Source organism: Pagrus pagrus, assembly GCF_965226575.1.
Source record: "Pagrus pagrus genome assembly, chromosome: 12".
Lineage (NCBI taxonomy): Eukaryota > Metazoa > Chordata > Actinopteri > Spariformes > Sparidae > Pagrus > Pagrus pagrus.
Genome location: NC_140196.1, coordinates 29,704,307 through 29,776,395, shown reverse-complemented (window position 1 = coordinate 29,776,395; position 72,089 = coordinate 29,704,307). Strand labels below are relative to the sequence as shown.

The 72,089-nt window shown below is 41.7% G+C and overlaps 1 long non-coding RNA gene across 1 annotated transcript; it reads right to left on the bottom strand.

Moving 5' to 3' along the window:
- Window positions 1-34,450: 34,450 nt before the first annotated feature.
- LOC311266222 lies at window positions 34,451-54,182 on the bottom strand. The gene is made up of 5 exons (XR_014623684.1): window positions 53,896-54,182; window positions 44,203-44,289; window positions 42,989-43,381; window positions 42,233-42,788; window positions 34,451-36,719 (listed from the first exon to the last, which is right to left on the bottom strand). It is a non-coding gene; the product is annotated as an uncharacterized lncRNA (long non-coding RNA).
- Between the last annotated feature and the right edge of the window lie 17,907 nt (window positions 54,183-72,089).

Below are 72,089 nucleotides of genomic sequence, written 5' to 3'. Positions count from 1 at the left end.
AAAGTAACTAAGTTAGATTACAAGTTACTTTCGAGTCAACCGCGTTCAAGGGCAGCATTTCCTCTACAGCATACTGCCCAACCAACTTCTTCAACTCTCCCTCACTTACTTGTTTAGCACCGAAGTCCAGCTTTTGTTGTTTGGGAGGTGGGGGACCTCCTGCAGAAGTCGAGGCCGTGGCTTTGCTCACAGCTCTCTGCTTAACACCACCTGGTTGGACTTGCTCTGTAAACTTACAACTTACAAACTGTTACATGTCACGTTACAAGTAACGCGTTACCGGCATCACTGTCGGTGAGTCTAATTTATTTTTATTCTAAGTGGAATTGATAATGTAGCTTACATATTGTTTGAATTATAGTGGAATTTGTGTACTGCATAACTGGCGATACATGTGTGGGTGTATGTGGGGGACACAACCTCACGTGGGCTCCCCATGGGAGCTGTTCACCTGTCTGTGGTGCTGAAATGGCTGTTTGGCTGTGGTATATTGTGTGTGGTGGCTTTGTATATTGATTGCTGTGTATTGGGTGTGCGCTGTTCACGCCATGAGTCGTGCATTGTGTTTTAATTGTTGTCACGTTGTTGTTTCGATCTTGAGTATTTGATATTGTGAGATCTTGAACACTGCCATTTGGTGGTGCTAATGATATGATAATATATCTCGTCAGATTGGCATTGTTTGTGTGATGGCATTATTCAGCTGGAGTTTTGTCATCAAAAGTGCTGTGGTCCCCTCTCTCACATGCTACTGTCGTTTTTGTTGTGAGGGTATGCAAGTAATATGTGGTATTTCTGGATTGCATTATAAAATGTTTCTGCATGGCCCCACCAGAACTTCCAGACCAAAATCGCCACTGGATACTTCACCTACAGCTGACCAGTCACACCTGGAAGAAGAGGAGCAAGTGAGAGAGGAGTGTGATTCAGAGTCTGGAGCTCCACCTGCTCATCATGGTGTGTCAAGTTCTGTCCCTTCCAGATGTGTCTTCCATGAACAGTTCCCTGAAGTTATTGTGTTCTCTCATATTTGATTTAAAAAGAATAGTCTACTTCTGCACAAAGTGTAGGATATTCATTTGCAGAGCAACCATGTGTCCATGAGCAGTGTTGGGCAAGTTACTTTAGATTAGTAACTTAGTTACAGTTACTAGTTACTTCTTTCAAAAGTAACTCAGTTACTTTAAGTTACTCGTTACTTTCAAGGTAACTAGTTACTAGGGAAAGTATCTTTATTTTTTTTTAACTCTAAATTCTCTTATTAATGTGTTGCCCCCCTAACCCGCAGATTCCACCAGATACGTTATGGCTGCGTTACGGCTGCGTTACGGCTGCGTTACGGCTCTGCAATGGCAGCGGAGCTGATCGGTTTCACTCTAGTCTATGTGTCAACTTCCATCAGGTCTGCTGTGCTGCATGTCTGCTGCGTCCCAGCTGCGGTAGTCCGCAGCCCTGCGGAGCAGATACGCAGGACTTCTATTCTGGCGGATGCCGCAGCACAACGCAGCAATTCAGCTGAATTTAGCACAGAGCAGACAGGAAGTCAGACACGAAACAACAACAAGACATCCGGTTTATATTCAAAATAAAACACTTTGTGTTGATACAAGCACAAAAACCTCAAAAAAGAGACAAATACGAGCTCTTCTTCCAATTCCTTCGGTCGGGAACACTTTGTGTTGTGTTTATAACACACACATATAACTGCGGTTGTGCGTGATTATGTAATTATCGCGGGAATTCCTCGGTTTCGTAACTCCAGCTGTTCGGCGGAGCTGCGCCGTGGCGGACACAAACCGCAGCTGGTGGGGGTTGCCGGACGAGGACGATGGAGCAAAATCGTACCTGAGCCGTAACGCAGCGGCCACGTATCCAGTGGAATCTCGGAGTAACTGGATAGCTAGGGAGGCTGCCAGTCCTCTGGCTTGCTTACATGTAAGTCCTATCCTACCACAAGCGCAATGCGCCACCTAGTGACCTAAACGTGCCATAGCAGTGTAGTAGTGTGAGTGCAAATGAATTAAATATTACTATTGTTAGGGGTCTTTCTGCAAGTCTTTCTGCATGGTGCTGGCCCAGCACCGTCTCTCCCTTGCACAGGTATTTTGCTAACCAGTTCTCTGAAAGCAAGGGACTCAACCATTGAGATAGGTTGCATGTCTTTGACAACATACCTGGCAATCAATCTGTTTAGCTGTGTCTGGGTTATAGACTGTGCAACAGGCTTTGTAAAATCAAGCTTTCGTTGTTTGGCTGGAGTGGCTTCTCTTTTAGCGTCGGCGGAGCTAACGTTAGCAGCAGCATCACCTGTGTTACCTTCAGGGTCTTTGTCAACTAGCTTGGTAGATGCTTGTTGTTTCTGAAGATGTTTCATCAGATTAGAATTGCTAGTCTTTGATGTGGCTAGAGTTTTCGAACCTCCACATAGATGACAGGTCACCAAAATATTCCTCTTGTCTTTTACCATCAGAAAGGAAAAATAATGTGCATATTTCCACAAGAGAATTCCAACGCCTGGACTGTCGTCGACTGCCGCCATTGTTGTTTTCATTCATTTACTTGCACGTTGCTGTGTCACGTGACTCACATCCGCTTCATGTCCACGGAAACTGTAGTCCTGAGTTATGCACGTAAAGGAACGAGCCTGTTTAAATCGCAGTAATGATAAACGCGTTACTGATTTTGACAAAGTAATTAGTCACAGTGCTCACTACCGCAAAAGTGACGCAGTTACTGTAACGCGTTACTTAATAACGTGTTAGTCCCAACACTGTCCATGAGCAATCTATAAATGTGGTAGTTATTATTTTTTATTACTTTAGGTACTTCACTTAGTGAGCAAAGAGATTCAGAGGGCATGTCGATAGATGATGCTGCAGACACAGATGGAGAGACATTTTACCTTTATGTGACATTATACCTTTCAGACTACAGAGCATTATGAACGCGTTGTATGTAAAAAACATGGAACAAGTTGTTATGCTGTCTACTACTTAACTAACTAATCCTTTTGACAGAAACTTCAACATTACATTCTTGCTCATGTGACATGCCTTATAAGATGCTGCTACAATGCATCAATATATTGCAACAGTTAGCCTGATGCTGAATTATGGACTGATTTGATTATTATCATTTTCAGATGTTTCACACTCCAGAGAAGGTCCTACTCAGCCTCATCTGAAGGTTTTTCCCCGAACAATGCAAGGCAACAGGAATAGGTCCTTCAGCAGAGAGTGGTTCAAACAACTTTTGTATGTCGACATTTCTCACTACCACATACTCCATCATCTGCTTTCACGTTAGAGCTGGGGTTCTGTAACTGGATAGAGGCTATGTACAAAGATGGTGGGTTTAAAGTTCATGAAAAGTCAGAGGGTCATGTCAATGCCATGTTTGCATGGGGTGAACACAAGAAGGTGGTACTTACAAACACCTCTATGCATGATGCTATCAATGAAGCATATAAGAAAAAGGTCCCAAAGAATTGATGGTGCATTAAAACAGTGGCCAAAGAGGTCACTGTGAGACAGAAGAGGGAAATAACAGAGGAAACTTTTTTGAAATTTTGGAGTTGCCAAGCATGACCCAGTAATGCAGAAAAAAATGAAGGGAATGCAGAATGCCAAGTATACAAGTTCTGTAATACAGAATGAAATCTTGGAATGCTTGGCAGATATGGTCCGTGAGGACATAATTAAAGAAGTGAAGGAGAGTGAAGTTTTCTCTGTAATTGCAGATGAGACCAAAGACCTGAAAAAAAAGAACAACTCTCACTGGTACTTAGATACTATTACAATGGGGCAGTGCACGAAAGTTTCCTCGACTTTCAACAGGCAACAAGGTTGGATGCTGAAGGACTCAAAGACAAAATCATCCATTGATCAGAGAGATATGGACTTGAGTATAGATCTAATCTTGTTGGACAAGGTTACGATGGAGCAGCTGTAATGAGTGGGAAACATTCTGGAGTGGCAGCCAGAATAAAGACAGATGCAAAACATGCAGTTTATGTACATTGTTATGCGCATTGCCTTAACTTGGTACTTTTTGATACCGTGAAGGTAGTCCCAGAGGCTGATTTCTTTTTTTCGCTGCTTCAGAAACTTTATGTGTATATGTCTGAGTCCTATGTTCACCAGAAGTGGATGGATGTGCAAAAGGAAATGTACAGAGGTCAGCCAAGGGAGTTGCAGAAGTTCAGTGATACGAGATGGGCGTGAAGATTCTTGGCCTGCAGGAATCTAATGGACAGTTTACCCACTGTACTCCATGTTTTGCATGACATTGATAAAGAAAATAGTGGAGAAAGATTTGTAGATGCTCAAGGTTTACTGACTCAGTTAGACCTAAGCTTTGCCAGTCTTCTTGCAACTTTCCGAAGGCTGCTTGGGGATACAAAGCTGCTATCTGACACCCTCCAATCTCCTTCACTTGACCTAGCTATGTCAATTGATTGAGTGAATGCACTTAAAGACTCATTTCAAGAGTACAGAAGTGAATCATTTGTTGATGGTCTGTGGAAAGATATTGTAGGCATGGCTACAAAGTGCAGTATAGCTATTGAAAATGAAGAGAAAAAGAGGTCTCAAAAAGTCAGCTCCAGACTTAGTGGGTCAGTCATGACCTCTACAATAGGCCAGCGCGTATGTAACGATGTTGACAAGGATACCTTTAGGAAGACCATCTTCTACCCCATTGTGGACACCATACTTGGAGAGTTGGATTTTCTCCAAAGACAACTGTGACATAATGAGAGGAATACAAGCTATGGACCCAAAAAGCACAAGTTTCCTTCAAGGGGAAGCAGTCTTTCGCTTAGGAGAAATTTATGACAGTGATTCAGAAGATCTCAGTAATGAACTCCACCAGACAAAGAGGCTATTGCAAAGGAAACAGCAAAGTGGAATGCAGATGTTGTCAAGTATTGTTGAACTTGCAGTGTTCCTTGAGCCTCATAAAGATGTTTTTCATTAGATTTTTCGCCTGTGTAAAATAGCCATAGCCCTTCCAGTAAGAAGTGCAGCATGTGAGTGCAGCGTCTCAGCTCTCAAACTCATCAAGACCCATTTGTGCACAACTATGACAGACGACAGACTTAGCAACCTGGGTGTCCTTCGCATTGAGGCTAGAAGAGCCAAGTCACTTGACATGGACAAGTTTATCAGTAATTTTGCAAGCCATCACCAAAATAGAAGGATTAATCTGATTTAAGATGGATGAATGCAGAGCTTGTGTGAAAGCACTTTGTAGCAGAATTAAAGACGAAAGCAGGTTTTGGAATTCAGTTCATATGTGCATTAGTAGAAGCAAAGTGATACATAAAACATTTGCATTACACATTCTGATCTCCTGCCATTCATAAGGGTTTACTCTGCCATGGCCACCCGACACTAGCTCTGTGTCCCATCCGTGCCACCCCATTAAAAATCTCTTGGCTACGCCACTGCTACGCTGGTCATTCTAGACTTCTCCAGTCGTTCCCATGGTGGGCTCAGCATGGAGCCTGCCAAGCCTCAGCCCCAACTTCCCAGTGTAGCCCATGCCTTACCCTCAGGTTCCAAGCTATCGGCTCAAGCCTTAGCCCCAGGTTTCCTACTTTCAGTCCCTACTTCAACCTCCAGGCAAACCTATGAGCAACCAGCCTGCTCTCTACCCACAAGCAGATCTCCAGCTGCCCACCTCTGGGCTTAGTCGCCCTAGTCCTGCTGCCCAGTCACGGCCTGCAGTCCTGCTGCCCAAAAATGTATGTACAGATATTAGATTTAGTGTTATTTGTAGATACTAATGATTGATTGATGTACATCACATTTTTTTTCATTGCATGGTTGTGAAAAAATCTGAAGCCTGTGAGACCAACAGGCTGGACACACTGGATGCCTGTTCACTGCGTGGCGACTGTGTTGCTATAATAATAATAATAATATTAATAATAATAATAATAATAATACATTTATTTTGTATAGCGCTTTTCATGGTACACAAAGACACTTTACTGGTTAAAAAGCAGGTTTAAAAGGTTGCTGAGCTGCTGCTGCTAATTTGCGTGTTTGTGTTCTCACAATTTTCCTTTATCCCCTTTGAATGAGCGAGAAAGCTCAAGGGGCTAAGAGAGGGAGGGAGGGAGGGAGAGAAAGTGAAAGATCTCAGGCATCCAGTGTGACGGTCTAACCTGTTAACATGGACGCCGAAATGAAAAGCGAGAGGTAACGCCAAGCAGCAGCACTGCACATGCAACCATTCCCTCACTTGCGTCTTTTCCTTCTGTCTTAGTCCCTCCCACAGAGGATTGGTGGAGAGGCACGAGGAAACCATGTGAGGAGAAAGGAAACAAAGAAACACGTTTTAACAGAAATGAGACGTTGTTTGCTCTGACGCGTCATGTGAAGCGACATCAGTTTCTGATGGCGGCTGACAGCTGACCACAGCTGGGTTAGAGACTTTTGATGAATTTGCCCACGGCCAAAAATGCATGTAGGGATTTAAACATTGTCTATATATTTTTTATAACAACACAGAACTAATAATTGTTGAGAGATTTAAATAATCAAAAAACCTCATGCGTAATTGTGCACAACTCGCTTAATGGAGAGAATCATGTTGTTTCTGCCGCTAGTAGCGCAGGTAATGTAATGTTTTCTTCATTAATGGGATGTATTATGCCCATCTAATATTAATTTGAATGTTTGTTTTTATGACGTGGACCGTCCAATCCATGGATTTTTTGTGGTCGTCATGGATATGTTATCCGCGATTACTACTGTAGTAAAAGCAAACGTATGTCTTTAGCCCCATTCACACAGCCTTTTCAAGGCAGGAATATTGTGCCGTTATTCTGTCTCTGCGTCTGTATGAAAGCTACAGGGGTGGAATGGGGGGACAGTTTCGTTCTGCCTCTGATGGCAAAAAACTAGGGCCGGGACTTTAACGTGTTAATTAAGATGAATTAATTACACAAAAATTAACGTGTTAAAAAAATGTACGCATTTTAATCGCACTTATATTTGCACCGCGGAACGTTTCTCACTGGATGAGTTTCAGGCGTACGGATTATACTGGAGCACAATAATTTAATTTGGAGCTGGGCGCGGTGGACGTGCACGGTTCCCTACGTTGCTGTGTCAGGCAGGTGTTTCCCACGGAGCTCTGCCCCGTTTCAAAGGTGAAGGAAGCCCTAAGTGGAGAGACGTCGCCTCCGCGATGTAGAATGTGTTTTATAGAAGAGAAACACACATTTCAGGAGCTGACTTGTATCATCAAAACAGACACATGTAAACACAGAAAGCTGAAAATCACTGGACATGTCTGTTGGGATTATACAAATCAACAGTGTAAAGTAGAGCTGTCAAGATGTATGCAGTAGTTAATTATTGCATATCCTACTGTACCTATCACTCCTATTGTTTCTGATGTACAGGTGCATTAGAATGTCATGGGAGAGTTTATTAAGGCCTATGCAGACGCGCAGCTTGTGAACAGGCAAGGCAGGCAACTGCTTGGGGCCCCGAGTTGCCAGGGGGCCCCCGAGACTCAGGGCCCGAGGGCTGTTTTATGAATGTTTCAAATATATATATATATTCGACGCATGAGCCCCCACCGCCCCGCAAAAGACCACAATGGAAGAGAGAATGGAAAAGACGGCTTGCTCTCAACCGACCTCCCTTTAAAAATAAAGGTTAAATAAACAACAATGGGCGATTTGCATTGACATCTCGAAACCTCCCGCATGGGGCCCCATGTCAATCAACCCAACCTCACGTTCACCTATGTGATGCAGTGTTGCCAACTTTGCGACTTTGTCGCTATATTTAACGAGTTTTCAGACCCCTCTAGCGACTCTTTTTCATAAAAGCGACTAGCGACAAATCTAGCGACTTTTTCTGGTGTATGTGGAGACTTGTGGAGACTCTGACGTGAAAGCACGTATCGTTCAACGAGCAGCGGGTGCTGCCATGCTGCCGTGGGACCGTGCAAAAGCACCCACAGACGGCCCAGTCCTCAGAGGACACCCACAGACAGAGGACTGGGCCGTCTGTGGGTGCTTTGGCACGGTCAAGATTAGGAAGTGCAGCCGGGGGGGACTGTTGTGTGAGGAGTCCTCATACAACAGTCACTCCCGGCTGCAGTCAGAGCAGGAGAAGTTCACCCCTCGCGACCAGACTGCGAGTCACGCATGCGCGAAGCCGCCACTGGCTGATCCCTTTGAAATGTAGAAACGGTAACATTGTTATGTGAATTAATTCACATTCGGTTAGTTTGCAAGCTGAGCTGGACCCGCACTTCATTGGGTCCAGCTGGGTTCGAGTGCGGCTCTGCCTGGCCACTGCCATGGACATGGTTATGGTCAGCAACAAGTTACAAAAAAAAAAAAAAAAAAAAAGTGTCACCTAACGTTAGTTGCTGTCCTGTCCTCCTTGACAGGAAGAAGCAGCACTCTATTAAAATATTAGAGCTAGCAAATTAATAGTATTAATTAATACAAATTATTAATTTGCTAGCTATTAGGGTAGAAGAAAGTAAATAAGCAAACTTGTTATGTTATGGAAATTTTTGCTTGGGGCCCCAACAGACTCTAGAATCGCCTCTGGGCCTATGTCACTAATTCAATTCAAAAAGTGAAAATAATACATTATATATATGTCCATTACACACCGAATGAAACATCCCATGTCTTTATTTATTCAGTTTATTTTAATAGTAATAATTATGGCTAACATTCAATGAAGACCTAAAATTCAGTATCCCCAAAATTGTAAATATTACAAAGGAACTTTCTTTTTTTTTTATTCAGTCATTATTCAATGGTATACTAAAACCTATATGAAAAAAATTGCTTCTCACTGTTCAAATATCAAATGTGGTCAAATATTTATATGCGATTAAAAATGCGATTAATTTCGATTAATTAATTACAAAGCCTCTAATTAGTTAGATTAATTTTTTACAAAAAACAAATCTTTGTCACTTTCCAGGATGTTTGGTGGGTCAGGATCTCAATCACGACACATTATAACAGCATCCATATGATTATAAACAGTCGGCGGATACATGTTTAGATTTATAGTTGGAAAAACACAGATAATGACTACGTCACGCCTCTTTTGGCTCCGCAATGCCAGTATTCTGTAAGAAATGACACACTGGAGCAGCTTTATGCCAGCGTTGTATTTATATTGTGTGCTATGTCTGCTCAGAAGCACAGAATCACCCAGCAGAATATGTTTATTTTATTTGTTCATCATTTGCCTCTGTATTCATTCATATTCTGTGTGAAATCATCTTTCAATAACGAATTTTAGCTAAAATTCAGGAGCAGGACCACACCTCAATCACTACCCTTCCTGGGTTAGTGGTGTTGTCTGTGCTTCATAGCAGTCTCAAGCCATTTAAAAAAGTTGGACACACCCATGGGTCGCTCCAACATGGGCCTCCTGACCCTCAGCCCCTCCGACGAGGACCTCTTCAGCGCGGCTCCCGTCTCCTTTAATCTCATGGTCATGAATTCCTTTCCCATTCACTCCGATTACATCGCTGCTGTCGACATCATAAGTAAAGGTCGAAGCAACTCTCCTGCAGTCGCGCCTTCATGCGTTGCCTCACATGGCTACTTTCAGAACCTTGGCTCCTCATGCAGAGAGGCATCCTACCCCGGTACCTCCGATTTCTACCACGACAGTCACTGTGTGAACCCCACCATTGCCGAACTCATCAGCATCTCCTAGGAAGCCATCCTTAACAGCATCGCCCCCAGCACTCTTCTCTTACTGGACCACTTGGTGTTCCTTTCGCTTCTTCCATGAAAGGTTCAACCTCGATTTTCCATTATTCAAGCCACCCCCTCTAGTTGTATCTCCTCAGCCCATTTCTGTCTGGGCTTCAAATTACCCACCTTAAATTTTAATCCAATTCCTGTAATGTTCTTCAAACTAGACATGCACCAGAGCTCATACCAGCCGCTCACACATCATACAGATTTCAGAAAATGGAAAAGTGGCTACACGATCCTGGTTTCTTTCCCACTAGAGAGGTTCTGACCTTGTCTAGGCCTTGACCTTCCCCTCACCATGAGCCGTCAACATCGCACTCAATTGCCTCTTTCAACATCGTATTCATATTCCGCCTCAATAAATGATTGTGTACATGTCATTGATAGTATGATCCTTGCTCATGAAAGCTAAATGTTTAGGGGAAAATTGAAATGATGTAACATATCAAACCTGATGCTCAGGAATGATCAGCCTCGTGCGTAAAACAGAAAAATGTTAGTAATAAATGAAGAAAATTGTTTGTCAGGCTGACACATTTTAACTCTGGTGAATCAGAAAACAAACAAAATAGTATGAAACTCCAGTGATGTTGTAATGTATCAGATCAGGTGTCGGCTGGTAAAGAGACTTCAGTGAAGGCAACTCTTGTGTGTCCTCCCTCCTCAGAGATTGCTCCTCAGTTGTTGATTGTGTTCAAGTGCTTTGTTCCTTTGTCTAAGACCCTTCTGCCACACCAGTAAGTTTGTCAGAACTGATTCTGCCAATTTGTTTAAAATATCTTTTTGTTTATATATTTTAAGGTGCATTTAGTAAGATCTGGACATAATTTTAGTTTAAAACATTCAAAAAAGAACTAACCCTATCAACAGAGTGTGAAGAAGCAACAGTTCTGGTGTTATGTCCAAGATGTCTATGTTTTGCAATGCAGAGATATCCAATGCTAAGCAGCTTCTTGCAATAAGTCCTCCTGGCTTAGAGTCACTGTACATGTACAGAGGGCTTTACAAAAAACATTAAAAACACTAGTTCACATTGTATATCCTAGCCTGATCATATCACTGTTCTCACTGTATAATACACAGTGCTAACATGTTTTAATAAAAACAATTTGTCTGAACTAAACTAACTTTCCTGGCACATCTTTGACCAGAATTCATGTCCAGCCATCCCCAGTGATGAATTACCACCCTGCCCTTTATGCTCATCTGCAGTTGGTCTCATCAACAAGCCCCCCAGTGGACGTCTGTCTCTATACATTTTTATTTGTTTTGTTGAATTTTACAGGGACAGAGCACAATTATAAGTAGCTAGCAGCTATTTTGCATCTGTTGTCTCTGACATCAGCTGACATCTTTGACCTTTTATCGTAATTTTTGTGTTCTATATTTATGATTTTGACTGTTGCAGTAATTAGCCTTCATTTTGTATATACAAACAGCAAGGCAAAATCCTTCCTCTTAAAAAGGAGGTATTTTAGTGTTCACTATTGCACTTATTTTTGTAAATTTAGTTAACTTTGTAATAAATGTTAGAACATGAAAGGCTGTTTGTGTTGACAACAACTGAAATTAAACATTCCAACCTGCTGGAAAGGATTTTGTTTCAGCTTTACTCAAATGTAGGTTACAGTGTTTGTTTAGTATGCCTGCTTACACAGACCTGTGTTTGTTACACCAATAGAATGAGCTCTTCTCAGGGTTTAGTATTAATGTATACCTCCAAGTTTAAATTTGGCAATTACTGTGTAAGAAAAGAATGCAACAATGAAACTTAGGGAATGGTGAATATATGGGGAAAAAAATACATCCATTGTAGTAATTATTTTAGTCCTTACAATTTTAACGATTTGCAATACTGAATTTGCAAAGAAACAAATTAAATATTGAAAATAGATAAACAAAAAGGGTTTGAACTAAACATTGAGAAGTGGGGAAATACTGCCCTCTATTCGTTTGAAGTTGATGGCTGGAAATGATAAATAGGTCATTCAGGTTATGATTACATACTGAATACATCCTATTTCTAAAATGAGTATCTGCCTTCTTACCAGATTGTGATATAGTCTTTTGGAGCTTTTTGATACCTACCTCTACTTACCTTAAGTTTAAGCCTGTACCCGAGACATACTGTGTATATTTAGATTTAAAGTGTACTGTACTAAAATGTATTCTGTTACCCTGTATTTTACTTTATGTTTCTATGAACAGGATTGCAATGAAGGCTCTACAGAATCCTTGTTAACCTTAGTGGATGCATTAATAATGTATGCTAACTTTGACATGTATGTCTTTGTCTTATAGTAATGGCATTCATGGCAATATATTTGTTGATTGTACAGAAATCATCCATCCAACCATCCATTCCTCACTCAATAAATGGTTAAATGGCTCTTGGATCCTTGTGTTTGAATGTGTGCACAGTCAGAAGTTCTATAATCCAGTCATCCTCCTAATCAGAATTAAAGTTTTTGGAAGTATACAGTCTTTTACAATGGTCATTGTTTTTCCTCAGCTGACATTTTGTACATTGCAGTGCTGTTTCTGAGAAGCAGCAAATGGTAAACTTAAATTGACTGGTGATCACAGATAGAGAGAGTGGGAGAGGATGAGGGAAAACATGTTGACCAGTAGGCGGTATGAAAATACACACTTATCGCTACTTGATCCCTGGGCAATTAGTTAGCCATCTTATTGTGAGAGTGCTGTCATAACTGCTCTTGCCAATAAACAATAACAATCATGAGCCGAACTGTAAGTGGGGCGGGAAGGCCTTTTGTTTAGGACCAGTAAACAAAATGCTTCAGTTCATATGCTCCCAGCAATAGACACAGTTACTGGCATATGCAGTGGAGCTGATCAAACGTTGGGTGTAAAACTCACTTTGGTCTGGCCATAACTGAAATCAGGAAAACAGCTTTTCTTGTTGTTTATATCAGTATGTAGAGTGAGAGTCTCGATTGCTTAGATGTCCCTTGAAGAGTCATACTCATCTGTAACAACAAATGTGAAAGCATGTTTAGCTTGAGCTAGGTTTAGGTAGATTATAGGATGGACATTTTGTAAAACATTACCCTTCATATTCCGGTGGTGCTTCAGAGATTTCAACTGCATATATATATATATATATATATATATTTAGAGGCTTTGTGATTAATTAATCGAAATTAATTGCATTTTTAATCGCATATAAATATTTGACCTGAGAACAGTGAGAAGCACTTTTTTCATATGGGTTTTAGTATACCATTGAATAATGACTGAATAAATGAGCTTAAGCAACAAAACATTGTTTATTTTTTTTTCAAGGTGGTACTTAACCAAGACCAACAGACTAGGGATTCAGCAGTGACAAGGATTGCTCGGTAAAGTTTTAACTTTCACTTTCACTTTCAAGGTCGGCCTGAGAGAGGAGCTGGACAGCGTGCTGTGGTTGGTGTAACGCGCTGAAAGTCCAGCTGTCTTGCTTATGTTGCTATATGTTGCCAGGGCGGATCAGAGCGCCGTCCCTAGCTGCTCTCATGTGTCCAGTCACAGACATGATCTGACGACTTTCAAGGCCGGCCTGAGAGAGGAGCTGGACAGCGGTGCTGTCTTGCTTATGTTGCTATTGCCAGGGCGCCAGTGTCAGCGGCTTTTTAACTCGTTAAATAATTGTGCTCCAGTATAATCGGTACGCCTGAAACTCATCTAGTGAGAAACGTTCCACGGTGCAAAAATAAGTGCGATTAAAATGCGTTAATTTTTTTAACGCGTTAATTTTTGTGTAATTAATTAATCTTAATTAACGCGTTAAAGTCCCAGCCCTAATATATATATATTAGGGGTGTGCAGAGCAGCCAATATTTGTATCTGTATTTGTATTTGTTGAGGGGTGAAAAGTATTTGTATTTGTATTCGAGTAAAATTCAAAATAGACGTAAAAATATATATTTTTTTGAGTTACACTTCTAATTTTCGTTATAGTGTAAGTATTCTTTAATTAGCCATTATAATAATTATGGATATGCAATATTGGTTGATGTTTTTCCATAAATCCAGCAATGAACATGTAACAAGGAATGTCATTGAAAAGAAAATAACATAGCAGCCATTACCTCATCCATGGTTAAACCAACAACTAATAAAATATCATTGTGAACATTATGAACCCCACCACCACCCGTCCTTGTTGGAGGACGTTGAACAGACAGAATAAAAACAAATAATACTTAAAAGAACTGTTCTTTCTAATGCACAGAATTCCAAGAACTAAACTTGATCTGTAAATAATATGACATAGTAGCCTATAGCTAACGGTCATTATGCTTCTGGCCTCTACCTGGTCTTTTTACTAAACTTAACCAACTCCTTTCTTCATTGCCTAAAACCCAACCAAAGCACCGAGCAAAGATTTTTTTCTCTCCCCCGGTCTGCTGTCAGCAGGGTCCTCGCGCCCGTGAAGTGGCCTCAAGCCGCGTTCAGCCGCGCTCCAGCGGAGCGGGGGAGAGAAACAATGTGTATTTCTTTTACTCTGTGGAAGATCTCCCAACGGAGTGAGGGACAAAGCAAGTGGGACAGATCTGCCCAGTCCCTGAGCAGCGCGCGTTTCACAGACAAGCCACAACGCAGAGTGTCAACAACGTCACCTGGTTCAGCAGCACCATGGACAGCTGCGGGGGCGGGGGGGTCGGAACAGCGGTGTTTTGACGCCCCCGCCCCCCCCCCCCCCGACTCCACTCACCCGGGCATGTACTGCGGTCTCATGAGGAAACGTAGCTTTTTGATATGATGTTTTCTTGTTCCCGAATACAAATATTTTTTAAAGTATTTGTTTGAAATAAGTATTCGTAAAAAACACATTATTTGTGCCTTTCCGAATACCGTATTCGGGTTCGGCTCCACCCCTAATATATATATATACAATATATAGACAAATATAACATCTATAAACATATAAACGGTGGTGTGCCAGTGAGGTAGCACTGTCTGCAACCCATCGAAGTCCATCCCATGTTGTTCATGGTAACATGGTTTGTAAGGGACACACGTCACCCAGGTCCGGTGGATCAGGAGGCATGTGAGTACCTCCCAGAGCCCAATAGTGAGAAAGATGGTTCAAGGACAACTTTGTAAAGCACCTCCTTGCAGTCCATCTAGGCAGTGTAAACATCCAAAATCAAAGAATGAAACTGAAAAAGTATAATATAGGACCATTAAATCTAAACATTCAAACAATGTGTCCAGTTTGATTTCATTACATTCAAAAATGAAAGGAGATAAGGAGGCTCTGAGCACAGCGAGGGCAACACTGGCCCAGGCTATCAGGGATGCTAAACGAGCGCATGCCCAGAAAATCCACAGCAACTTCAGAGACAGCGGAGACACACGGCAGCTGTGGCAGGGCATCCAAGCCATCACAAACTACAGGACAACTACACTGGCCTGTGACAGTGATGCCTCCCTTCCCGATGCGCTGAACGTGTTCTACGCCCCGTTTGAAGCAGAAAACGATGTGGTGCCTAGGAAGGCCATTCGACTCCTCAACACTCAGGGACTGATCTGACTAGCTCTGTTACCCTGTTTTATGCTGTCCTGCGTCGCTATTTTGTATTAGTCTGATGCACTATTGCACCTCATGTAAATAATAATAATTATAATAATCATACAGTCACTTTACAAGTATTTTTGCACTACACTAGCAGTTACATGTAGCATATGGTAATGTTGTTGTTGTTATATGTTGTTGTTTGTTTGCACTGAAGCTTCTTGGGAAACACTATTTCATTGCACTGTGTACTGTGTATATGGCTGGAATAACGATAAACCCTCTTGAATCTTGAATCTTGAAAATGTAATTACAGTTCAAAAATATGCCCTCACTCTTTTCTATAGCAGACATAGCCCAATTATCAATCATGCTGGGTTTACTGTTTTCATGCAGAGCTAGTAATTCTAGATTAGAGTCTGCAGATTGAATTTGATCTCCTTTTTGTTTAGAGTCCCATATAACCTTTGCCCAAGTAATAGTCTGGAAAAATCTAAATTCCTGTTGTTTTGGTGCCTTTTTCAATGTACTTTAGAAATCCCTTTAGCTGCTCACTTCATCCGCTCTGATGACTTGAGTCACCTGTGAGTGTATGGTTGTTCAAACTCACCAGAGAGTTCATGTCCCTCCGGATGTAGAATCCGGAGTGTTTCTAATTGTCATGGAACACTCCTGATTTTTATGGCCCTCTCCTGGTTTCCTCCAGGAATCACAATTTTCTCCTGATTTGACAATTTTTCAACCATTTTGCCCTTTTAGTTTTCACAACCTGTTTCTGGCACTGTACAGTGTGTAGTCTGCTGTACTGTGCTTGTCCTTCTCACTGAGTGACAGAGAAATGGAGAGGATATTAGGGCCCAAGCACTGACAGTGCTTCTTCATCCTCCTCAACAATCGCATATTTGGCGGCCTGAACATACCCCAAAACTCACCAAACTTGGAACATACGTCACATGTGGTGAAAAATGTGATAATTCGACATGATTGGGGATGGGTGTGGCCAGGGGACTCCATAGCGCCACCCAACGTCGGGTCAGGCCGCGAAAAATCTTCTGGGATCGTCATGAAATTTACAGGACTCATAGGTCTCATTGATTTAGGAATTATTTTTGTTGGAATTTTTGCAGCAACAGGAAGTCGGCCATCTTGAATGGCGTGTGACTATTGTCATTTTTCCAACACTGTTTAGAGGACTTTCGCAGACTCACCAAATTTGGCAGGTAGCTTCTAACCCATGAGTACATTAATTCGATACCACAACTGTCCTCAGCTGCGGCACAACAGCTCAGTAGCACCCCATAATGGCTTTTCCCTATTTCGTACGTACAGACAAACACCTACACACGCCAAATATTGCACACACATCACAAGTCATGAACATTGATATCTCATATGGGTTTGGGCCTTTTACCTGAAAAGATGGCTCTATAGCGCCCCCTGGAATATTTCAAACTTGAAGCCCTGCCTCCTACGTGCACACACATTAACGAAATCGGGTACACAAATGTATCATGACCAGACGCACAAAAAACACTCTTGGACTCATACCCTCAGTCCAACAGGAAGTTGGCCATTTTGGTTCAAAGTTCAGATTTCACTGCCGTTTTCACACATTTCCTGCCTCGTACCTTAACCAACTCCTCCTACAGCTTTAACATCACATACTTCACATTCACTCAGTATCATCCTCAGACCTTGAAGATGAAAAGTTATCAAAAGCTTTGCCTCCGTTATACCTGGTGGGCGTGGCGGTGTGGTCAATTGCGATGCTTGGCTATTGTAAGAGGCATCTCCATATATGGTGTGTGTTGGACACAAATTGTCCACTAGGTGGCACTGTTGTGTTTTGGGTCACATGTATCCCATTTAGGTAGGAACATTTCGACAGGCAACGGGCAAACAGACATCTAGGCGCATGCCCTCCGATGGCGCCATGGCCTGACGTATGTGGGTCGAGGGCCCGTTCATCACTGCTTGTGGTCTTAATTATTAATATTTGAAGTTTTAAAGGAAAGGGTTACCAAATGACCTCTTTGTTTTAGGCATGTCATGATACAGGTGGGTCTTTGCTTAAATACATTGGCTAAAGCAGTAAGGAGCAGCACTACTAGTAGTAGTAGGGAGAGAAGCAGGAGAAAAGGATTAAAGGGAGCTTGTGTTTTCTCTGACTTTGTTACTTAGAGACTTGACTGTGCAGTGACATTGAGTCTTCCACAGTGGTGCAGCACACTTAGTGTGAGCAGATCACTCTGTGTAGTTTAATAGCTGGAGGCAGGGACAAGACAGAGGGCGTATGGCTGCCACCCTCTGACACACAGATGGCAAGACTAATTATTAGAGCACAAGCCTGCAGCACGCACGCACACACACACACACACAGAGTTTTTGTCTAGCAATTGCTTTTGCGTAAAAACTACGCACAGTATGAACACACTACACCCCCTCACAAACCATTTTACTGAACCATAGAAAGTTACATCAAAATTTTGATGACATCTAAAAAATTTCTGTAAATGCACAAAATAGAAGACAATATTTAGCTTGAATTAGAGCAGTCATAAAACCCACTGTCACACAGAAGAATGTGATGGTAGGCGGTCAAGTTATTGATTACTTGATTACTTGACACACACACACACACACACACACACACACACAGGGCTTAAGGTTTCTAATCTCTGTTAAAAGTTGCATGTGTGCAGTACTGATCTGGCAGCTGACACTGAGAATATTTGCTTTTTTAATATCTCTTACTTCAGTCTCTCTTTCAAACTCACAGACTGATCAATGTTAAAGGATAACTACTGTTTTTTACAACCTGGACCTTTTTTCTAGCAAAAGATATGGTCATTTACTCACCCAGATAACTTTGGTGTCATTTGGCGTCGTTCGGACGAAATTAGATCCAGTGTAGCGCCGATATATCCATATAATGCGAGTAACGGGTCATCGACACACAGCCTCTATATAACACATTATCTGCCACGAAACTAGTTCATTTCACCAATATTTTGTTACGATATGCTAGTGCTATTCCCCTCTGAGTCCGGGCTTGTCTGTTGTCAACATCCGGGGTCTGTAGGTTGAGCTACTACCTCTGACCTGGAAGATGTCGTCTCTGAGCTGCGCGCGCACCCGCGACAGCCGGCTTGTTTACCTGTAGCTGCTACTGCTAGTTTTGTTAGTCTTCTACTGCTAGTCTTCTGTCTTTGATTACATTGAAACTCAATATGCATTTTTCTCTCGCTCGTTGACCTCTCACCACACACACGCACACGCACACGCACACGAACACGAACACGCACACGCACACACACACGGCTTCATTCCATCTCCCTTCCTATATTAAGTTAACATGAAATAAACATGACGTAGTTTAAAAACTTTTACTTCTCTACAAATTTCAGTGGAGACATTTGATGGATTTACAGTGAAACACACACACACACACACACACACACACACACACACACACAGTAACCCTCGCCTCTGGTACGGAAAAGCTGCTAATATCTCTCTTTATGACATCAACAGAGGAACAAACATGTTCTCGGTGGGAAGTTAATTACTCATTACAGTCAGGGTCTAATAAAAAGATGGACCGATATGGTGTGACACCTGAAGCCATTATCCCCCACCCCTACACACCCACACACATCCCCACACACACTCACAGCTCCACGCACACACAAAATAAATGAACACACACACATGTGCTGTAAGAGCGGCTAAATGAAAACGCAGTGTGTTTAGTCACTGTCCAGGAGGTCTCTGTCACCTCTGCAATAACACCATCCTAGAGGTGTCAACTGACTTAATTAAAAAGTACACGCATACACACACATAAGCAAATATGTACACACATGCACACACACCTAAAGCTAGCACATTTAATTAGGTTCACCCACATCAACACAAATGTGGGGCAGGTGGATTTAATTTTCCTAACAGCATTTAGTTATCAACTCTTCAAAGCTGTATTACTGTAAAATGGATGGCAGATTAAGTGTGTGTGTGTGTGTGTGTTTGAAACCATCATTGTTCTCACTTTAATTCAGTTAAACTTAACAGCTTGTAGCGATTAATCAGGCACTTGTGCCTTGGCTCATAGCTCAGTTATGACCTGTCTTTCACGCTTAACGCACAAGTGCAAAATCTATCCTCACCATAAAAATGACAGCATTTGTAATTTGTTCAAAGTCCCAAAACAACCGAGGTTCATGATTTCTATGCATGGACTTGTAGTGTTCGGGTGAACAGTGACTCTTCTCTGTCAGAAACATCATATGTTGTCAGAACAATGCACAACTGCTTCGGGAGAAGCAGGTGACTTTGACAAAGGAGGATAGGGCTGAGCAATATGGATAAAATCCTTAATCACAGTATATGGGGATTTTGTATGACAATACTGGTACATATACATACATGATTAATCATTTTACAGGAACATTATTTGAGAAACTACTAATTGTTAGTAGTTATTGTTGCCAGGTTGGTATTTCTATTCTTGCCTAATTCAGCAAATTAAATAACTAAAGTTGAGTCACTGATGCAAAACAAAATAAGTACAACAACTCTAATATTGTCATAAAGTAGTTCTGCTGTGTGATTTGCAACACTGTCCACAGTGTTATTTTACGTTCAGAGATTTTAAGGAGGCAGAAACTGTTAAATAGCTGATGGCTGACAAACTTACTGGGCTCTATCTTACACCTGGCTGTCACTGCTAGTTTCTGTCTGAAACAGTTGCCATTTTCATGCCCAGTGCTCATGATGTGTACTGTACTTGCCTTTGTAGGCAAGGCTGCTTTCAGACAAGTACTCACTCACTTACTCACAAGCCCCCGGCTGAGCAGCGCTGTGTTGGAGTTCTCCCCGAGGGACGAGAGGGTCTCCTCCATGCGACTGCAGGTCGCTGGGGGGAAGGCTCTGACTGTTGTCTGTGCGTATGCACCGAACAGCAGCTCAGAATACCCAGCCTTCTTGGAGTCCTTGGCTGGTGTCCTGGAAGGGGCTCCACCTGGGGACTCCATAGTTCTTCTGGGGGACTTTAACGCTCACGTGGGTGATGATAGGGAAACTTGGAGGGAGGTGATTGGGAAGAACCGCCTGCCCGATCTAAATCCGAAGGGTGTTTTGTTATTGGACTTCTGTGCTAGTCATGGACTGGCCATAATGAACACCATGTTAGAGCATAGGATGGCTCATAAGTGTACCTGGTACCAGGCCACCTTAGGCCAAAGGTTGATGATAGACTTTGTGGTCGTGTCATCGGACCTGCGGCCGTATGTCTTGAACACTCGGGTGAAGAGAGGAGCGGAGCTGTCAACTGATCACCACCTGGTGGTGAGTTGGATCAGGTGGCGGGGGAGGCTGCCGGACAGACCTGGGAAATCCAAACGGGTAGTGAGGGTGAACTGGGAACGTCTGGCGGAGGCCTCGGTCCGTCAGGTCTTCAACTCCTACCTCCGGAAGAACTATTCGCTCATCCCGGGGGAGACTGGGGACATGGAATCCGAATGGACCATGTTCAGAGCCTCCATCGTAGAGGCGGCCTCTAAAAGCTGTGGTCAGACAGTCATCGGTGCCAGTCGGGGTGGCAACCCAAGGACCCGTTGGTGGAAGCCGTCAAGCTGAAGAACGAGGCCTTTCGGGCTTGGCTGGCCCAGGGGTCTCCTGAAACAGCAGACTGGTACTGGGAGGCCAGGAGGGCTGCAGCTTCGGCGGTCACTGAAGCAAAAACCCGGGTGTGGGAGGAGTTCGGTGAGGCTATAGAGAAGGACTTTCGGTCGGCCTCAAGGGAGTTCTGGCAAACCATCCGGCAGCTCAGAAAAGGGAAGCGGGCCTCAGCCCAGGCTGTTTTCAGTCCGGGAGGGGACCTGCTGAACCAGACTGCGGCTATCGTAGGGCGGTGGAAGGAACACTTAGAGGACTTCCTGAACCCAACTAACACGTCCTCTGTAACTGAGGCAGAGTCTGAAGACTCAGGGAAGACTCGTCCATATCCCTGGCAGAGGTCACTGAGGTAGTCAAGAAGCTCCGCAGTGGCAAGGCACCAGGGGTGGATGAGATCCGCCCCGAGAAGCTGAAGGCTCTGGACATTGTTGGGCTGTCATGGCTGACACGTCTTTGCAGTGTTGCGAGGAGGTCGGGGACGGTACCTCTGGAGTGGCAGACCGAGGTGGTGGTTCTCAGTTTTAAAAAGGGGGACCGGAGAGTGTGTGCCAATTATTGGGGTATCACACTGCTCAGCTTCCCTGGGAAAGTTTATTCCAGGGTGCTGGAAAGGAGGGTCTGTCCGATTGTCAAACCTCTGATTCAGGAGGAACAATGCGGATTCCGTCCTGGCTGTGGAACAGTGGATTAGCCCTTTACCCTTGCAGGCTTGCTGGGGGAGTCTTCATGTGTTTTGTAGACTTGGAGAAGGCCTTCGACCGGGTCCCCCGGGGAGTTCTGTGGGGGGTACTGAGGGAGTATAGGGTACCGGGGCCATTGGTACGAGCTATCTGGTCCTTGTACGACCAAAGTGAGAGTTGTGTCCGTATACTCGGCACAAAGTCGAATACGTTTCCAGTGGGTGTTGGACTCCGCAAAGGGCTGCCCCTTGTCTCCGATCATGTTTGTGATATTCATGGACAGGATCTCAAGGCGCAGCCATGGTGAGGAGAGTGTCAGGTATGGGAACCTCAGAATTGTGTCTTTGCTTTTTGCGGATGACGTGGTTCTGTTGGCTTCCTCGGCCCGTGACCTCCAGCAGGCACTGGGGCGGTTCGCAGCTGAGTGTGACGCGGTCAGGATGAGGGTCAGCACCTCTAAATCTGAGGCCATGGTTCTCTGCCGGAAAACGGAGGATTGCCCCCTCTGGTTGGGAAGTGAGCTCCTGACCCAAGCAAGGAGTTTAAGTATCTCGGGGTCTTGTTCACGAGTGATGGGAGAATGGAGCACGAGGTGGACAGATGGCTTGGTGCAGCATCTGCAGTATTGCGGGCGTTGTACCTGGCTGTCGTGGTGAAGAGGGAGCTGAGCCGCAAGGCGAAGCTCTCGATTTACCGGTCCATCTATATTCCAACCCTCACCTATGGTCAAGAGCTGTGGGTAGTGACCGAAAGAACAAGATCACGGATACAAGCAGCTGAAATGAGTTTCCTCCGTAGGGTGGCTGGGCTCAGCCTTAGGGATAAGGTATGGAGCTCAGACATCCGGAAGGAGCTTGGAATAGAGCCGCTACTCCTTCGCGTCTAGAGGACCCAGTTGAGGTGGTTCGGGCAGCTGATTAGGATGCCTCCTGGGCGCCTCCCCATGGAGGTTTTCCGGGCACGTCCAACTGGGAGGAGACCCTGGGGCAGACCCAGAACTCGCTGGAGAGACTACATATCTCATCTGGCCTGGGAACGCCTCGAGATCCTCCCGGAGGAGCTGGAGAGTGTTGCTGGGGAGAAGGAGGTCTGGAGCTCCCTACTGAGCCTGCTGGCCAATTACATATTTGTCACTTCAGTTTAGAGGACAATAATAGTACTACTATTTGTTCTCAATCTCTTTAAACAAGTTTTGGCCATTTCTGCCTAAAAACATTTTCCCAGGTTTTTCCTGGTCTAGAAATCATGCTCTCAGTCAGCTCCTTCTATGTGAGGAAATTAATAAGGTCCGCTCGCTCCTTCGTTCAGAGTTTGACAGGTTGTACGTGACCATAAGCGAGGTTATAGTGCAGGCCATAGAAGACTTTCAAACTCAGAGTTAGGGGAAGTTCTTTGGTTCCAGAAGGAAAAGGAACAGGAACTTTTCATGGTCCTTGAACCTGGTCCGAAGTTGAGTGAGAATGTTATCCAGAAACTCATTGTGCAGCTTTTGGCACACAGCAGACACATCTTCATGTCCCTGGTCTTGCACTGGTGAGGAGCCGCTATCTCACGCATTGGGTGTCCTCAACCAAACAAAACTGCATTTCAAACTCCTTATTCTCGAGATCCCAAAACCCAGAAAATGCAAAGACTGCATTGAATGTAGAGAGTAGAAAGTACAACGCAAAGCTGCTATGCAGTGTCATGTATCCATCTGCACTGTGAACTGTCTTCAGCAAAGTCGTCGTGGTGGTTCACAACAAATTCAAAGGGCTCCAGGAGTTCCTTTGCTCCACTTATACACAGTGCAAGCCAAACACGAAAGTTCCACCGTGTTGAAGCCACTCGGTAGTCTTGGTAAATGGTAAATGGACTTGGAGTAGGCAGGTTTTGTTGCCAAATCTAATGTCGAGTGACATGGGAGCATGATTACGTTCAAGATATTGTGGTATTATGTGGAGTAATCTCCTGTGGTAGGAATGAGTAGCCTCCAAATGTTGATTAAGTTTAGATTGTGCATAGCATTTTTTAACTTATTACTAGATCTACTGTTCACAATTGACCTTGATGATATCATCAAGTGTTTCATTAAGTGTCCATAATACAATTAAAGTCCCCTCACATTATAATGTTTGTGTCACCAACATCTGGAATCCCATCCAAAACTGTCTGAAAAAATGCCGGGTCATCAAAGTTCGGACCATAAACATTTATCAGTGTGACGGGAACACAGTTGAGTGCCCCTGATACAATTATAAATCTACCGTCTGGATCCCTGACTGTACACCAATGATCAAACAACATATTTTTCTTAATAATGATGGCTACCCCTCTGGCTCTGGTGCCGAAGCCATCTGTTGCCACTGCCCTCACATGGACCCTGTGTGCAGGGTCCACCTTAACAAGTTTTCTTCTCCTAGCAGTGTTCGTATAAATTTCACAACAAAGTCTGTAGCGTTGCCCTTTTCCATACCCTCTTTGACACCTATGATCAGAATGTTTTGTCATCTAGATCTAAAGACGACAGGTGGTCCACACGCTCGCTGAGCTGCCTGGCCTCCTCCGCCCATCTCAAACACTGATCCTCTGGATTTTTTATTGGAATCTTTTGCCCTCAGACCACCTTTGTTTGAGGTTACTCTTGGCTCTATGTTATCCCTTGACTGTTTCAGACCAGCGATGGATGCTGAACAACTCAAACTTAGAGTCAACATTTTGATTCAGCTGGTTGATAGCAGCCATAATGTCAGTCGCTGTTGGCACCTCATTAGGCATAGTAGCTTGATCATTGCTAGCAGCTAGCAGGTTGCTGTTAGCTTTCGTCAACCCACTTTAAACGTCTTCAACATTCGTTGAAGTTTGTTTTTCTGGTTTTTTTGGTTTTGTATTTGGTTTTACCATGGCAAACTGTCAAGCTTTGCAACGTTCTCACGAGAGAATATTCTGAAATTGTCCATTTTTGGAGAAGGAATCGGAGCCTCTCAGAATGCGACTATCCCATCTCACGCTAAAACTGAAGTCAGTTTCCACAGTTATTCCAGTTGTTCCACTGTTACCTGGGGATCACGACCTGGGAAAACAATGCCTCTTCCTGTTTTGGATACATAATTGCAGACTTGCTGTCTTTGTGACATAATTTGTTCATTATAGTGAAAACGAGACTTATAAGGAACGAGCTATACATGCATGGTTTAATTTTTCTACAGCCGTTACACTGTTGGTAATTACTTCAGAATGATAATGTTTTCGCAAATTCTGTCATGCAAGGAACATTACATATACCCCTTTCACACCGGCCAAAAACCCCACTTACAACTGCTAACATCTGACTTTTGTGAGCAATGGGAATGTAAATGATTAGCAATAACTGCCTATTTTTTATTTACCCTGCAGTAGTCACAGGCTCTACTTTATAACTGACAAAAGCTATATGCCGTGCGATACAGAGACATCATTGGTTCTTTAACACAACATTAACTGAACAATTTCATGTTCTTGATTAACTCTGATTCAGCCACTTAATGACCCAGAACTAATAACTACTCATTACTTCCTTATTAGGAACACATTAGTCACTCTTTGTGTCCACTCAAAGTGGTGAATCATCCAACTGACGAGGAATGTAACATGACTCTGTGATTTCCTCACCATCTCACTTACTTACCTATAAGTATCCTTACTTAGTGTCAGCTAGCTAATCATTCTTCTGCTCAGTAAAGTTAAAAACTCCACCACACATGACTACATAGTATGAGGGGCCATACAAGTCAATACATTGAGTCCCTGTTGAAACCCCTTTCACATATGATAAAATATATTTTCTCTCTAACATTAGCTCCAGCCGTAACTATATATATATCAGTCAAAACTGTAAGTTTTACATCTTTTTTCTGGAAAAAATACATTGCTCCACTGTTAAATACTCCTGCTCTGTGTTTATAACAGAAATATGCCGCAATTTACATCACACATTTCTATCTTCACATTTCATCAATCAACTCACAAGAGTGGGCGAATTCAAAGGTCTGAATCGAGGCAAGTACTCTACTTTTTTCTTATTTGCCTATATGCTGTTTTACTCTTGTTGTTTTGAGATTCCCTGACACTTCAAAGACCAACAGGTGCCTGTCTTGGTGGGAACCTGGGAAAATATGGAGGGAACACAGGCAGTTTGTGACAGTTTCGAGGTCTCCCTTGAACTCTGTCGCTTCTGTCCCATAAAAACAAAGACATGTACTGTACAGCTTCACAGGTTTATGATTCCTTGACCCACACTAGTGGGCTCAGGACAGTCATTATCTAATCATGGGACTCCCTCTCCATTGTCAAGATTGGACGGAGGCAAATCACGCTTCGGCATCACATTGGAGGAGGGCCAATCACGGCACTTCTTTCTGGTCACGTTGCTTTTGAATGACATTGACCCGCTAACGTGACGTTAATAACATCTCCGTTGCGAAGCAAGCGCAAACCTACTTCCAATTCACAGTAAGTACATTCAATGTTTTTATTTTCTGATTGAATGGTCATACATTTATATATTTCTTTTCATCACACCGGCTACTTTTATGATTTTGTTGGCGAGTCATGACATTTTTCAGCAACTTCAGTCATCGTAGCTAGCGGTCGCTAATGTTACTAATAACGTTACCGATATCACAATGAATCAAATCAAATCAAATCAAATTTTATTTGTATAGCCCAAATTCACAAATCACAGTTTGCCTCAGAGGGCTTTACAATTTGTACAGAGACGACACCCTCTGTCCTTCGACCCTCGATTCGAGTGAGGAAAAACTTGCCCCAAAAAAGGCCCTTTTAACAGGGAAAAAATGCGGAAGAAACCTCAGGGAGAGCCACAGAGGAGGGATCCCTCTCCCAGGACGGACAGACGTGCAATAGATGTCGCATGTACAGAGCAGATCAACGAGATCACAATGTATTCAATTATAAGCGATGGTTGACAGGAGTGAAAGTACACAAAGATGTATTACAGCAATAATGATGAAATGCACATGGAAATGTGATTACTAGTGATAACAGTAGTAATGATCAATGGCAAGGATGGTATGTAGCAATGCAGTACGATAATAGTAGTGGAACGTATGTAACAGAGATGTGACTAATATTAGCGACAGTAGTGGTGGGTGTCAGGCAGGGTCATGGCAGTAGGTGCATCCACGATCAGGCAGGGCCATAGCAGTAGGCGCATCCACGATCAGGCAGGGCCATAGCAGTGGGCGCATCCACGATCAGGCAGGGCCATAGCAGTGGGCGCATCCACGATCCACGACCCGGGCGCGGCCAGGATCCAAGGGAGCCTGTAGGACTAGAAAGCACAAGGACTCCGGGGAAGAAGCAAGTCAGTGACATGCAGAGATGGGGCATGTATACAGGCATAATGTATACAGATGGAGAGGAGAGGAGAGGGGAGGAGAGAGAAGCTCAGTGTGTCATTGTCCCCCGGACTAGGCCTATAGCAGCATAACTAAGAGCTGGTCCAGGACAGGCCTGGGCCTGTCCTGGACCAGCCCTAACTATAAGCTCTATCGAAGAGGAAGGTCTTAAGTCTACTCTTAAAGGTAGAGAGGGTGTCCGCCTCCCGGACCAAAACAGGAAGATGGTTCCACAGAAGAGGAGCTTGATAACTGAAGGCTCTGGCTCCCATTCTACTTTTGGAGACTTTAGGAACTACAAGTAATCCTGCGTTCTGGGAGCGTAATGCTCTAGTTGGGTGATAGGGTAATATGAGCTCCTGGAGATATGATGGTGCCTGACCATTAACAGCTTTGTAAGTGAGGAGAAGGATTTTAAACTCTATTCTTGATTTTACAGGGAGCCAGTGCAGAGAGGCCAGTACAGGAGTAATATGATCTCTTTTCTTAGTTCCTGTCAGTACACGTGCTGCAGCATTCTGGACCAGCTGGAAACTCTTTAGAGACTTGTTAGGGCAGCCTGATAATAGAGAATTACAATAGTCCAGTCTGGAAGTAACAAATGCATGGACTAGCTTTTCTGCGTCTTTTTGAGACAGGATGGGCCTGATTTTTGCAATGTTACGTAGATGAAAAAATGCAGACCTTGAAATTTGTTTTATGTGGGAGTTGAAGGACATATCTTGATCAAAGATAACTCCCAGATTCCTGACGGTGGTGCTGGAGGCCAAGTTAGTGCCATCCAAACTCGCTATATCATTAGATAATGCATCTCTAAGGTGTTTAGGACCAAGTACTATAACTTCGGTTTTATCTGAGTTTAACAGCAGAAAATTGCAGGTCATCCAGGTCTTGATGTCCTTGAGACATGCATGGAGTTTAGTAAGCTGATTAGTTTCATTTGGCTTTATTGATAGGTATAACTGTGTATCATCTGCATAACAATGAAAGTTTATGGAGTGTTTCCGAATTATATTTCCTAGAGGGAGCATATAGAAGGTGAATAGTATGGGTCCAAGCACGGAGCCTTGAGGAACACCATGACTAACCTTGGTATACAGGGATGACTCATCATTAACATGTACAAACTGAAATCGATCCGATAAATAGGACTTAAACCAGTTTAATGCGGGTCCTTTAATGCCAATTAAGTGTTCCAGTCTCTGTAGTAGAATGTGATGATCAATGGTATCAAATGCAGCACTAAGATCTAGTAATGGAGACACTCATGTATAACTATATATTTATATAGTTATTGTTGTGATAGACTACTCACGATGTGTTAATAATCTACCTTGTGCGCGAACCGGATACCTTCACTGCAACTCTGTAGCTGTCTGTAGCTCCGCTACTTTTTATTTCCATTCCTTAGGCAACAGTAACCATAGATATATATTTGTTACATTCTACTCCGGTACTGGATTTTCAGAATAAAAGCATACATGGAACACCATGGAATATTACAGTTATAATATTCAGAATATTCTGATTCAAGTAAAGTATCATTTAGCTAAACATTTAAATTCGCCGATGACCTGTTTCACGTCTTTCTAGCGGTGGCTAAAGTTTAGATAACCAAAGTTAACGTTAGTTAACGTCGGTCTTACAGCGACGTGGCTAAGTTTAGATAACCAACTTTAACGTTAGCCACCGTCGGTCTTACAGCTACGTGGCTAAGTTTAGATAACTTTAACGTTAGCCACCGTCGGTCTTACAGCTACGTGGCTAAGTTTAGATAACCAACGTTAATGTTAGCTAACATTGGTCTTACAGCTACGTGGCTAAGTTTAGATAACCAATGTTAATGTTAGCTAACGTTGGTCTTACAGCTACTGTAACTGTAAGTTCACCTATTATTACTGCTCTTGGTAGCGGCAGTGTTACACCTGTGTGTATGTGCTCCAGTAGCACAGTGTATTATTATTACATGATCCCATTCTGTGTTGTTCACGGGCCTGTACCTGTTCACGTTCGGTGTTCATTTGTTTTGCTTAGTACACTTGTACAGTCTACTGATTTAGCCTACTCTACATGTTAACCGGTCGTCTAGCTGCTTAGTCAATGACTTTATTTTAAACTACTTCCAAGAAATAACGGACCTTATCAACCAACCTGAAGCTTACGTGTGAAAGCTGTTCATGTCTGCAGATACATCTGATGCAAAACCAACAAGATTACGTGGCCTCTATTGATCCTACACCAGTAACTTGTAATAGCGGCTCAAGAGTCAAAAATAGATGAAAAGATTGATTGATTGGTTGATTGATTGATAAATAAAATCAAAATAAAGAAATGTATACATGATATACACCTCTCACTGATAGACATGACCATGGTTGGATAATTGCACAGGACAAGTGAGCACATTTTTGTAATATAAAGATAAGATGCTGTGTAGCATTAATAAAAAAAATATAGCCTGTAAATGTGGAAATTGCACAGAGATTGGAATTTCACAGGACTTGCGCACTTGTTCAGCACACTATGTTTATGCTGTGATTCATAGTTGTAACTACTGTTATTGGGAGAGAGGGGGTGGATGGTGAGACTGAGGACATTCGCCAGCTCTGGGGTTTGGCCTGCTGGAGGAGGCAACAGACCAGCCCCAAGGCAGTGCAAATTGCATGATCTCTACCAGAAAGTAAAGTACAGCCAAATATCCACCCATTACTCATGACCATGCATATCACTCGGTGGGAAATAGTCATTCTGATGGTGCAGATAGTATTAATCTGACCACGGACTGTAGTGTCTCACTCCAGGCTGAATACAATTCTGATTGTTTCAGATTGAGTAATGCCCCATGTCTGTTTACATTGCTGTATTTGTATTTGTATTTGTCCAACATCCTTGCACACAATCCCCAGTTTTGGTAAGGTGTATACATTTCACCAGTCACACCATGTTCAAACACTTGAATGTAATTAAAAAAACCTTACACAGTAAAATCTCCTTACCAATTTTAAATGCATTTTTACTGTACATAGACAAAATACTCTCAAACACACACAGCATGTGAGAAAATCCAGCTTTTTAATAATTTTTTAAAACCTTGTGTCTTGGGGAAAACCTTAAGGACAGGTTGCACAGGACCCCTGCTCTTGACTGGGAAATGTCTGGTGAGAAGCAAATTCAATAAAAGTTGGAGTCAATTGTTTATATCCCACGCCCACCACCTCACCACTGTGAATCACAACGATAGGAGGCTACTTTCCCCCTCCTCAGTTCCTGCCCACCATCCCCCTTTACAGCATCGGCAGCAGAACTATGCAGCAGCACCTGACCCTCCCCACCCACAGCAGCGGAGCTATGCAGCAGCACCTGCCCCTGGTCCCCCTCCCCATTCACTACAGTTGAGCTATGCAACAGCACCTGCCCCTGGTACGCCTTCCCCACCCACAGCAGCAGAACTATGCAACAGCACCTGCCCCTGGTCCGCCTCCCCACCCACAGCAGTGGAGCTATGCTGCAGCTGTAGCCTAGTCGACTGCCACAGTCCCTCCCCCTGCTACCTCTGAGCTGGGATACATCAGGGATCTTGGTGTGGTATAAAGGAGATCTTCAGATCTCACCAGTAAAACAGGGTAAATCACACATTTGGTTGAGATTAGATCAAACCCTAGGCATAACTGATAGGGATCTATATCTCTGTGCAATTTATATACCCCCAGTAGATTGTCCTTATTTTGAAGAAGACATTTTTGACACTCAGAAATTGCCTACTTCCAGGCCCAGGGAAACGTGCTTCTAACTGGAGATCCTGAATGGACGAACAGGAATTGAACCTGATGTCATGGACCCTGTGGGTCCATGACAACCAGTAGGCGATTTGAGGAGGGATGAGGGGGGATGCCATCCCCCTTGTTAGCATAATTACCAAAAAGCATCCCCCTTGTTAACCTGCCATCACTCTCCACCCCCTAGTAGCAGATAGTGTGTTACAAATCACAAGCGGCCGCGATTAGCTCCGGCACACAGTGGAGTCCAGCCGTGCACGGCCGCTTTGTGTTTCGACTGCCTGGTCGATTTTTGACGGAAGCCGCAACAAGCTGCACAGAGCAGATCGCGCCGGCAGGAAGTCAGAGACACAGGAACCATAGAGCATCCGGTCAATTTTCAAAATAAAACACCCTGTGCAGACTCCTGATTGTATAAAAACGAAAAGTCAACAAAATCGGCTCTGGCTCTTTATACATTCATGGTATGATGCTGTGAACAGTTTCTTCCCCTTTGCAGTTGGGATCCTTAACAATGGGTATGCACCTCATTCACCTAGACAAATTCCTTGTTGGTGTAAAATCCTTCTTGGCAATAAATCTGTTTCTGATTCTGATCCAAGGAATCTAGATGGTAAAAAATTCCAAGGGGTCATGTAACTTAAAATGACCCTGCTTGTAGTGTATAGTGAGAAACATGAGAAAACCCTGCCTGAATAAACTCAGTCCGCTGCATACAATTCAAAGGAGTATTTACTCATTACTTTAATACAGTTATAAAAAGACAGTTGTAGTAGGGAGAGAAGGAAGATAACTGGATAAAATGGAGTTGTAGAATTAGAAATGTCATGTTATGGTTAAGGCGTCCTGCAACAATGTCCTTTGGGAGGTGTACATAGGTGGGTCGGGGCAGGGTGGTGCTCCCATTGGGCCATCCCCCCTGTTAAAAATTAACAAATCACCTACTGGCAACAACCATGTATTTGGTCAGGCCCCCCTGTTTACCACACCAACCATGACCCGTCGGAACAACCTTGACTCTGAAATAAAGGCAGGGAGATGCATCTCTGTCGAGCCTTAGGTCTGTACATAGTTAATTGTAGGTTCAGAGGGGACTCTTTAGGGAGATTCACATACTCCTCAGCTCTTGGGTCTAGTGTAGTAGACTATGCAATCACTGACATGGACCCCTCCACTATATCAAGAATGCAAGACCATCAGAAAAGACCTGAGAAAAATTGCAAATGAAAAACATCGCCAACCAAACAACCCAGCCCTAAATGTACAATTAGGAGCAAAAAACAAAATTATACCCACATGAAACTTGAAGATATTGAGAATGCCATTAATCAAAATCAATTCTGGGACATGTGGAACAAGTTCAACACAAAGCAACAGACATTACCCATCCAAAATGGTGACTGGAGAGCACATTTTGAAAATCTGTACAAAGACATACCAATAAATCAAATCAATTCAGATCAATGTATTATACAAGAAAAACTCCAAACATTAGAAGAAACAATTAAAAACAACCAAAACCCCCTTGACTTCCCAATTACTTGGGAAGAATTGACCACACAGAAGGGAAAGCTTGTGGTCCATACAGCATTAAAAAACAACATGCTCAAATGCAGCACCCCAGAGATGCAGGGTGCAGTGTTAAAGTTGTTCATTATTGTATTACAGTCAGGATGTTTTCCTGACATCTGGTGCAAAGGGCTCATTTCCCCCATTCATAAGAGTGGGGACAAATCAGACCTTAATAACTACCGTGGCATCTGTGTCAGCAGCTGTCTAGGTAAATTATTCTGTAGTATTCTGAATAAAAGAATACTAGATTTCCTTGAGGAACACTCCATCTTGAGTAAAAGTCAAATTGGCTTCCTCCCAAAACACCGCACTAACGACCATGTATATACCCTTCAGACTTTAATTAACAAACATGTACACCAAACAAAAAAATCGTAAGATATTCACTTGTTTCATTGATTTCAAGAAAGCTTTCGACTCTATTTGGCATGAAGGGCTCTATAACAGGCTTCTACACTGTGGTATAGGGGGCAACATGTACGATCTGGTTAAATCAATGTATTTGAAAAAATATGGGTGCTGTTAAAATTGGAGACAAACAAACAGAATTCTTCACCCAGAGAAGAGGTGTACGCCAGGGCTGCAATTTAAGTCCGACTTTATTTAACATGTATATAAATGAACATGCTGCTCCTGGCCTCTCCCTCCTAGATAGAGAGGTGAAGTCTCTGTTTTATGCTGTAGTCCTTGTTCTACTGTCTCCTACTGAACAAGGACTGCAGCAACAGCTGGACATAGCAGAAAAGTACTGTCAGAACTGGGCCCTGGCAGTAAATATAAAGAAAACTAATGTCATGATATTTAAAAAACGCCCCAGATGTCAGGAGAACAAACACCAATTTACCATAAATAATCATATCATTGAACATAGCATGAGTCATACCTACCTTGGTATAACCATCACAGCATCAGGGAGTTTCAACATGGCAGTGAATGCACTAAAAGAAAAAGGTCGAAGAGCCCTACATGCAATTAAGAGAACATTTTATAATTTCCAAATTCCAGTCAAAATCTGGTTTAAAATATTTGATAGTGTCATCCAGCCCATTGCGCTGTACGGTAGTGAAGTCTGGGGTCCACTCAGTCATCAGAGCTATACCCGTTGGGACAAACATCCAACAGAATCTTTACATGCAGAATTCTGCAAATACATTTTACACGGACACAGAAACACACCAACAGATGCATGTAGAGCAGAGTTAGGCAGATACCCACCGATAATTAACATTCAAAAGAGAACGCTCAACTTTTTTAACCACCTGAAATCCAGCCCCCGAGACACCCTCCACTCCAAAGCCCTCCAAACTCAAGAGCTGAGCCCAGAAAAGAGTCCCCTATGTCAGTTGGTACTGAGGCTTACTGCCCCCTCTCAGACACAGTCTGACCTGCCTCACAACAACACTGCTCTCCAAACACCAATCAGAGTAAAGCAAATTATAACACAATGTAAAGAAACCTATCTGGAACATTGAAAAAAAAGAAACTAAAAGCCAAAGTAGATCAGAATGTTATCTAGCCCTAAAAAGAGATGATGAATGAGCAGAATATCTCTCTACTGTCAGAGATAGAAAGCAGAGACAGATCCTCACCAAGTACAGGCTCAGTGACCACAAACTGACAATTCAAACAGGAAGTCACAAAAAATCATGGCAACCAAAACAAAACAGAACATGTGGTCACTGCTCGACAGGTGAGGTTGAGACAGAGATGCACTTTCTCCTACAATGTTAAACATTAAATGAAACGAGGAACATTTATTTTAACAAGTTCAACTCTGTAATCTCAGATTTCAAAGAGCTGAATGACCTCTCAAAATTAAACATATGCCTGGGAGAAGGAGACAGGGCATATCTTGCTGCCCAATATGTGTCAACATGCCACAACCTGAGGGACAGTGAGTGACCGACACACACACACACACACACACACACACACACACTGTATATATAATTAATGTAAATCAATCTTGGTGTTGTGTTTGTGTTGTGGTGTATTTGTTGTGTTATGTCAGTGTGTTTGGACAGATGCTTTGGCAACATTGTTGTTAAAACTTTCATGCCAATAAAGCCCCTCTGAATTTGAATTTGATCTCACAGGAGGATGAAAGGCTGTAAGGAGGAGGAGGGGGTGGAGAAGGTGGTAGTTGGTAGACAGCAGTAGGATTAATGGTGGTGTTATCAGGGGGTGCAGGGTAAATCCGAAGGGTAAATCTGTTAAAAAACAGATTTGTGACTGCCAGTCCGTGATCTCAAAACATCCCTGAAGTGTCTCATAAGCTTCCTCCGACCATCTCCTCACTGTCCTTGTGGTCACAGGCTGGCTCGTCACCAAAGGCACATAACAGGGGTTGAGGTGCACGTTGTGGTCTGATCTACCCTATCTATCTTCTGAGCTACTATTGGTCAGCGTGACTGTCCCCCCACTGACCAGGTCATCAAAACTCCAGCTCCGTCCTTTGTTCTCTCCTCGGACCTCTTCTTCCACTGATCCCAACGGATGACAACGTTTTGGACCTGAAACATGCATATCATTTATGAGTAAGATGATCATTTTTTAAAGGCCCACTGTAGCTTCCCAACCTGTGGATTTATTCAGTCTAATGCACGCACACTGCAGGCCATAATGATTTTTACAGATATTCAATATCCAATTTGAAATATGACACCAGCAAAATAACTATTTATGTGCTCAGTTCAGTTCCAAAAAGCTCACGAGATGTACCCCCACTGGTCTCTTTCTGTGCTTCTGTGCATGTTAAATGACAAGAATTTCAGAATAATGACAACTGTACAAGCGTATAAACTGAATGATAGCTGCTTTTCTGCTTAATACCACAGCAAACTAAATGTCTGTCAGTTGGTTTGATAAAAAAAAGTCATTTCAAAAACATGAGCTTGGGCTGTGGGAACTTGTGATGGCAAATGTTCACTGTTTTTGAACATTTAACCAAACAATACATTTGGAGAAAAACCTTTAAGTTGTCAAACAGACAGGTTTAGTTTAATCATTCTGATGAAAGATCTGTTATAAGTGTAAAAATCGTCTTTTTTTAGGCATGTATAGTGGTCACGTTTATGTTTGATGCAGTTCTTACTCTGAGAGAAAGTCATATCACTGTTTGATAAAGTAATGTTTGATGAAAATGCTGTTTTGAATGGCTAACCATGGTTATTTTGTTCAACCTCATATGGGAAACACATTTTGCTTAAGACCACTTCAATCATTCTGATGATTAAGAACGACCTGATCCAAGTGTAAACACCCAGAATATTGTTCAGTAAAAATGGTGAGTTCCTCATTCATATCCTTCATTGTTTTTTCCTTAGTTATGGTTGTGTTCATTTGTTACCTCCACATTAATGAAGTAAAGGCAAAGTTAAACATCTATGACAACACTCTTATATGTATTTCCCACAAATTCAAGTGACTAGTTCCAGTATAAGGTGCTGAAAAGAGTTAAAACTGTCACTGTTCAAATGCAGATACAAATACAGATCTTGATAAGCAACCACTAGAAGATGCAGTTGGGACTGCCTCTTGAGTCATGTTGCAAAATGTTCTTAATATCTATCACACAGTACTGTTGTTGTGCAGTCTTTGTGAGCACAGTGACAGATCAATCCTTTTTCCTTGGCAGTTCCGAATGTAATTTCTAGCCTTCATCATAGTGGTGTCATTATAGTTCACCCCTCATTTGACTTACAGATAACCATAAATATTATGTTTTTGAAAAAATGAACATCTTTGCTGAAATTATTCCTACAAAATAATAAAACACTTAACCTTAAGTAAATACTTGAAAGTATATGTTGTATTTTGTGAAACCTTTTCTAAAAAGTAATGGCAATATATACTACACAACACTGACTGATTAACTGCATATCAAGAAACCTAAAATAACCTGACATGTCCTGATGAAGGAATGTGTAATGAACAGAATTAAAAAAAATAAAAAGCCTAGTTGACTTGAGAAGAATCTTGTGATTTGTTTAGATGGATACATGTACTATTTTTCTATCTCAAATTACAGAGGATCCAATTGTATTCCTCAAATACAGATACAAATCTACTGCTTGATAAGCATCAGCTGGGAGGTGTGACTGTGCCTCCACCATCAGACTGTTGCAGATGTTGTAGATGTCTGTGTCACATGGCACTGTTGGTCCAAATGTGCAGTCACTCTGACACAGCTGTACATTGGCTCTTTCCACAGGTGAAATACAGTCGTCAGTTCTGTAGAGTTCTGGGAACATGTACACGACTCTGGGTCGACCACTGGGTACTCTTTCATTCTTCGATGGTCTGATGACGTGAATCCCACACGGAGGTTGTCCTGTCCAACTCGTCCTGGTCAAACAGAACAAAACAGACATTTTTAGAAGGATTTGGTATCCTCATGTGCGACATAGTTAAGTTAGAAGAGGGCTTGTATAAATTATGTTAAAATTTGATAGGCAGAAGGGCCGGCGAAGTTAACGGATGATTTGAACAAAACACAGTCTCACTGTATGATAAAACAATGAGCTGGACTGTGATGGCAAAATGCAAATGGTGGAATGTAACTGAGTATATTTACTCAAGTAGTGTACTTAAGTAAAAAGTCAAGGCTGTTGTACTTTTAAAAAAAATATATTTTTATTGATTTTCAACATCATGATAAAACAAGGCAAGAAGAGTGACAAGTCTGCTGCATAGCGCTACAATGTACATATCCAAGCATACCTCTCACCAATGCACACACACACTTCACAGCACACTCAGGTGCACACACGCATACACACGCCCAGAGACCACTCCCACTCAACATACATACAGGTACACTCACAGTTATAAAACAAAACAAAAAAAAACCAAAAAAAACAAGGCTGTTGTACTTAAGCATTTCCATTTTATGTTACCAACTTGACTCCACTACATCTCAGAGAGAAGTACTTTTTACTCCAAATATATTTGTCTGACAGCTTTAGTTACAAGTTACTTCTCAGTGTCCAGTGAAAACCATGTACTTATGATGCTTACGTTGAATGTTCATGATAAACTGAAGGACGTGTTACTTTAGGTGTTTAGAAAAATCTCCTCCTTCTGAATTTAAATAAACAGTTTAAAACCCCTCCTGAACAAGCTAGAAAATGCACTATCACAAAGCTAAAGACGGGCTGTTTTTCTGACAACATGGAATTTTTTTTTGTAGAGATACCTGTTTCTCAAAGGACTTTACTACAACCAATATGATGATCTCATAGAATCTGATGCTTTGCTGTAGATTAAACTAGCCAACAGTATATAAAGTAGTTAAAATGAGCTCAACCTTAAACACCTACAGCAGTAAATTGACCCATTAATGCAGCAGTAATATTAATCCAGAAACATTTGATAAATTAGTAAAATACTGACAAGAAACGTTTTTACTGCACTAAGAGTACTTTTACTTTAAGTAGTTCAAATTAGGCTATCTTTGATAATACTTAAATACTTGTACCGTAGAAAGGTTTTAATGCAGGACTTTTACTTGTAGTGGAGTATTAGTACTTTTACTGAATTGAACGATTTATGATTACTGCTTCCAGCACTGCCAAATGCGAATACCAGTGCCATGTGAAGTGCAATCTTTCTCACACACTTATCTAATGCATTCAAACTGACACTTCAGATGTTTTTCTGGCTCTTGTAGCACCACTGACAGCGTCATGGATTTACACAGCGGCAGCCTGAGGACTTTGCTGAAAACAATAGCTACATACAAATGAATTGGATACTTTTTATGGTATTTGAAATACAGCCCCGTGGTGTCTCATTTTGACACTGCCCACCAAGTGATTTGTGGCAAAACAGGTTTAACTATAAAAACACTACAATATGGCAGAAGCTTACCTGGTTGATAGGCATGAAACAGAACTGAACTAGGCTTCTGTCCAGACACGTACCGTTGAAAAAAACCACAGTCCTTCAGATCAACAAAGAGGGAGATGATTTTCAGTGAAAATCTGTAAATGCAGCCATTGATAGAGATGCCAAAGGGCTTCAATTTGTCATAGGAATCCATGTGCCAGATATAATTGGGCCCTTTAGCAAATTAGCTTCAGCAATGGAGACGTCTGGTTCCTCTGAGTTCGACACCCCTTGGGGTCTAGTTCTTTTAGAATTAAACAAATGTCTTCTTACCTCACATGTAAACCATTCTCCTTATATTTTGTGTACTTCCACCTACAGTATATCCGTGGAGGTGACTGGGTGTTTGTAACTGTTCAAAAATGAAAGCAATTACCTGTTAAAAACTGGTGTAGCCCTTGTGACAAAACAGACCACAAGACTTCCGAATTCGTTTTAAATGTCATTCGGTGACGATGATATTCAAGTGCTTAAAATATAGCTTGAAGCCTTTAAGTGGATGTTTATAGGTATGTCCCTCTTATCTAGTAAAACTAACTCAAAGACAAAGTTGCTTATCAAGAGCAGGCAAGGGAAATTTACTTGAATTAAGTCAACTGATTGGGCAATACTGTTGCATACTGTACAGCTACATGTTATTAATAATTATTAATACATTTTATAATTACTTTATATGTTATAGTCATACAGTTTGCTCTCATATTCATATAGTTTAACACACACTTGCATATATTTGCTCCCCTGAACATGCAGTCAGTGTGCATACATAAATATTGAGTAAGAAGAAAATGAGTGACTTATGTCTGAAGAATGAATGTAAGAGTGTATGAGAAGGTCGAGCAGGGTCATGTGACCACAGCTAGGGTTACTTGAACCTGACACGGTGTGAGTCGTTTTTGCTCTGGTTTCTGGGTTGAACAACGTGTTTCCTTGAAAAGGAGATACCATGAGAACTTGTTAACCTTCAGGGCTTTCTTCTCAGCTTTCTGCCAGAAACTTCTGTTGGGCCAGTCGCATAAAAATAGACTGGGAGTCCCCCACCCACACCACCTGGTGCTGGTGCTGATAGCAGCCCACTGAGTCAAGGAGGAGAGACAAAGGCCATTGATAGCCAGAAGGAGCACACAGCTCACATTAGACCAATACAATCTCCAATGATTGTTTTGGTTACATCAGCAAAAAGAAAAAAAAGTCTAGCCTTGTCACAGTGGTATGCTAATATTGAGGCTAGCAAAGTAATGATTTCACATTAAAGCCTATGAAGAAGGCACCGGCAAGTTACATGTCAAAAAATTCTATGAAGTGGGCTCAGAATAAAGAAGTGCTGTCAGGGAATATCTTTCTTAGCCAACAATCTGAATAATACAGCAGAAGAACAGATGCTGAAAGCAGGAGACAGGGAGTCAAGGGATCAGAGAGGGGAGAGTCTGAGTTGTTTTGAGACTTGGGACAAATGATCTAATTTCAAGCTTTAGTCTTTCATTTAAAAAGTTGGTTTATTTTGTGACTTGGGACAACAATGATGCATGGGATGGTTAACATTGCATTCAGTTTTAAAATGAGCAAACAATAATCTTAAAATAATTAATAGACCTAACGCCCTTCATTGATTATGACAATAACATCAGTTATAGAATGAATTGTCATGAAGTCTTGCACAGACACTAATGGCCCTCATCGGAGGTGGCTCAATGACTTCAATGATCCCCTGACTTTTTCTCAATTTACTTCAAACCTTTGAAGATATATCAGAGCCTACTTCTTTCTGGACTGTAACAAACTTTTTATAAAATTTCTTGTCAGTAAAATTATCTTGCATTTTGTCTAGCACCACCAGCAGCTAAAGTTCTCTTGATTTGGTTCAGATATTCATGGTCTGCAGAGGATGAATCTAAATGAGTTTTAACACCCTGAATGACTTTTCATCATTCAGCAGGTCAAAAACTCAGTTTGTCCAATACTTTGTTTTGTGATTAAATATACATAGAAAGCTAATGACATTCCCATCAGTGTTCATTGTACTGCGTGTTTAGTACTATAAGCAAATGTTGAAATGCTTGAAAATCAGCTCTGTCACAGTGAGCATGTAAGCCTCAAAGATCCACTAGCTTAACTTTACAACGGACATTGACAGAATATAACTTGACCAATAATAAAAACTGAGTGACTAAAAAAGTTATTCCTTTTTGTGTCTTTGTCACATGTGATGGGCAAAAGAAAGGTAGATGTCTGATGGCTGATATCATTGTCATAATCAGTGAAGTGTTAGGTCAGGTTAGTATTATTTTGAGACATTTGTTTTGTTCATTTTATAACAATGCAATGCTAACCTTCTGATGCACCATTATCACTATCACTATCACTATCACTTATCACTAGAATGTAACAAATAAATTAATTTTCAACAAGATATGTTCAGACATGGTGAACACACACCTTCTAGCTCCAGTGTTGGGGGTTCTGGTCAGGCCAGATCCTGGTTTTATGTCACATGTAAGATGTTTGTTCAGAGATTGTAAACTTGTAAAGAATGCAAACTTGTTTGCTAATATGACATGTATTTAATATATAGCCAATTTTATATCAAGTAATTTGATCTAAAAAACAGCACTCTCTACTTAGTATTTCAAACCTTTGAAAACAGAGCCTATTTTTGGACCGGAAACAGGTTATTTTAAGATTTCTAATCAAATAAAATGATCTTGCTGCGTGGACATAAATTGACTCGTATTATGTCATTTCCGCTGTAATTCAGTGTTTATTTCTTGTATTTGTAAATTTTTTTGCAGTGTGCATGGGAGAGACAACAAGGGTGGTCCAATGGAAAAACTAAGGACACTTGATGGAAGATGACACTGTTGTGTAAGTCAGTCAACCAGAGAGGAGAGGAGTTTGAGTAAAGAGAAATAGCAGCAGCACACACTGCATGCATCCAGAAAGTGGCAAAGAGAGACAACTAGAACTAGCTGAGGAGGATCATACAGACAATGACCGAGGTCTCCTGTACCAATCAAGTGCCCTGAAAAAACAAACTGCAAAAAACAGTTTGCCGTTTGTTGCCTAGCAACCTGAATCCATTACTTGTTTGTGTGTGTGGGTGTGCGTGTGAGGGATGAGTATGCTTATTCTACCTCGTTTTAGCTGCCAGCTGTGATCTTTTTCCCCTTTTATGCTGGCCACACACTAGAGGATAATTGAACAGATTTTGGGCCTGATTGTCCTCCTGACAATTGCAGAGTTGCTCCAGATAAAGGGCTGGTCGAAACAGATTATCTGCCCCAATGAACGTGTGATGTGAGGGGTTTACAGATACAATGTTAATGTTAATGACTGGATCGGAGTCTCCCAAATTTTAAATCCTAAACACATGGTCTCAAGCATGTTTGATATCTATGCAACACCAGTGCTTAATTTGTAAATCTCCTTGAGTGTCCCTTCTGCCAACTCGTCTCCCCTCTTTTTGTGGATGGTAACAACTGGGGGAAATGGAAGGGTTGAAAGGATCTATAAACAGCTACAAAAAGCAGCAGGCTAAGAAATCAAACTAGGTGACTTGTTCTGTCTGTCTATCTGTCCATCTGATCGATCACCTCTGATCCATTTCAGTACTGTCGACATACACACACACATCTTAAATTAACCATAATCATTTCATCACTTCATAGCACACAAAATATTTAGGCACTTAAACGCATGAACCACATGCCAGCTTAGCTTGTGGTTCATGCACACTCACAGCCTTAATTACGCTTCAGGCGATCTCTTTTTAAAATCCGATTTAAAATACTTTGAAAATAGGCAAAAATAAGCGAGTAGGTGAATAAAAGCCTGGGTAGATGGAACTGCCACCTCGCCCTCTAACTTGGGAAACAGAGGTGGTTTGTGTCCGCAGGTGCACTGAAAGGGGGTGAGACCAGAGGCAAAGCAAGGCAATGTGTTATGGGCATATTCTATCCAAATTTAGTTCTTACTCCAGGAAGATGGGCAGGAGGAGACGAGACAGCGTAGGCCCTTTCCCAACTCCTGGTAAGTTGCTTCGTCTATCCATTTGACTGGAGGTGGTAACTAGAGGTGAGACTGAAGGTGGCTCCAATGAGAGAGTCCAGAACTTGGAGATGAACTGCGGGCCCCAGTCAGACACTACATCACTGGAGAAACCATGAATACAAAAAAACATGTTGCAACATGCGTTTCTGGAAGGTAACTTGGCCTGAGGAGTCCTCACAAACTTAGACACAGGACAAGTTAAGGCATGGAGGGGGGCAGCATTGGTACTGAAACTTCTGATAAAAATTTGGAAACCCAGTGAAACGTTATAGCTCTTTCCTGGAGGTAGGAGTGGGCCAACCTGCAACCACACAAGCCTTGGAGGGATCCATTTGGATGTGGTCTTGAGTGCTGACAAAGCCCAAGAAGGAGAGTGTGAAACTCACACTTTTAGTAATATTTGCAGCACCTGGCGGACATGTTAGATGTGGGTAGTCGGGTCAGGGTTAACATGTCTCTGAGTACATCATTCACCAGAGCCTGGAAGACAGCAGGAGTGTTGGTGAGACCAGCGCATCGCTAAATATACATAATGGCCACTAGGGGTGTTAAAGGCAGTCTTATATCCATACCCCTCCCTTATCCTTACTAGGTGGTAAGCATTTCTGAGGTTGAGCTTGATGAAAATCTTAGCACCTTGTAGTAGTTTAAAAGCGGATGAAATGAGAGGGAGGGGGTACCTGTTCTTGATAGTTATGTCATTGAGGCCTCGGTAGTCGCAGAGATGTAGAGACTTCTTATCCACGAAGAAGAAGCCTGCGCCAGCTGGAGAGGAGGAGGGTTGAATGATCCCAGCCTGGAGTGAAGAAGAAATGTGCTGATCCGTGCTCTCCCGCTCTGGCAGGGGTAGGGAAGTAGAGCTGGCCCTTAGGCGGGAAGGTGACACAGTCGTAGTCTCTGTGTGGAGGAAGCGAGGTGGCTCTGGCCTTGTTGAATACCTCTTTCAGATAGTAATATGGTGGGACCTTAGAGAGGTCCGGGTAACCTGACTCAGAGACAGGAATTGCAGGTGAATGACTCTCAGTGTTGACAGGAAGCCCAGAGCCGGCAGAGCTGACTTGTACAGCGGCGATCTGGGTGGACAGGCGGTAAAACAATCCTTTATGCATCCCTCTCCCCACTCCCACTCCCCACAAGGACTGGATAGACAACATTAAATATTACACAAAATGTATTTCATAGTGATAAAGAAGGTGCTGGATCATATCAAATAGGTGCCCGTCCCAATCTGGGAGAGCCTGTTCTGGCAAGATCCAGCACAAATTAACTGCTCATACCTAAATAACTAATGAGGCACATTTCCAGTGACTCACAAAACAACGTAAATTACCATTCCCTGAACAACATGACCGTTGCACTGCAGCAACAGGCATACAGGACCTTTGTTGTACCATCACAACTTGGTTAGGTTTAGGCATTAGACTAACTTGGTTAGGTTTAGGAAAAGATCGCTGTTTGGGTTAAAGTAACTATGTTACTTGTGTAACTTCAGTTATGAATATACGCATGCTACGTTTGTAACGTTAAAGTAAAATTATGTAGGTAACAACTTAATAACGGAAGTAATTAAAGTTAAGTCACAAAAGCGAAACTTTTGTTTTCACAACAATTTCAATACTCAGTATCGATACACCTGGACTAGCTGCACGTTCTCGCTCTCTCTTCTCTCTGACAATGAGTTGACATACCGTTGCAGTGCCCAGATAGACTAGCCTCCACCACTCTTCAATGATTAGAACTTTATGCTCTATATGTTATGTGATTTTTTCTTTGTGGTATTATATTGAGTATCAATATTTTTCAAAATATTGCATTGCAGTTAGAAATTCCAGCATCATGACAACACTAGTGCTTGTTTTGTCTGAAGTAATTTCAGTGTGTGTGTGTCAGTCACCTGACTCAGGAGGTAGCACAGTCGTCCTCTAATCAGAAGGTCGTTGGTTCGATTCAGTTACCCAAGCTCAACACTCTGATAGAAATCCTGTGAGAATGAGGAGCCATTGAACTAAGCATCAGCTGGAAAGACAAACCCGGAGGGCTGTTTGCTTGTTGATTTGCAAGACTTTTACTAGCACCACAGGGCTGATCTTGGAGGAATAAGAGAGAGGCCAAAAGGAAGCAGGCAACATTAAGATTAAAAGGCAGAGAGCAGATGTTACAAAGTAAAGAGAAAGAGAAGGAGTTGTACTATTAACAGTTTTTGTTGAAAAGGAACTCCTTTTCATCATTTCACTATCTTTTCACTTCATTCATGCGTCACACTTATTAGTGAAAAAAAACAAGTGTGGGGAAACAAGATGGGAGTTCCATACTAATGCAGCAGAAGACTTAAATGAGGAGTAGGTCTACATACACAGTCCAATATAATTAAATATGATCTGATGATCTATTGATACAAACAAAGAGAATGTTTGTGCTGTTCCTAGTATCAAGGTTCAAGGTGATTTGTCCTTCTACAACACAGGGCTGCATTACAAAATGAAAGTTTGTAAACTTCTTCATGCTACACAAATAACATTTACAGTATATACAATTATTTACATGTATATACATGTATGTATATATATATTTTTTTTATTAGTTGGGGTGTATATAAAACGCAGCAACAAGATGGTGATGATAATAGGGCTGGGCGGTATATCGGTATTACGAGTTATACCGATATATTTTAGAAAGAGATATGTAGTTGAGAAAATACTGCCATACCGATATTTAATGTTTTGATGTTGGCTTACGACTGCTATTTTGTAATGCCGTTTGCTCCTCTCTGTGCCAGCACAAAACTCTGCTGCTCAACTCCGCCCCTTGCATGTGTACGTACGTACAATGACGCGTCACAACAAGCTTGTAAAAGATGACATGGAGGACACGGTGCCGGTGGATAGTGAGCAGGTAGTGGCTAAGAAAAAAAATAATGGCTCTGTCATTTGGAGGTATTTCGGCTTTCGGATAGCAGATGTCGAGCAACTTGACGTGTTTTGCAAAACATGCCGAAAACAGATTGCGTCAAAAGGTGGAAGTACCTCCAATCTCTTCCACCATCTACAGCAGAACCACCAACTGCTGTATGAAGAGAGTATTAAACTACGTGGTGCTGCTGTGGCCTCCAAGGTCTCGCAGCCTGTGTCTATTTCAAAACAAAGCTCGTTGCAAGCATCATTTAGTAGTGTTGTGCCTTACGACCGAAAGAGTAAGAAGTGGCGCGACATAACTAAGGTGGTGGCAAACCACATCGCCAAAGATATGGTCCCTATATCGGTGGTCGAACAAAAGGGATTCATAAATATGCTTAAAGCAATCGACCCGCGGTACCAATTGCCCAGCCGTCATCACTTTTCCAGGGAAATTCTGCCTGAAATGTACACGACGGTCAGACAGAGTTTAGCAGAAAGGCTTGCTAACGTGACGCATTTCGGGCTAACAACCGACATGTGGACAAGCTGCACATGCGAGCCGTACATGTGCTTAACCGTGCACTTTACTGAAGATTGGGAGATGAAAACAGCATGCCTCCAAACGAGCTATTTTCCTGACAACCACACTGGTGAACACATTGCAGAAGCTCTACAAAATGCCCTTGTTAGCTGGGGGCTTGACGAAAAGGGACTCGTAGCTGTAACTACAGGCAACGGGAGTAACATCATCATAGCGGTGGAGCTAAGAAAGTGGCTCAGGATGCAGTGCTGTGGTCACCGACTTCATTTGGCTATTGGTAAGTGACTACACTGTTAAAGAAATAATTTACAAACCATTGTTTGCAAGTTACACTCACAGAAATACCTATGGCTGCAGATGTTTCGTTGTGCCCCCAAGAATCACAGCTGGAATTGAGTTTGTGCTCTTGATGGCTGCTTTCACAGAATCTGTTATATGGGCCCTCATGCTGTCCAAAACGAGCAATGCTTTTTTTTGGCGAAAGAATCCTCCAGGTCGCATCCCGTAGCACTCATTCAGCCACTCCTTCATTACGCTTTCCATCATCCACCCTTTCTTGTTGACTTTAACGGAGATGCCGTTCGGGATCTTTTCTTTTGGCATAGACATCCGCTTAAAAATCACCATTGGCGGAAGCTTTAATCCGGATGCTGTGCAGCCCAGAACACAAGTGAAATTCGTTCTCTCATGGCCACTGGTTCTCAATGTCATGGATGATTCACCTTTCTTGTTAAGAAAGGTTAGAGGCAGGTCAAACGTCAAAGGCACTTCATCCATATTTATGATCTCGTCCGGTCCAATGGAATATTCGTCTATCTTTCTTTGTGTGAATTCGCGGAAGTTTGTTATTTTTTCCTCGTAGTTGGGGGGGAGTTGCTGACACACAGTCGTCCGCGCCCTGATGGACAGTCCTTTTCTTTTCATAAATCTGAAACCCCAGGATGGTCCACCTGTAAAATTTTCAATCTCCATTTCGGTGCCGACTGTTTTGGCTTTCAGTCGGATCTGCACGGTGGAAACACCTTGGCCGTGTGCTCTCTGTGTGTTCAGCCAATCTTCAAGTAAGTCTTCAAGTTCGGGCCATCTGCTTTTATTATCTCTGAAAGCTTTTTTTTGTCTTTTTGCATTGAGCCAGTTCTTCACGCTGGCGTCTCCAACGTCTCACCATTGATTCATTGACGCCAAGGGTACCTGCAGCAGCTCTATTTCCTTCTTTGACAGCCAGATCGACTGCCTTTAACATAAAAGCTGCATCATATGCAGTTCTTCGTTTGTTTTCCATAATGAGGGTTTGTGCATGAAAACTTCCTTTGCATTAACTGTCTCGCTCTTGTAATGTCTGTCTTGCTCTCTTTCTGTCTCTCGTACTGCATTTGGCGCGCAAACTGCCTGTCTCATTCTTTTCCGGCCTCCAGCATTTCCCCCTAGTGGCCGTTAGCTGTAAAAATCCATAGATTAGCCGCACCGTTGTATAGGCCGCAGGGTTCAAAGCATGGGAAAAAAGTAGCGGCTTATAGTCCGGAAATTACGGTATATAGAAGGAACAAACAAAAAAAATACTTTAAAGGCCCTGGCCTTCTTGCATGTGGGGAGGTATGGGCTGTCTTGTGTGAAAGATTATCTTTGGGTCTCTCGACTTTTTGATATGCTGGATGGAGACTTGGTTCTAGTGTTTGGATTAGATTGCTGAGAACAAGCCATACATGTCTCTATTTGTGACCTTGTTTTCTTGGGACTGTTGTAAAGCTAACTCTAAGCCACTTCTGTTGTGTGTGGTGTCTGTGACAGTGTACCGGTACTTTTAATGAATGACATTCAAAAATTAGACAAGAAGGCTTGTCCAGAAGGTGATTCATTATTGTAGTTCTTCTTTGCAAGCCTCTAGGAACAGTGCTGCGCTTGGAAGCCAAGTTAACATGGTCAGGGTTTCCCCCAGTGTATTATAAGCCTGGCGGGCCGCCAGGTCTTACTTGCCCCCCCGCCAGGCTAAGCATCGTTTATTTATTTTTTTTAAATCAGTTTTTGCGCTCCATCAACACGTGATCAGGTGTCTTTTCATCACCTGACAACGTCACAACTTCGTCGCGCATAACGGGACATGTCACGGACATCATGCTCATCGGACCGCTGCTTCACCAGCTGACCGAGAGGAACGCACCAAGTCGACGTCGACCTCGTAGCCGTTACCATGAGCCGAGCCGCGGCTCTAGAGGCTCAGCCAGCTGCTGCAGCGGCTAGTAGCTGTTAGCTGTTAGCACGTCGTCCCCTGCAGCGTCAGAGCTCCGGACTTATGTGAGCCGAGGTGCTTTCACCAGATGTGAAAATGACCCAGCGTTTCATTTTTCAGCTCGTACAGTTCGCGTTTACACACGTTTGTTTTCTCTGGTCCAAACAGTAGATTACAGAGTATCTTTGGTAGATCCGTGATTGTCACGTTTCCATGACGACTGACCGGAAAAAGACGCGTGGTCATGTTTACGTGACTCCAGATTGTAAAAATCTCTGAGGAAAAAAATCAAAATCTCTGGAGACACCAGGCAGTTGTTTTTTAGTTTTTAGTGCAGACAGTTGATATTATTTATCTAAATAGTATTTTTATTATTTATTTATTTTTGTGGTTGGTTGAACAGCATTTCAAGAGTGCAATCTGTAAGACCTGGTGTTACATAAATGTCTTATAATAACACATGATAATGATAATATTTTTAAATTTCCAGTCAACTTTTAACATTGATCTTAAGCCTTATGGAATCACTCCTTCTAAGTTCTACTACTCCATTAATGAATCTGTTACCTATAGGGCCCTGCCATCAGTCAATGGTCAGGGTCAGGCCCCTGACACAAAAGAACACGCTTGGGCACCGGTGGGGCGCTGGTGGGCCACCCTACCACCGGGCTTAACAAGTTTTCTGGGGGAAACCCTGATGGTAATCAGCAGAGGTGTCAAATGTATTCACATTCATTACTCAGGTAGAAGTATAGATACTAGGGTATAAAAATACTTCTGTAGAAGTTGAAGTATCAACTCAAGCTTTTTACTCAAGTAAAAGTGTAAAAGTACTGGTTTCAAAACTACTTAAAGTATAAAAGTAAAAGTAATGTAAGGGGAAAAAATGCCATTAAGGACAAAAGCTTAGGCCGCGCCACAGGGGCCTATAGTGCACTACCCCACCTCCCAAAAAAACATTTTTCTAAAGGCCATAATGACTTTAATGTTATATTTAAATGTTAATGTTGAAAAATTTGGGATGCACTAGGCTACCTGTTTCAGCCTCATATATGCCCATTGAAAATGAATGCATGAACACATTAAAGAACCATATATGTGTACTACTGAGCATTAACATGTGTGACATTTTGCTCAAGTTCTCTCGAGTCTCTGCCACGGACATCTTTGCACTAGACTACATACATAAAGTCTGCTATGTCCCTGCTGGAGTGTGATGTGATTTGTGTCATGTGCAGGGGCGATGGATTGCGTACAAACCAATAGGGTGTTGGACAGGGTTGGAATTTCATCATTTTAGGGGCAAGGCCATTTGCCCTTCACTTTTTCTTTTTTTTAGGTGCACCAAGGCCACATGACAGGGCACAAAAGTCATTGAGTAAAATTCGATGGTTTTACTTTTCAGATTGATACCATAACATCCTAATTTATAATAAGACATGGATTATGTATTAAAACATTTTTTAATACCAATATCAAGTTAATGTTACTTTAGAAAACAGTTTTACATCCAAAAAAGAGTGTAAAAGAGTGTAATTCACACAGAAAGCCGGCGCCGCGGCTCCAAAAGAGGCATGACGGTACATGTCATGATGATGACGTGTGTCTTTTTCAAAGTGTTTCCCCCAGTGTCCTCCTGTTAATCTAAACATGTACCTGCTGACTGTTTATGATCATATGATGCTGTTATAATGTGTTGTGATTGGGATCCTGACGCACCAAACATCCTGGAAAATGACAAAGTTACATTTTCCTCTTAATTACATAATCACCATCAGTAAACGGGACGCTGTCTGACTCTTTCACTCGCGGGGAGGGAGGCTGTTTACGGGGGAAAGTTCACTGAAGTCTTGGTTGGGGGGGGCTGACCATCACAGTGATTTTTTTCACCGCGACAAACAGATGGTGAGTTTTTTGCCGGGGACAGGCGCTGTTTTTCAGGCAGAAATGTGACGAAGAGTCGGTAGGACCGACAGGCTGACAGACACTTCTCCACGAATAACTGCGGTATTTTTTTCCTCATATAAGTTGCCAAAGACACGACCAGTTACTACGTTACTGTTGTATGGTCATGTAATGTTGCTTTGTGGGCAGGCCGGTTCTAGGCATGGGCACGGGGGGGCAATGCCCCCCCAAATGCTTCGACTGCCCCACCACCAAAACGATCCTGCTTCATTCCGAAATCCAAAAAAAAAAAGTATATTCAAATATATTATATTGTAGTTTATTCCCATGAATGCTGCTCAGAGTAATCACAGTCCAAGGCTCTCCTGCCAACAGGAGAGAGGTCTCTCTCTCTCTCTCTTGCGCCGTGCATACAGTCAGTAGCAGCTTCTCTCGGTTAGCATCACATTAGATACCACGGGCACTCCAGATAGTTTTAGCCACAGGCTTGTTAGTTGTTAGCATGCCTGCTAGCAACTGCTGGTAGTAGCATAGTCCCATCAGCAGTTGCTGCAGAGTTTGTCTCTGTCCCGCTCCGCTGCATGGGAAGCCTCACAAGGGCAGGCTATGTACCGGTTGTGAAGCGGATTTCAACTTTCAACCCTTGCTGGCCCGCTGTTAGTCCTGTTGGCGCGCGAGCCTCCCCCACCCCGCCGACAGGATTAAACAACGCACGTTAGTGATTTAAAATTTTAAATTTACAATGCCAATAACATTGTAGCTTCACATTTAAATAGAAAATATTGTAGTGACTGGAGGAGTACCAGTTACGGACAGTGAGGGCTAGGTGGCGCAATGACTCATGGGACACTCATGAGGCTGTTATTGTTCAGATATGTGTCGTTTTATTACTTTCTGTACATGTTCTGAGTGTTGTGGTTGTGTCCTGTTATGTTCTAAGGATGTGTGTGTTAAATCAACATAAATATAAGTTTTACATTGTCCCACCATGGCCGAATATGATATAGCGGGTAATGAGGTTCATCAAATGTTTGTGTCTAAGGGGTGTGTCTAATGTTTATAAATCTGCATTGAGCCGAAGGGCCTGTCTAGTGGCCTGGCCACAGACCTTGTTTTATTCATCAATCTAAAGAAAAAAATTTCAATAGAGCTTTATCGATGAAATCATGGCTAACCGGCGATGCTTACGTTTGGGTTGGTATCACAGGCTGGTAGGCATACTAAAAAACGTCATCCCTATGGCATTCAACACAGTAGCATTTGGTGCTCATCAACATTTCTTACTGCCCCCCCCAATCAAGGCAGTCTAGAACTGGGCCTGTTTTTGGGATATTTATCTATATTTTGTTGAGTGAAGGATCTGTACAGTTTATCAAACAGTGAACACCAGACCGACACACTCTCGCTCCGTGCCGCCGACTTATCCGTTCACACTGGTTCGGTTCACCAATACTGTGCCTCTCCAGAGGTGCATCAGAGGCGCAGCGAAATTTCACAAGTAACGAGGCTATTTTTAAAATGTAAGGAGTAGAAAGTACAGATAATTGTGTGAAAATGTAAGGAGTAGAAGTAAAAAGTCGGCTGAAAAATAATTACTCCAGCAAAGTATAGATACCCAAAATTTCTACTTAAGTAAGGTAACGAAGTATTTGTACTTCGTTACTTGACACCTCTGGTACTCAGACATTGTATTTACAACTTCCCAGTGCCACAGAAGCCCAAAAACATTTAGCACATAATAATGAAAGAAGGAACAGCTGTAAAACAGTCAGTGGATTAATATTTTTGAGAGTCGCAACTCCTGACAAAAGATCCAAAAGGGCTCTATACTAACTTTCTATTCACCACTGTCCCAAAACCATCCTGAAAAACCATTTTAACTATGATTTGAAATGGATTTCATCTATAGTTGTTATTTAAAATTCATTAGCATTCAAAGTACTTGTACCTCCAATCTGTACATCTTTGGAGTTCTTCAGTTCGTGGTGATTTCTCTTGACTGTGACCCGTAACAAGCATAAGAAGTTATAGTGAATTAAACGTGTTTGTAACTGAATTAGTGGAGCCACTTTGTTAGAAGTGATTCTTAGATAGTAATGTGGGGATCTGGATAAGTGGTCCAGTAGGCAAAGGTAGAGCTGGTCGGAAAAACAGCATTAGTCTGTCCATTTGTCACGACCACCTCCACTCGCCAACATGTAAAGGGAAGTATTTAGTATGGTTTTTCCATTTCAAGCACTCTGCTAAGGAAAGACATCATGGAAAGTACATGATCTTCTAATTGAATATTGATTATCGATTAATTGAGTATTAGGACTAAAAAAGAGAAATTAGTTTGTTTTTTTCCGGCAATCTATTGCTACACTTAAGTCTTGTGGGTGCAGTAATGCACCTAGACAGATGAATGACATGGTGAAGGAAAATATAGGAGATCCAAATTGGAATTATAAATAAATAAAGAGGGAGCCAGAGCATGGGGAGAATGTAAGCCATTGTGAAACAGGGGTCATCCACCAGCTGCTTCTTTGCCGTGATGTTCACTGAATCTGGGTCGAGGCCTGTAGATAAGCAGAATGATTGTGCTGCTGCTCACAAACTGTACACATTCAGGGACAGACACCCAACCTGTTACAAGAGCATCCACACACACACACACACACACATACACACACACACACACACACACACACACTATACGAGACAAAATAAGAAAAGAAAGGACAAAGAAAATAGGAAAACACTTGCGCTAGACGAAAGCAAGAAAAAGAAAAAAATAGTCAGGAGAATGTTGAAGGAATTAAAGAAGATAGGATAAACAAAGAAATGAGAGAGAACAAAGAAAAGGATTGTCAGGTAGGGCAAACACAGTGCATACCCTTTTATAATTATGGGAGAAGTGCGCCTGACTCATTTGTTGGCTGTTTGTAAGGATGCATCAAATCCTCTTTAAGATCCAGTGGCTTTTGTCTCATATCAAGCAGCCCATTCAGTCTCATCAGTACTATGGCAAACACTACAGGTTCATTATTCTCAAAATGCTCCCTTAATCGAACTGAGGCATAATATAATACAACAAATCAGTCAACCTACTGTGTGAAGTGCGTTCTTTCATTTTCTGGAGGCATTTTTTTCATCATAAGTCATGCGATGTAGGTATGTGGGGTTTTAGTGTGTTTCGCCATGCAAAAAGAAATTCACACTGTAAGATTTGTACTCACAGACAGGTCAGATAAATATCTCTCTAGTGTCTGAGAAGCATTGGCAAATCTCTCAAATCACATCTTCAAAAATTTACACGCAGCAATTGTCGCTCATGGGAACAAGTGTTGATTTATTTGGGGCTTTTGACAGCGATCTCCAAAATCTGCCAGCAAGTGGAAACCAGGGCTTGAATTGTGTAGTGGAAACTTACTATGATGATTTTATGAGTTTTATTGCATCCCTTTCTCAGGTTGTTTTACTGTGTAGTCAGTGTGACAGTCTTAGTAGTGTTCACTGTATGAAAGTACAGAACAGGGCATTTGATTATGGTTCCATGTTAAATAATTAACACAAGTAAAAATAGTAGTACAACCCTGATCTTTTAAATACCGAAACATACATTTAAAGCAGGGGTGGGGAACCTTTTTCCTATCGAGGGCCATTTCAATTTTCATACCATCCCTCAGGGGCCATGATTTTATTTTTTTTTAAGGTAAGCAGCACACAACATATTTTTATGGCCTTTTTAACTTAATTGCAATAACATAAATATCATGACCATTAATTAATGTTTTAGCCAATTTGATCCATCTCAGTGTATTTTGTTTTAATCCAATTAATTTTTTAATAATCTGTTCCTGTTGGTTTTATACTCGCTGATGTTTAGTAGTTTAAGCAGTAGATAACTTTATAATGTACCTCAAATCATGAAATAAAAAAAAATCAGCCCTCTAAAATGTCATATATCAGCTTTAAATCACTCGAAAATGACAGATCTGAGTTGTCTCATATAAGGCTATCACTAAATTAGCTACTGACCATGAAGCTAGCCTGCGTCACGTTGTCCTGGTCCGCTCGCGGTTCGGATCAAGCTGCTTGCTGGCCGCTCAAACTCCGTCGGAGAGCGACAACTTTATCCACCGCTCTTGTCCTTTCAGGTCATCCAGTTTAGCATGTTTCGCGCTGTAATGACGCTCAAGGTTTGCCTTTTTCATCACGGCCAGCGCGTCCCCACACACCAGGCACACGGGCTAGCCTCTCACCTCCACAAAGAAGAATTCATAAGTCCATTTGTCCTGGAAAGAGCGACACCCCGCATCAACTTCTCTTTTTTTTAGTAGCCATGTTCCGTCTCCACACGTTGTTGTCACCTGTCAATCACTGAGGACACGACGCGATGACACAAGATGACAGTTACGCTGATGTTGTGTTCAATGACCTTGATCATGGCCCGGAAAGACAGACACCAGCCCCGGGGTCATTTAATTGCACATTTGAAATAATTTTTACTGAATTAATTGTTTGTGGGTACACTTATGGATTGCCTCGCGGGCCGGACCAAACAGTCTCGCGGGCCGTAGACGGCCCGGAGGCCGGAGGTTCCCCACCCCTGATTTAAAGGAAAAAACACTTTTTTGAAACATGTTGCAAGCTTAAAATTCAGAATGAGTGTATATTCATGAAAACACAAATTTATTAGTTTGAACATTAAATATCGTATCATTGAACTGTATTCAATTGAATATAGGTTGAAACGATTTGCAAAAAAGTGTTTCTCACAGCATCAACACTTTTGGAACTGGGGTTGTATTTCTGAAAAGTTACACAAAAATTGCTCTTGTTAATATTATATGATAGGGTTCACTTGGGTTCACACCCCATACAGTCCACTGTCTGTTCCATTGATCAGCTATTGTTATGTCACTGCTAAAGCCAGAGGTGGATATGAAATATTGATTACATCTAAAAACAAATCAAAAGATAAGCTGGTAGAGTTATGCTCTCTCCAAAACTGGATGCTGTAATACAACGTGCACTAATTTGACTTGTGGCCTGTGGTGGTGCTTTTTTATAAGGTAAAAACCCACCATTAATCCTGAAAACAGTTGATTTCTGCAAGGCATTTAGGAAAACACTTAATGCATAGTTCACTGTGGAGACATGAGACCCCAGGTATCTCTAAATGATGTGACACCAGAGCTTGTTGCAATACTTACGCCTGTGAAACAATCCTTTGCTTTTACTTAATGTGCTGCCATGCATTCATTTGACTTATTCCTTATAGACATGCGGGTTAAACTGAGGCATGAACATAAGAGGAATCCAATTCACTCTATCAACCAGGCCTCTGCTTACTGGAATGAGCTGCATTAGTTGTCTGGCATCATTGGCTTATTGAACAAGAGTCTATGGCCAGCAGGTACTATTAAAAGTCTTTGGATGTTGCCTGAGGCATCGGGTGAAAGGTCTTTCTGTTGGGGGTCACTCTCAGACATACACAAACTGACATTTCCTTCAAGAAAAGGTTTGCAATTATGTGGTTTCCGGTGGAGCAGAGGCATAGCTCGAGGCTTTAAACAACAATAAACAGAGTCATCAATGCAAATACAGTGGTGGAAAAAAGTTTTCGGACACCCTTAAAATTTTACACAATCTCAAATATTATAATGAAATATTTGTGGAAAAATCTTTTTTGTGTTTCAGAAGGTGTGGCTGCATTAGACCGACAAAAAACAATATAAATTATATTTTTTTTTTTTTATTGTTTACAAGAAAAACTAACAAAACTAAATTCTTGACAGTTTCAATATATCAGTTCTCAACATTGTTGGTATCAAAGTCAACAAATAACAGAGAATGTGTTCAAAACTGAACAAAAAATAAATAAACCATCACATCATCAAATTAATATTTAGTAGCCCTGCCATTAGCACGCAGTAGAGCCCTGATCCTGGCTGGCATGTTCCCCACGAGCCTTTCACACTGTTGAGGGGTAATCTTGTCCCATTCTTCTTGAATCACTGCTTTTAATTCTTCTAAATTCTTTGGTTTACGCTTTGAAACAGAACTTTTGATAATCCACCACAGATTTTCAATGGGGCTCATGTCCGGGGATTGAGCTGGCCACTCTAAGACCTGGATACTGTTCTCCTGCAGCCAAGTTCTACTGGCCCTGGATGTGTGGCAAGGGGCATTATCCTGTTGAAACATCCAGTTTTGACCTTGATGGAACAGTGCATGTGCAGAAGGGAGCATGTGTATTTCGAGAATGACACTATACTTGGCAATAAAGTTCAATGTGCTGTCACAGACAGTGAGATGACCAACACCAGCAGCACTCATGCATCCCCAAACCATGACACTGCCTCCACCATGCTGGACAGTAGGTACTGTACATGCTGGAGATAATGCTTCGCCTGGCCTTCTGCATACTCTCACATTAGCAGGAGGAAGATAAAGCTGGAAACTGGACTCATCTGACCACAGAATCTTCTTCCAATTCCTGACTGTCCAGTTCTTGTGTGCTTGGGCCCAACGACGCCGGGTTAACCTCTGTCTCTCATTGATCAGGGGCTTCTTGACAGCCTTGTAGGACCTAAAGCCAGGATCTAAAAGTCGGCCACATACAGTGCAGGTGGAACACTGGACACCAGTTTGGTTTGACCACTGCTGCTGAAGCTCCTGTGATGTCATTCGGTGGTTTTCCCTGCACATGCGGATCAGGATGCAGTCATTTCTTGCTGAAGAAACCCTTGGACGCCCAGATCTTGGTTTGTCTTCCAAGCTGTTGGTTTGTCTGTATTTCTGCAGAGTGTATCCAACTGCTGAAGGACTGCATCTGCACTTCCTGGCTATCTGGCAGCAGCTGTACCCTTCCTGGCTGAGAATATTTATCTTCAGGCGTGTTTCCTGCGTTAGGTTCCTTGTTTTAGCCATTTTTGTCTCTGAAGAACTTTCAAATGTGCTGGCTTTATATAGACACTAAGCACGGCAACAATAATTGTGTCCTTTAATAAAAAGCACCACCTTCATTAGTGGATCACTGGTACCAAAATGTCCCAATGCTCAAAATCTCTTATGTATTTTTATGGAACCAGTCAATTTTAAGTTTTTAATGGCTTTTTTAGGATTTGATTAGTATTTTGGCTGTGACTTTACTAAAAGAAATTGCACTTGAAGACCTAATGAGTGATTCATATTGTAATACTTCACAAATGCATGGGGTGTCCGAAAACTTTTTTCCACCACTGTAGACCTGCTGCACAGCAGCTAGCTGAATCCAGGTGACTTTAAACAAACTTCAGCTCAGTGAAGACTGGTAAAACATTTCTAGCTGGTGAATATCAAAGTAATTTTAGCCTGCTGTTTGACTGCGTTTCTGCTCTCTTAAAACAAATGACTTTAGATCAAGCCCATGAGCTCACTTTGTGTAAAGTGTATCATTTTTTTCTTAGCATCACAACCACCACATGATGACACTGTCTGTTTGATCCATTCGGTTCAATATCATTTGGAAAGTCTGGAAGAGCTGCACCATTACATAATTTTATCCTCAGTTACCTGGCATGGGCGGGGGTATCACCCCACAACGCAGAACATCCTGGTGATTTTATCAGCGGGAAGTTGAGCTTTTTTGGCTTCATGTGCCACCGTGCTGTGTCCCGTTCTAACGGCTTGATTCCATTGGGCAAATATCAGTTACCTGGCGTGTCCAATAATGTGCTGTTCAGTCCTCCAAGCGACTTCATATCCCACCAGAGTGTTTCAGAAGCACCTACTGTGGTTGAGTAGGCTATGTAGTTAAATCGTTTTGTTATTTGTCTGTATTAAGTGTGTTAATTGTTAATATTTCCAACTCTGTTGTTGTCGGCACCGTGCCTTTTACTTTTAAAATGGACCAGAGATGCACTATTCCATTCTGCTGTGGTCCGCTTCTGTCAAAAATAGACTTGGCACATATTCTCTGCAGAGCAGAGCAGAGAGCTGCTAATGGGATGCTGCTGAAACATGCCGTGGCACAGCAGGTGGAAATAAAGCATTGTCTAGAACGGCAGCATTCAGCTCTGCCAACTGTATCGTGGTCGTGACGGGCCCGGTGGAAACCGGGGCTGATTATACATCTATGCTTTAGATACAATGAAAGTCCTACAAATTCTGTCTACAGGGTGTGAATACCACGTCAGACAAACAAACAGATGCCAAGTCGGCAGCCAACTATAAACCAAGAATGATTCCATCTATTTGTAGGAAAGTACGATTTCTGACATACTCGTATACATGCTATCCAATGGTACTGAGAGGGGCTACTTTGCCTGAACTCTTGTGAACCTCTTAACACACACTATATTTAGAAAAAAACTGACAAGAAAGTGTGGGGGATGTTTATCAAATGAGCTAAAACTTAAGAACTGCTCACAGTTCGATCTTCAAAACTGAACTGATTGAGGCAGAACCATGGGTGTGTGTGATAAGAAGTGAATATCATACTCCAAGAGCTGGTGTACAATCGTTTCAATGAAAATTTAAACCATAGAACCAAACTGCTGCAGAAATGTACAGTACAGTCTTCACCTGGTCAACAGGCAGGCGTAGGCCTAGTCAAACAAACAGAATCAGAATCAGAAATCAGAAATACTTTATTATCCCCGAGGGGAAATTGTTTAACACATAACAAAACAAAATATAAAGCAACATTTCCAACTTAAAGGTCAATTTGCCACAATCAGTTGCTTCTAAAAACACATCAGATTTTTATAAACACTGATTACATGCAATGACTCGTTAAACTGAATACTACAGCTGGAAGTTTACATTATGATTACTGCTACTGCTACACTGATGTTATATAGCTTGTAGGCTGACAGATAATTACTTGGTCAGTCAGCTTACAAATCACCTAATTAGGTCAGAAAGATAGTTAACCTTTGAAATGTCATCTCAGGTGTGTGTTCTTCTATGACTGTGTGCATTTGTGTATGTATGGGCAACACTGTGTGTGAGGTCAAAAACCTGCTTCTCCCCTCTCATCTAGAAAAGGTCATTGTCATTGTGATTGTCTCAAAGTTCAGTTAGCTTTAGTTTGCTGAAGTCGTTACTAAGGAAAGTGTGGTCAACTGACGCCTGCAGCATATTAGAAAACTAAAAAACTAGTTAGTCGTGACTCCGGGACAGAATGAATAAATGGTTTTGTAGCTGTTAGGTTATAAGATTTGCCATGTTCAACTCTGGCAGCCGGCCAGGAAAAAGCAGTCAGAAGAGCTGTTGAGATCCTTTACTGACCTTTACTTTAAATGTAAGCAGTACAACAGTGTAACGTAACTTTTGTCTTTTTTCTTTTTTTTCTTTACTTATATACACTTAAGTACACAAGTCAAGACCTGACCCTGGACCTACAGTAACTAATGATTGTTGATTCAACATTTTTTATCACATTTTAGTATATGTATATATAAATAGGGAGCAAAAGTCCGAGACCACTAGTTAAAATTTTCTATTTTCATTACAGATGATAATATCAGCTTTCAACAGTTTTAGTGAAAAGTTGAATCTTTGAAATATGTGCCAAAAATGAATCTCAGAATATCTTAGTATTGTGACTCATGTTCTCTCAGCATGATTTGACAGTGTTCCACAAAGCATCTTCTTGCAGTGCCCCAATAAATGTTGAATGGGCTTGAGGTCAGGTGACTATTGAGGAAAGTCCATGACAGTCAGGACTTCTTGGTCTGCTTTGGTCTTCATATTGTTCTTGCAAAGCTTTGAGGTGTGTTTGGGGACATTTATTATTATTATTATTATTATTTGTAAGCAAATCAAAACAAATGCAAAAGAGCAGTAACTTGGTCTCAGACTTTTGGACATTGCTGTATATATATGAATACTGCAGAATCATTTAAAGTGGGAGTGAATGCCGATTGTACACATTCACATTAAAGACAAAGGCCAGATGTTATTGGGTTAATTTGTCCAGAGTGAAAGGGGTTTTACAAGCACTGTCTTGCAGTACTAGGCCACTTCATACTTGGCTGCTGACTGACAACAAAAAAACACAAACAATCATCACGCAAGTAACTCCAAAGATTTGATCCAGTACAGTACATGTAGAAATAAACATTTCTACCACTGCACACTGCATAACATTAATCAAGAAGAGATGGTCTCCTGCAACTTGTAGCTATGTTTTACCTTATTCTCTTCTATCTTTCATCTCTTTGTTTATCTCGCCCTGTTTAGACGCACCTATTATTTTCATCACCAGTCATAATGAATGCACCATCAGCTCTGATGTGTGCCTGGACCCTGAAATGCATTTCCTGACCATGACACTGAGACACCATTTATGTCTGTTTACAAAAATGCCATCAAACCCATTTTCTGTGTCTCTGTGAGACCTCTCCCTTCAGTTATCATCCATCCATCCATCCATCCATTTCAAATTGAAAATACTGTGCTCTGTCCCCATTTTCAGATAAGATTATATCACGCTCAGCTCAGCTTGTTCAAATCCTCTTCCATCCAGTTGTACAGTATTCAGTGTTTCCCTTAGACCTTCCCTTTCCATCAGTGCTCCCGTACCTGCCAGTTATTGTCCTGGCTGGTTTATTGTGTCTGGCTGGAGGGCTAAATGAATAGTGACTGCTTGAGTGAATTTGTCTGTTTGTCACTTCACCTTCTATCCAAGAATGCTTGAGAGAAGAGCGAGGGCTCAGCGGGCTAAATGTGTGTCCCACGTACTAAAGACGTCATCCAGCTCACAGCCTCAGTTCATTTTACATCTGTCTCAAACATCCACACATTTCCTCCACTGTGCATTTCTAGAATCTCAGCCTTGTAACAACGCACCAAACCACAACAACCTTCTTAATAAATTAGACATCATAAAGGAAGCTAATGGATGATAATGCAACTGGAAGGGGTCTGACTGTTAACCAATCTTTTTTATTAAAAGGATCCAATATAAGACCCAGAGGCTAAAGGGCAGGCATTTCAGAATTAGAATGTTTTATATACACATTGATTTCAGAATGTGTGTATAAAACATTCTAATACATCTGCCAGTCAATACAATTCTGAAAATTGTGGCAAGGGTTTATAAGGTCTGATGGGAAGTCCAGTAATGCACGAATGAACAAATGGATCATCAAACAAATGAATGGTTGAAAAGTGATCAATACTCTACTATCCCATTTCATCTCACTGAAATCTCACCCAGCTGCAATGTGTCAGCCAGCTTTAACTGGAGGACTGAAGAAGGGATGATCCACAGATACAGAGTGTGACTAACAAATAGGCCCTACTAAGTCCTGAGTGGGAACACACTGAATTGGTACTGTGAGTGCGTTTTTTTTTTGTGTGTGTGTGTGTGTGTGTGTGTGTGTGTGTGTGTGTGTGTGTTTGGCCTGTAATTTGCAGTTTGTTACTCCCCATGAACCAGATTACTGCTCAATCTGTCTTCTCAGTCAGCTTACAGTCAGTTCTTTACTGTTGGCTATTCAGGATAGTTCGTTCGAAGCCTCTCTTCATTGCTCATTAGTCCCTGGAAACTTTCCATCCAGTATAAACATGCTGCAAGTGCAGCTTCAAGTTTTTGCAAATGATTCCTTTAGCTTAAACATTAAAGACATGCCCAGAATTTTAAGAATGTGAAGAAATAACAGAGCTTACATTATGTCAAAGACATCTATGTATTGTGTTGCAGACATGTCGACTGAAGTTAGCATGCCAGCTAGCCCCTGGCCATGCTGTCAAGAACAGACACAAGATCATGCCATTGTGTCCTCAGGTCTCTCCAGTTTATGGCTGTGGGTTTGTGTTTAGATCTCTTAACCTGAACTAGTTGACTTTACTAGAAACTTGTGTGGAAACCTGTTGCCTTAAACTGTTTTAGTTTTTACACAAGCTGAAACTACAAAGGTCTAGTTGCATTAACTAAGAACCATAATTGGATGTTGTAGATACAAGTTTACATTAGTAGGCTTTACTTGGATTTATTGACTGACATACAAATAAAACATCCCATTCCTCCGTGACGGGGCCTTAACTGCTCTGTGACGGGTCTGTGCTCGTACTTGGAAGAGTCCTTGACTTGAACACAAGTGAAACCTAAATGAGGTTTAGGCGATGACCTATGAACACGGGACTGAATCGTAACACCCCTAAGTACCATGTGTGGAAACCAGTTGCAATGGTTTATCCATCCACCAGGAGGAGCAGTGATGATGGAAGCTGAAGCAATACTTCAGTGTGAAGTCAGCTGTTCTTACTGTATCATAGGCATACAGTATTTGACGTGTGTGAGAGAGTAGGCTACCATATCATGAGGTCATCAATATTAAGCTTCAGATTTTTGTTTATAGTAAGTAATATGGCTGGGAAATTAATGATTTAACTGGAAGGAAAAAGCTGTGTGAGCGGCACCCTATCTGCAGTGGTACCGGGACAACTATTATAGTGTAAGAGCCGTTTCTTTGTAAGAGTTTGTTTTCTCATGCTGTTAGATTACTGTTAGACCATACCGTCAGGTGCGTGGGGAAATCCTACAACAGTTATTTGCCACAGTGAAAATATTATTTTTGAAAGGCTAAATGCCAACAAATATGGATTGAAGCAGAATATTTCATTAGGTAAAAACATATTGTAGATTTTGGAAATCGTTACATCGACCTTTTTCAATATATTTTGACTTTTGGATTTTTCAATGATCTGAAATTACTAGAAATGTTCGGAGTACATGAGTCGGAAGCAATCCTCCGCAAAACAAAACAAAGACAGAAAATATTTGCTAATTTTTTCAGTTTTTCTGCAAGTATTGAAGGCCCATTAGAACAATTTTTGTTGAAGCGATGATGATACCAAGTCCCTGTCTGTCACACCGTGGTGAGGGGTGTCTTGTCTTGGGTTTTTTGTCTCGTGAACTTCCTGTTTTATTTTGAAAAGTAACTCTCCTCTCGTTTCAGGTCACTTGCCCTTCCTCATGTGCCACCTGTCTGACGTCTCCCCTGATTCCTAATTGTTTCCACCTGTGTTCCCTCACCTGATGTGTCTTATAGTCTGCGTCTCCCTTTGTTCTGTGCCAGAGTGTTTGTGTTCGTCCAGCACCCCAGCCCTAATCCACAGCCCTGTTCAAAGCCACGTATCAAGTTTGTATTTCTTGCTTCCTCTTTAATGAGTGATTTTTTGTTTGTAATTGTTTTTACTGAGATTCAAGTTAAAGTTCATAGCCATTTGTTTGCCTCTGGTGGAGTGCCTCTTTTTGTTTCATTAAGTGTTTTCATAGTCAGTCGTGAGTGTAGTTCTGTTTATAGCCTTTTCCTCCGGTTGGAGTGATTTTCTGTTCATAGTTTTTTATAGCCATTTGCGCCAGAGTAGTTTAGTTGTCAGCCTTTTTCTTTGCCTCCGCAGGAGTGATTTTCTGTTTAATTATCCTTTTTCTTTGCCTCCGCAGGAATGATTTTCTGTTTAATTATCCTTTTTCTTTGAGGTCATTTTGCCTCAATTCTGTTTCTGTTCCGTTCTTTGTAACTTAGCCTGCAGATTAGATATCTTGTCCCATAGCCTATTTGTTTGATCACTTTGTTAAAGAGCTCAAGTGAAGAAAACAAATCTCACGAATAAAGCCTGCTCAAATTGCTCTAGATCTGCTTCTGAGTCCTCCTTCCCTGTCAGGCCTGACACTGATGAGTCCATCTTGAATGCTCCAGAGTTTGTGAGATTTCCTAAACTGAATAAATACTGATCATATAAACACAAAAATGCTTAGCTAGCTTAAGGTTGTTATGTAAGTAACATAACAACTGAAATAAATATTTTTATGTGGACAAATTTAGGCTACTACATATCTGCAAACGTCATGTGAAATAACTTCAGATATTTGAAAAGTCCGAAAGTTGAAATGTGTAGACAAAATATCAATGTAATCATTTCCAAAATCCACCTAACAAAATATTCTGCTTCAATCCATATTTGTTGGCGTTTAGCCTTCCAAAAACATTATTTTAACCATGGCAAAAAACAGTTTGCTCTTCAATTTCTGCACGTACCTGATAGTAATCTAACAGCATGAGAATTACATTAATATAACTACATTAACAAACACGAAAAAAAGAGAACTTTTTCTGTTATTCTTCCTGTTAAATCATTAATTCCCTAGCCATATTACTTCCACTTCCATGCAGTACTGTTGAAAAACAAAAAGCTAAAGCATAATATTGATGACCTCATTATATGGTAGATAATCTTTAAATATGCTCGGTCCCTGATCATATTGGTATTAGAAGTATTTGGTTTGAATATTTCACTGGGTGTGGGCGGTTACACGACCCGTGAACTATAACGCTCAGGTGACACATTTTCATCAGAAATGATTGTCATTGTGCTGTATAATTTTTCTGATATTTTTATCAAATTTCTCACACAGTGGGGGATGATAAAAGAGATGCAATCAGTTTATAACTGTGTTCACAAACATACTCTGCTTATCTTTGGAGGTGACAGTGGCCAAACACATTATTAGCATTACAGTACATCTTTTTTATTATTAATTAATAGACATCCCGCAGGTCTCCCAGCCCCCACACCATCTGGCGGCTGTTGAATTAACTACAGATTTTTGTCCAACTTTTGTCCTGTTCATCATCTTTTTCTTCCTAAAATGTTTTCAGAAACATAGTGTGGTGGCCTATTTAGCTGGTGTACCATGTTGTTTGATACCAGCTGGGGAATAACACAGCCCCCCTTCTCTTTTTTCTCTAGTTGTGTAGCAGCAGTTTCAAAAATATTTGTGTCTTTCTACTAAATAGACAGCCCACTTTTATGTGAGGGCCATTTTAAAGTACCACAAAAGTAAAACTAAGCCTACTCATTAAAGGTGCACTATGTAGTTTGGGGGAAGAAAATTTTAATCAGGTGAGAAAGATCTTCATTGACTGATTTGATATGCCTAAATATACACTGTCTTTGTTTTCATGACTGAATAAACGTAACAAACAAATGTTCCATTTCAGAGTAACATACGTATAGTATATTCTCGAATAATAACTTATGATGCATTTATCTGCACATAACTTTAGGGCTTCAGCAAGTAAAGGATGAACTAATTTAATAACTGTACATACTGCTGGGTGGCTTAACCTATAATAATATAACCTAGCTACAACTTTAGATAATTAATATAAAATATAAATAAACTAAGTAAAGTAACCAGTAGGCCTAATGCTAACTAAAGTTCTAAAATAAATGTTGTGAAAAATAATAATAATAATATATAATATCTGCCACTGAAATGTAATGGAGTAGAAGAGTATGGTTTAGGGTTAAAGGGTATCTATGCTATATATGTTTTTTGTGAGGGAAGAGTCATCTCATCAAATCAAATCAAATCAACTTTATTTATATGGCACTTTTCATACATTACTGTAACACAAAGTGCCTCACAGAGGTCAAAAACAAAACAATACAAAACACCATGAAGACCCCAAACCTCCCACCCCCACAAACATACACACAGATACACATTTACATACACACTCACGCACATACACAGACATACGGACAGACATACACACCCACACACACAAACATACACACACCCACACACATACACTAGCTGTTGCTAAGGAGACATGGCTGGGCACCGAAATCACAGGTGAGGAAGAAGCTACCTTTGGGGGCCATGCACACCGAGAGGAATCATGGTCCATGACTGCAGGGGCGCCACCACATAGACCCCCCGAGCCCAGGCAGACAGGAGGCTCCACACCAAGGTGAAGAGCTCTCTAGCCACCCGGGCCAGGGCTGTCCACGGGACAGCACCCCCATTGGTGGACCAGAAGCAACTCCCGGTGTGGTAGGCCCCCAGGAGGAAACACTGGAAGATCGAGGGGCTAAAACAGTAAAATAAGATAAAAGGTATAGAAGCTAAAACTGAGGGAATAAAACAATAGAATGTATAAAGTAGACCATAAATAACGACTAAAACATTGAAATAAAACATTGAAATAAAACAAAGTAATAAAACAGGATAAACTAAACTAAAAATTAATATAAAATAGAATAATAATAATAATAATAATAAATAAATAAATAAATAAATAGAGATAATAATAAATAATAATAAAAAATGTGAGAACTTAGAAAGAGTTAAATGAGTTCAGTTAAAAGCCTGATTAAAAAGATGGGTCTTGAGCCTCTTTTTAAAAACATCAACATTCTCTGCAGCCCTGAGGTTCTCTGGGAGGCTGTTCCACAATCGGGGGCCATAATAACTGAATGCCGCCTCCCCGTGTGTTCTAGTTCTAACTTGTGGTATCGTTAAAAGGCCAGCACCGGAGGACCTCAGGGTCCACGAGGGTTGATAGGGTAAAAGTAATGCAGATAGATAAGAAGGCCCAAGACCGTTAAGACACTTAAAAACTAGTAGAAGAACCTTAAAATCAATCCTGAAGCGCACAGGGAGCCAATGCAGCGATTTTAAAACAGGTGTAATGTGCTCCCGCCCTCTGGTCCTCGTCAGCACTCGTGCAGCTGAGTTTTGTAATAATTGTAAGTTATGCATGCTCTTTTTGGGAAGACCAGAGAGCAGGGCATTACAGTAATCTAAACGACAAGAGATAAAAGCATGCATCAGCACCTCCGTGCTGGCCTGAGAGAGAAACGGGCGGACCCTGGCTATATTCTTAAGATGGTAAAAACCTATCTTTGTTATGTTTTTGATGTGTGGAATAAAAGTAAGCTCAGAGTCAAAAATCACGCCCAGATTTTTTACTGATTTTGAGGGTTTAAAATCCTGTAACTTTGGTAAAAGTTTCTCTCTCTGGCCTTCAGGACCAATGACTAAAACCTCTGTTTTGTCCTGGTTGAGCTGTAGGAAGTTTGCTACCATCCATGACTTAATGTCTAAAATACAGTTTAAAAGGGCATCAATTGGCCCTGTGTCATCAGGAGACACGGCGATGTACCAGGGCCATAGCCACCCTTGAGGACACCGAGGTCATGTCCTCGGTACTTTTTTCCTTAAGTTTCGTTTCATTAAAACCGAAAGTAAACACTGTTGCGACGTGACTGCAGGTCTATTTTTAGAACGGCAAATAAAGGATAACTACCGTTTTTTACAACCTGGACCTTATTTCTGGCAAAATATATGATCATTTACTCACCCAGATAACTTTGGTGTCATTCGGCGTCGTTCGGACGAAATTAGATCCAGTATAGCGGCGATATATCCATATAATGGGAGAGACGGGGCAGCGACACACAGCCTCTATATAACGCATTATCTGCCACGAAACTAGTTAATTTCATCAATATTTTGTTATGAAATGCTAGCGCTATTCCCCTCTGAGTCCGGGCTCGTCCGTTATCAACATCCGGGGTCAAACTAGCAGTAGCAGCTACAGGTAAACAAGCCGCGCTGTCGCGGGTGCGCGCGCAGCTCAGAGACGACATCTTCCAGGTCAGAGGTAGTAGATCAGCCTACAGACCCCGGATGTTGACAATAGACGAGCCCGGACTCAGAGGCTAATAGCGCTAGCATTTCATAACAAAATATTGATGAAATGAACTAGTTTCGTGGCAGATAATGCGTTATATAGAGGCTGTGTGTCGATGCCCCGTCTCTCCCATTATATGGATATATCGCCGCTACACTGGATCTAATTTCGTCCGAACGACGCCAAATGACACCAAAGTTATCTGGGTGAGTAAATGACCATATATTTTGCCAGAAATAAGGTCCAGGTTGTAAAAAACGGTACTTATCCTTTAAATGAATCGGAGCAAAGATGCAACATGGTGGTAAGAGGCTGCATCAATCCAAGAAAGGCAGAGGATGATCAGGCAAAGAGGAGGAAAGGTGAGAATTGTAATAAGCTGAGAGAATGAGAAAAATAGCGAACGAGCCTACAGATGCAACAGATAGCCAATAGAGATGCTAAGAAGCCTGAGCAGGATCTCCTCTCTCTCTCTCTCTTTCTCTCTCTCTCAAATTCAAATTCGCTTTATTGGCATGAATGTTATGAGAACTATGTTGCCAAAGCATCAAGAATCAAAGAAACAAAACAAATACAACTCACAGAATCAAATATATACAAATAAAATAAAAAAAATAATAATAAAATAAAATAAAAAAGTATATATGCATTTATACTGTATACCCTGTGTGTGTGTGTGCTGATGAAGTGCTGTCTCTCTCTTATACACAGATTGGGTGTCATTAGGCAGTTACAAGTTGTTATATATAATGAAAAATATATATATACAGTTCATATGAAATGATGATGATAATAATAATAATACATAAAATAAAGAAATGAAAAACAACAACAACAATATTATATCATAGCAATAATGGTTGTGTCTCTCTCTTTCTCTCTCTCACACACTCACTCACTCACTCAATCACTCACCATAGCCTATACCAAACACTTCATGTATACAGTTACAGATCATCTTAGTTGTAGTTTTTTGTGAGGCAGCAACACCACACACACACACACACACACTCAAATACTTCAGTTATAGTTTTATATATATTTATTTTACGATTACAGCAACGCATTCATACAAAGACACACTAAAATAAATGTTTCATCAGCAACATGGTAGTGTGTTTGTTTTGTTTTTTTCCGGGGGGGGGGGGGTCCTGCCGAATGTTGACCTCGGTATTTCAAAAATCCTGGCTACGGCCCTGCGATGTACAGTTGTGTATCATCAGCATAACTATGGAAGCTGATGCCGTGCCTCCTGATGACGTCCCCAAGGGGCAGCATGTAAAGATTAAAAAGAGTTGGACCTAAAATTGACCCTTGGGGAACCCCACACTTTATCTTATGGGTTCCTGAGGAACATGTATCCATACTTACAAAGAAACTTCGATCAGTGAGGTAGGATGTGAACCAGTTAAAAACAGTACCAGAGAGGCCGACCAGGTTCCTCAGTCTATTTAATAAAATGTGATGGTCTACTGTATCGAAGGCGGCGGTTAGATCCAGTAGTACCAAGACTGTGAGTTTGTTGTTATCTAAATTACACCTGATGTCATTTAAAATCTTTAAAAGTGCTGTCTCTGTACTGTGGTTCATCCTAAAACCAGACTGATGGGTCTCTAAATATGTTTTGAGTTTAAAAATTAGTTTACTTGATTAAAAACAAGTTTTTCTAAAATTTTACTTAAAAATGGTAAGTTGGATACAGGCCGGTAGTTATTTAAAACATTGGGGTCTAAATTACTCTTCTTCAGAAGGGGCTTCACCACCGCTGTTTTAAAGGAGGTGGGGAAGACACCCGTCTGAAGAGAGCAATTCACCAAATACAGCAGCTGTTCCTCAAAGAATCCATAGAGTGTTTAAAAAAACGGTGTGGGAATGGGATCTAAAAGGCAGGTTGTGGGCTTTACCTGGGAGAAAACTCGACCAAGTGTCCTTGCATCAACCAGGGCAAAACTCTCCAGTGTTTCCTCAGGTAAAAGCAATTATCCAGGTGTTAAAAGCTGTTGGGATAAAAGACTGGATCTGATGTCATTGATTTTTCTTCTGAAGTGGTCTGCAAAATCCTCGCAAAGGGTGTTATCTGGTGTGTTGGAGGATCTTTTAAAATTTTTGTTTGTTAAAAGATCGATTGTGGAGAATAAGAATTTGGGGTTGTTTTTATGGTCATGGATTAGGTTTTGGAAGTGGGAGATTCTTGCTTGTTTGACTGTGTTATTGTAAATTTTGAGGTGTTGATGTAGTATTTCATGGTGACACCCTGAAATTGAATGAATGGGCGTGTTTACAGTGGAATCTAGGCACACCTCCAGGAGGAGGGGGGGACTCCCAGTGACTGGCAATTAACTAGGAACCGGCTGGCAGTCAACCAAAAGGCCTTTGGTTGGGTGTGGAAAATTGAGGAGGCTGCATCTCTAAAAAATTAATTTTCTGGAGTCTGAGGTGTATGAAGTAACAATAAGATTTTACCTACTATTTTTACCTACCTATTTTACCATAAAGCAAATCACTACAGCTGACGATGTTTACAGAGAAGGTACTTGGATCCCATAAAGATACAATACTGAAACCACACCCAACCTTTGTCATTGTTAGCAATGGCTTTACATCACAGATTTTTTCTTCAAACTATGAAAAAGAAGGTCTCAGGAGAGTTTTAACTCTCAAGCAGATAATACATTTACATATGGGGATTCATTTATAATAGTATTCTAATTTATAGAACAAAATGAAGCAGGGAAACTGTGAAGCAGCCTTTCTAAGTGAGTTGCTACCCTGATTTGAGTCAGGAGAGGGCAGATTCATTGAAAATAGTTTTTGTTATCATATTTTACCTAAAATAAAAAAAAAAAACCTTCATCCCAATTTTAACATTATTCAAAGAAAGGGGTTTTCATGATTTTACGCATTTAGTGGAGTATCTAATTTTTCTGCTATGTCTCTTCACAAGTGGCATTTGCAACTTTATCATCTTCTGACACACCACTTTCAATGAGGAGGCTAGTGTGAAAAAAAGCTGCTTAGTCACAACAACGGGTTGTATATCCGCAGAGAGGTATTTCCTCACACAGACACAGAACTTACAGGCTTGTTGGCCACCAGCTGTAGTCTTAGTGGTGTGGTCAAGCAGCTTTTTGGCTCTTTTTTGAAGACAAAGAAGACATGAAATTACGCAAGAGTTGGCAGTTGATGCAGCTAGTTCTTTAGGAGAGCGACTTCAGGAGAGCGCACACCCAACACCTCCCTCTGACCATCAACGGTGCTGCTGTGGAGAGGGTGAGCAGCACCAAGTTCCTGGGTGTGCACGTCTCAGAGGATCTCTCCTGGACCACCAACACCTCATCACTGGCCAAGAAGGCTCACCAACGCCTCCACTTCCTCCGCAAACTAAGAAGAGCTGGAGCCCCGCCCCCCATCATGTGCACCTTCTACAGAGGTACGGTCGAGAGCGTCCTGTAAAGCTGCATCACACTGTGGTATGGCGCCTGCACTGCTTCATGCCGCAGGACCCTTCAGCGCCTTGTGAGAACAGCGGAGAAGATCACAGGCACCTCTCTCCCCACCCTCCAAGAGCTGTACAACACCCGCCTCACCAGCAAAGCCATCCGCATCTCAGGTGATCCCACCCACCCTTCACACAGCCTCTTCAGCCTACTGCCATCAGGGAGGAGACTGCAAAATCTCCGGGCCAGGACCAGCCGACTGAGGGACAGCTTCTTCCATCAGGCTGTCAGGGCACTCAACTCCCTCCCTGCTCTCCCCCCCATTTCCCCTGCAACCCCCCCATCCCAACCCACCGGACACTGAACACTGACTCCCCCCCACCCCCCACTGTCTTTGGTATTTGTATTCATATTTTTTTGTATATTTATAGTCTACCGTTTTGCCACTTTCTTGCACGTAAATGTATATTTTATATATATTTTTTAATTTTATTTTTCTCCTAAATACTTTCTTTTCAATATTTTAATACTTTTAATATCTTATATTAAGACTTGTTTTATTCAATGTTATCTGTTATTCTGTGTTGTCAGGAGGAACCGAGAGAAAAGCAATTTCAATTCCTGAATATGTCTATGTATGTATCGCAGAAATTGACAATAAAACTGACTTTGACTTTGACTTAATGTCAGTGTCAGGCCATAAAACTCATAAATGGTTCCCCTCCTCCACCACTGCTTGACCACTGCTCTGTGGTGGTTGAAATCCACAAAACTTCCCTCAGCTGTTTTTCAGCACTGGTGGAAAAGTATGTTCTTGATGGCACCTTGTACATTGAGTCTGCTTTCTTCAAACAATTAACAGAATCATAATAATAAACAGAATTATAAGCCTAAATATAGAATATTTGATGGCCATCCCACCAAACAAAATGATTTTGATGATTATGATGACTCAAGGAAATACAGGGGCATAGAAATACATTTAAAATAAGACATTAAATAAATGTGGGAACTGCATTTAACAGACAATCAATCTAAAAGCTAAAATAAGCAAATAACAAAAGTTACAGATTAAAAATGTTTTAGGTTTTTGAAAGCCAGGGTAATTAGTAATGTTTTTATCATCATCATCATCATTTTCATACACATATCCAGGGTCGGCTCGCAGTGAGAAGCTAAGAAGGGTGCTCCAAACATCCTTTCTCCTAGCAACGTTTTCCAGCTCCACCGGGGGGATTCCAAGGCGTTCCCAGGTCAGATGAGATATATATATACATACACATATATATCTATATCTATATATACATAA